This window comes from Schistocerca piceifrons, chromosome 10, assembly GCF_021461385.2.
Source record: "Schistocerca piceifrons isolate TAMUIC-IGC-003096 chromosome 10, iqSchPice1.1, whole genome shotgun sequence".
NCBI classification, from domain to species: Eukaryota; Metazoa; Arthropoda; class Insecta; order Orthoptera; family Acrididae; genus Schistocerca; species Schistocerca piceifrons.
This window is the reverse complement of record NC_060147.1, coordinates 57195075-57267163: the sequence shown is the minus strand read 5'-3', so window position 1 is coordinate 57267163 and position 72089 is coordinate 57195075.

The following is a 72089-nucleotide window of genomic DNA, read 5'->3' as shown; positions in this document are numbered from 1 at the left end:
GGTGCTGTGTTGCACCCATAGACTTTGAGATCAATTCTCGAGAGAACATTTTTTCATCTCTGAAATTTCACATTTTTCCCTTCCTCTTTAGTGGAGAGATCAGTATTTTATTTTTTAGAGATGTGTGTTTGAGATTAAGTATACAGGATGGTCCATTGATCGTGACCGGGCCAAATATCTCACGAAATAAGCGTGAAACGAAAAAAGCTACAAAGAACGAAACTTGTCTATCTTGAAGGGGGAAACCACATGGCGCTATGGTTGGCCCGCTAGATGGCCATATCTATACTTTATCACAAAATACTACACAGCTAAATCAATCCATAGTCCAACGATCCTGTAACAAAGATCATATTGTCGAAGACGAAAATTGTACCATCGTACATATTTTGTCAGTTTGTATTTCTATTTTAGTGTGTCGTGTGTGTGCGAAAATCTACAGCGTGCTAAGCTGTTCCAAAGCCTTTACTTCATCAATTTTTGTTTGTTCAAAATACAAATTCTGTACGAGAATGAGAGTTTGATGTCGTTGACTTCACAACACTGATGAATACCCGCAGCCCAGGACCACGATACAATGCCACAGTCAACGAACACAAACGGCCAGCAAACATAAACTGCTTTCAAACCGGATGAAACACAAATTAACGTCGTCAATTAAATAACCAGTGTATACGAGCATCTGGTAATCTGTAGTTTGAACACGCGACTAATGCGAAATATTTCACGATTACAAATTATTACCTGCGCTAGCGACTCCGCCCGGCTTGACGCTGGCAGCATGAAGTATGTACAGCCAAACGTTTCGCGTGCCGTATTTTGTCTGCACGTCACTGCGTGAAGTTATGAACAGAATTCAGAGATTTACGTCATACAGCTGAATATCATCACTTTCACGTAAACAGCGCACGGCAGGAAAGATTTCGGGAGGCGCGAGTATTAAGTGTCCAGTAAGTTACCTTCCATTAGGAACGTGGAATGCACTCAGTGACTATGATATGACTTTCAAAATGACGGAGCACAGCGAACAGTCGACCCTTCCTTTCAGGCTTTATTAAAAGAAATCTAGATTTCGGCCACTGTCTAGCCATTATTAGCGCTAAAAGTACTACCTCATACTTTCAATACATATCCTAGTACGTCAGTTCCCTGATGTTCGGGCTTGTGTCACAGTTCATTCAAGACAAAATTTGCTGTAATAAAGCCTGAAAAGAAAGGACGACAGATTGCCGTGCTCCGTCATTTTGAAATATTGGATGTTCCATATTGAACTGGTGTTTCGAGTGACATCTCACAGTAGAGATGGGAGTACATCCTGTTGTAACTAATACGTTTACACCCACTGTAAATACTGCGTGTATCATTATATATATATATATATATATATATATATATATATATATATATATATATATGTGTGTGTGTGTGTGTGTGTGTGTGTGTGTGTGTGTGTGTGTGTGCGCGCGTGTGTGGGTGAGTCAATCAATATGTGTCTCAGGCTAGTTGAGGTAGCACAAATAACAGAAGGAATCGGACTAACTTGGATGGTATATACGTTTAGCTCGTGTTTGTTCTTGGTTTGGTTAGTACACACTGTGATGCATTGTTGAGACCTATTGTCGCATTTTGTTCTCATGGATTCGTCATGGCAGACTTCTTCGCCGCCCCACGCAAAGAATCATGTCCACATTCAGGTTTGATTGAAGGAAGGCGGAACCTGAAGGTTGACTGATCTGTGAGGCTTCTGAAAGAGCGAAGGGAAGTTGCTGAAGTAGTTTCTCGGGAGAAGTTTCACTTGGAGTATAAAAAATAAATCGCCACACATTCTGGATTGGCATAGTTTTTAGTTATGCAGCTGTTCTCAAACGCCTGCAGGGAAACTATTGTTTAAAAATATTTCATTATTTCAAATTGTCACGTCACTCTCTGGTAATGAGGTGGCTATCTTTTCGTTATTGGTTACCTGTATTATGATACTTCAAAGTAGAGTACCTAGCTGCCTTCAGTTCAAAGAATTCACAGCGAATGAAGAGTGCCAGTTGCGATCGCTAATCTGAGAGAAATTTGCAGACTGAAATTGTCGTCATATATCGAAATGTGCATCGCCCTATACACTCATGCTCATAAATTAAGAATAATGCTGATACATGGTGAAACAACAGTCTGGTGGGCAGTTTCAGGGTTTAAATCACCTCGTGCTATGACCACGCGGTGCATTTGACCTGCAGTCGTCGCACGGTGGCGCTGGCAGCAGAGGTGTGTTGGTGCATGTCAGAGTACGGTGCAGCGAGTAAGTGTGCAGACGTTTTCAGACGTGCTAATGGTGACTGTGTGTTGAAAATGGCTCAAAGAACACATATTGATGACATTGTGGGTAGAATACTAGGGCGACTGGTACACTGTGATAATTTTTGAATAAGTTTTTAGGAGAGGAAATGAATTTCCGAATAAAAAATACGGGGTACCATTCAAAAAAGTCATTCCACTGTTCATATCTTTGTAAAAAACAAAGCTACAACGAAGGCAATCATGCTGTTTGATGTCCCCCTGACGGATAAATAACATTTTCTTGAAATATTTTGTAATGTGCACCTGGACAAACAGTTATTCAGCGTGGTCGAGATAAAGGAGTCACCCTGAATACTACAAGTCCTTAAAAACAGATATATTCATTTTGAAAGACCCTCTATACTGATTAATACTGATTTGTGTGCTTCAATCATATAATAAACATTTACATGCTAGTGTGATGAATACAGTACGTTTATTTTATTGGTGGTTAATACCTGTAGCAGTTAGCCGGCGATATAGGACACACACACACACACACACACACACACACACACACACACACACACACACACACACAGCTTAGAGAAAGGTGCCTGTCCTATGGCGTTCTCTCCAACACTGGGGTCTCCGCCCGCAGAAATAATGAAAAGAGGAAGTATTTCGCGCTCGCCGGGGAATAGTTACGAAAATTCCTCGAGCGCGGCGTCGAAATGCGCGTCGCAGCGTCTCCGCGCAGCCATGCTGCTCCGACATGCTGCAACGGTTTTAATTCCGCCGGAATCCTCGTTCCGCGCTTTTCGCCCCCTTCCCTTTATTCCCTCGCGCTTAATCTTTTTCCCACTTTCTCTTCCGCCGCCGTGAACCAGGAATTCCCGCTAATTACACGCGAGCATCCGTAGGAACAGAGGTTACGGGGTAGCTACGGTACGGTGCTGCCTGCTGACGTAGAGGTGGAGACAGAAGGATGCTTTAGTGTTCGTCAACTGTTCTTCACCCGGAACTGAGATGAGAGTGCTTTCTGTGTGTGACGTAGCAAAAGAGGGAGACATTTTGGCGAGAGCAGACCAGTTACCATATTCGTACGATCTGTTGCACAAAAATGCTTGTACAACAAGGGTTTATGAACCTTGATGTTTAATCTCATAGCGCGCCGTCTTAAAATCCTAGTTTTTCAAGAATAGTTTGAGGATTCACGCTATTAGGACACACAGATTCCTGTATTTCGCCAATTGCCGCACACTTACGTTCGCTTCTCTTATTACAAACACATCCATGCCATCAGTAGCTGATATTTGAACTATTGCGCCGTCATGAGCTAGGTCTACAGGATTTAACGAAATGTTAGGCCAAACTTTCTAGAAACGTTCCTCGCAAATCGAATAAGAAGCAACTCAAATCACTTAATAAAAGCTAGTCTTCTGGTCCAGACGGCATGCCAGTTAGGTTCCTTTCGGAGTATGTTGACGCATTAGCTCCATCCTTAACAATCATATATAACCGTCGACTCGACGAAAGATCCGTAACCAAAGACTGGAAAGTTGCACAGGTAACACCAATATTCAAGAAAGGTAGTGGGAGTAATCCACTAAATTACAGGCCCATATCGTTAATTTTGATATGCAGCAGGATTTTAGAACATAAATTGTGTTCGAAAATTATGAATTACCTCGAAGAAAACGGTCTATTGACGCACAGTCTACATGGGTTTAGAAAACATCGCTCCTGTGAAACACAACTAGCTCTTTGTTCACATGAAGTGTTGAGTGCTATTGACAAGGGATTTCAGATCGATTCCGTATTTTTGGATTTCTGGAAGTCTTTAGACACTCTACCACACACTCGGCTCGTAGTGAAATTGCGTGCTTATGGAATATCATCTCAGTTATGTGACTGGAATTGTGATTTTCTTTCAGTGAGGTCATAGTTCGTAGTAATTGACAAAAAGTCATCGAGTAAAACAGAGGTGATTTCTGGCGCTCCCCAAAGTAGTGTCATAGGCCTTTTGCCGTTCCTCATCTATATAAACGATTTGGGAGACAATCTGAGCAGCCGTCTTCGGTTGTTTGCAGATGACGCTTTCGTTTATCCACTAATACAGTCATCAGAAGATCAAAACAAACTGCAAAACGATTTAGAAAAGATATATCTGAATGGTGCAAAAAGTGACAGTGGACCCTAAATAACGAAACGTGTGAGGTCATCCACATGAGTGCTAAATGGAACTCGTTCAACTTCGGTTACACAATAAATCAGTCTAATCTAAAAGCCGTAAATTCAACTAAATACCTAGGTATTACGTTTACGAACAACTTAAATTTGAAGGAACACACAGGAAATGTGGGGAAGGCTAACCAAAGACTGCGTTTTATTGGCAGGACACATAGAAAATGTAACAGACCTATTAAGGAGACTGCCTACACTACGCTTGTCCGTCCTCTTTTAGAATGCTGCTGCGCGGTGTGGGATCCTCACCAGGTAGGACTGATGGAGAACATCGAAAAAGAAGTGTGTGTGTGTGTGTGTGTGTGTGTGTGTGTGTGTGTGTGTGTGTGTGTGTGTGTGTGTGTGATATCTTATGGGACTTAACTGCTAAGGTCGTCAGTCCCTAAACTTACACACTACTTAACCTAAATTATCCTAAGGACGAACACACACACACACACACACACCCATGCCCGAGGGAGGACTCGAACCTCCGCCGGAACCAGCCGCAGAGTCCATGATTGCAGCGCCTTAGACCGCTCGGCTACGTCGAAAAAGTTCAAAGATAGGCAACACGTTTTGTATTATCGCGAAATATGGGAGAGAGAGTCACAGAAATGATACAGGATTTGGGCTGGACGTCATTAGAAGAAAAGCATTTTTCGTTGCGACGGAATCTTCTCTCGAAATTCCAATCACCAACTTTCTCCCCCGAATGCGAAAATATTTTTTTGACACCGACCTACATAGGGAGGAAAGATCACCACTATAAAATAAGGGAAATCAGAGCTCGCACGGAAAGATATAGGTGTTCATTCTTTCCGCGCGCTATACGAGATTGGAATAACAGGGAATTGTGAAGGTAGTTCGATGAACCCTCTGCCAGGCACTTACATGTGATTTGCAGAGTATCCATGTAGATGTAGATGTAGAAAATACACTGTCCAGTCATATTAATGAGACCACCTGTCAAAACCCTGCGTTGCCACTTTTTGCAGAGTGGATGTACTGGAAGAGAGTCGGTAACGTTCTGCAAGATACCGACAGGCATCTGGAACCGTGCCGCCTCCAGTACCGTGGGCAGTCGCGCTGGAGTGCTTTGTGGAGGATCCATGGTGGGAATAACCCGATCGATGTGCTCCTAGAGATCCTGGACTGCGTTTTAATACGAAGAGTTGGGTTGCCATTGAAGTACTGTAAACGCATCTACATTCACATCTACATCTAAATCCATATTACGCAAGCCACCTGACGGTGTGTGGCGGAGGGTACCCTGAGTACCTCTATCGGTTCTCCCTTCTATTCCAGTCTCGTATTGTTCGTGGAAAGAAGGATTGTCGGTAAGCTTCTGTGTGAGCTCTAATCTCTCTGATTTTATCCTCATGGTCGCGAGATATACGTAGGAGGGAGCAATATACCGCTTGACTCTTCGGTGCAGGTATGTTCTCGAAACTTTAACAAAAACCCGTACCGAGCTACTGAGCGTCTGTCCTGCAGAGTCTTCCACTGGAGTTTATCCATCATCTCAACACGCTTTCGCGATTACTAAATGATCCTGTAACGAAGCGCGCTGCTCTCCGTTGGATCTTCTCCATCTCTTCTATCAACCCTATCTGGTACGGATCCCACACTGCTTAGCAGTATTCAAGCAGTGGGCGAACAAGCGTACTGCAACCTACTTCCTTTGTTTTCGGATTGCATTTCCTTCGGATTCTTCCAATGAATCTCAGTCTGGCATCTGCTTTACCGACGATCATCTTTATATGATCATTCCATTTTAAATCACTCCTAATGCGTACTCCCAGATAATTTATGAATTAACTGTTTCCAGTTGCTGACCTGCTATTTTGTAGCTAAATGATAACGGAACTATCTTTCCATGCGTTCGCAGCACATTACACTTGTCTACATTGAGATTGAATTGCCACTCCCTGCACCATGCGTCAATTCGCTGCAGATCCTCCTGCATTTCAGTACAATTTTCCATTGTTAGAACCTCTCGATACACCACGGCATCATCCGCAAAAAGCCTCAGCAAACTTCCGATGTTATCCACAAGGTCATTTATGTATATTGTGAATAGCAACTTCGGAAGACTTTTCTCCATTGAGAATGATATGCTGCTTTCTGTTATCCAGGAACTCTTCGATCCAATCACACAATTGGTCTGATAGTCCATATGCTCTTACTTTGTTCATTAAACGACTGTGGGGAACTATATCTGGATGATTGACTGCCCTGGCCTTGTAAAATTAACTGTGCTTGTAATGCGAACGGCTGAAAGCAACGGAAATTACAGCCGTAATTTTTATCGAGGGCATGCAGCTATACTGCATGAGTAGCATGGAGAGCTGCATCAAACCAGTCTCTGGATTGACGACCACAACAACTACTACTCTCCCTCCTGGTTGCAGCGTGTTTCCTGTCAGGTCTTTCACGCCCTACACGCCAATGGTCATATGTGCGATGAAGCATTAAACGTGAATCATCTGAAAAGGGCACCTGTCGCCATTCAGGGTGGAAGGCCAGTTCAGCTAATGGCGTATTGCAGCCTTCGTCAAATACGAACAGCAAACAGCATCGCTGCATGAACCAGGGGCCTGCTGCAGAGGCCCATACACAAGAATGCTCGTTGTACGGTCGTTGATGATACACTCTTGTACCCCCTCGGTTCTTCTGCCGAATTAGCTGCCCGACAGTTGCACGTCTATTCGCCTGTACACATCTCCGCACATGTGGTTTATCCCTGTCATCTATTGCCCTTTGTGTAATACGGTTGCCTTTGCACCGGCCTCGATAGCACCATTTCGCAATGCACAGTATAGAGGGTGATTATAATTAAAGTTAAACTTTCAAAACCCTGTAGAAATAACACCATTGGTCAGAATAACGTCAATTTGCAACGGATATTATGGGAGAAGGGGGAATGAAAACTGATCGATAGATGGCGCTGTATGTGTCAGAATACGTAAATGGAAACGCCTGTCACGTGTACAATCCACTAAAGTTGATATAAACACACCGGGTACACGGCTTATACTCCTCTCGCGTCTGCGACGTTCGCGATGACTGTCTCAATGCAAGATCGCGCTCTGCTTGTAAAGCTGTATTACAAGGATGATGACTGTGCACACGTCGTTCTCCAAAAGTTCCGGACACTGAATGATTTGAAAAAAAGCGTTGGTCCAGTTAGTGCCGTGGGTCTGGAGAAAATGATTCGAAATTTCGGTGTGCAACCTGATGGAGGGAGGAAACGAATTTATATAAAAAATATAAAATGTGTGTGAAATATAATGGGATTTAACTGCTAAGGTCATCAGTCCCTAAGCTTACACACTACTTAAATTATCCTAAGGACAAACACACGCCCATGCCCGAGGGAGGATTCGAACCTCCGCCGAGACTGGCCGCACAGCCCATAACTGCAGCGCCTAAGACCGCTCGGCTAATCCCGCGTGGCAGGAAACGAATTGATTCGACGTCAGTGGAATCAGTAGCGACAGCAATGCAGAAGGAGACGGGTGGTGGTGTGCAAACCTATAGAGCACGAAGGATTGCCCGGACGTCGAACATACCCGTGAGCACGGTGCGTAATATCATACGAAACATCCTTCTTTGCTGTCCATTCAAAATTACCGATGTGCACGAGTTGCTTCCTGTTGACCTACCAGCAAGAGAGACCTTTGCTTTAGAATTTCTTATTCGCATGGAAGTGGACAATGATTGGATGTGGAAGATTTTATGGACAGGCGAAGGCCACTTCCATCTGACAGGATATGGCAATACACAGAATTGTCGAATATGGGCAACGGGAAATCCACACGGAAGTCAACCAGTACCACTTCATCCTGAAAAGATCACTGTGTGGTGCGGGTTTACGGCATCATTTATCATACCACCGTATCTTTTCGAAGCGACAGGTGCTTCCGGTCCTGTTACCTGTACCGTCACTGGTAAGCGCAATGAGAGTCCGTTGTTTCAGCAGGCTAACTTATCCCACAAAATTCCGTCAGCCTTGTTGAATTATATTACAGAGACGACATCCCGCGCTCGCCTGCTGTCAACACACCGCTCAGATTCACATTGTGATGAGAATACATGGTCAATGCGCTACACCACAACCGAGTCCATTTCCACTATACTATACCTGAAACCAAGTCTGTGATGAACACCAAAATATTGTTACAATGTTCTCGTACAGGCCATGTTTCTGATGCTAGTGGACCAATGAAGTTAGTCGCATGTCAAGAGAAAGCAATGAAGTTAGTGGCATATCAACATTACCTTAGTTCCATTGGAACAACGAACACTGGCGGTGAACCTAAGAACTACAACCTACTAGAAGTCCTAACCAAATGTAACGGAGACAGTATCATGGACATTTCATGTTAGAATGGGTCTGATGTAAATCTGCTACATTCTATTTCTATGCGTTTCCCGTGATTAATGTGATTATGAAGAGATGTGGAAAATGAGCTCTAACATGGAAATAAAGCATTTTCAGATCCGTCCGTTTAGCATACTTCATTACTTATCGTATAAGGACAGTTTCTTAAAAGTTTGGCCCCACCTTCTTCTTACATGCTATATACTGCCCATTCCACAGTGTAATGCTAGATGAAGGACACATCTCACTAGCGTAATTAGCCTTCCTTCCTTTTTCATATACGTGTTGAGAGAAAACTATCAGTATGCATCTATATACGCCTAAGTCTGCCTCACCTTAATGTTACAATCACTAAATGATATACAGGGTGTAAATTTTAAGTTAACAAACCAGAATAACGCGAAAAATAAGCTTCACACGAAAAAATGTGTAGAATCGAAAGTCGATTATTTTCGAGGGGGACATCTGCTGGTGCTAAAATTAGCCCGCCAGCCCAGCCCCTGGGGGTGGGTCGGGAGGCAACATTAAAATTTCAAATGGGAACACCCATTTTTTAATTGCAGAATCAGGTTCTACATAAGAAACTACGTATAATTTTTCTTAAACTTTTGGTTTGAGAGAGAGGAATTAGAGTTTTACCAATGTTGACCCATTTAACCAATGTTGTTTGGGTCAACATTTGTAAAACTCCAATTCCTGTCTCTCCAACGCCACCCTATGGGGAGAGAGGGAGAGTTTTAGTTTTAGCGAATCAAAATTTACGAAGTAAATAAGTACTTTTCATTTATCCGTAACCATTTTCCACGCAAAAATGAGAACATGGATTTTCTTGAATTACAGCGCCAACTACCAAGAATCAGCTTAAAATTCTTCTCAGCTTAAAATTTACACCCTGTATATGATGAAAATAGCTTAATGATGACTCAAAATTTTTGCCTAAATTCACCTAACTGAGCTTCGACGGAGCAACGACCTCTATCCTCCAAGGATTCACATGTAAGTCATCCAAGCATTTCGGTTCCACTTTCATGCCGAACTGTTAGCATCCATCATAGGAGAATGTGTCTCTGAATTCTTTCGATGTCTGTCACACTTACTTGGCTAGGACTCTAGAACTGGTCGCACTGCACGCGATTTTCTTTACAGATCAGCTGGACAGTCTCAGAACCACTACATCAGATCTAAGTCTTGCACCCGCCTTTCGTGATACTAATTGTATTTGATTGCCCCAATTCATATCAGTTCTTTGTATGACCCCTAAATACAATGGGAATTCCTCGGTATTTTTACCACCAATCTTGTAATAAGGCACTGTAGCCGTTGCTTAGTGTGTGCACAGTGTTAGTGTAAATAGGTGATGGGTTTTGCTATTTGGGCAGCAAAATAACTGATGACGGCCAAAGTAGGGATGATATAAAGCGCCGAACGGATACAGCAAGAGAAGCATTTCTGAAAAGCAGAATTCTGTTAACCTCGGTTATAAATTTAAGATCTATGAACATAGCAAATTATGTCATTATTAACCATGTCACCTACCGTATGGGATGAAGACAGAATGTTACCTCCCTTGCTTAGTAAAACACAGAAGACACAAAAATTAACTTTTAGCAACATTTTTTCGTTTTACTCATATTCCAGCATCAGAATAATTTTTCGAGTACGCTCTCCTACAAATTTTTGCAGTTATACTATAGGTAACTAACCTTTCACCCGCGAGTTCCCCACGAATGCAAACAGCACTTATACTGAACATGTCTCCGCCTGCTCTTGCTGTCCATCTCCTCCTTGCCTGTCTCTGTCCATCACCACCTCCCCCATGCCTCTCCATCTTTTTTTTTCTCCACCCCTCTCTGTTCTCCTGCTCGTCTTTTAAGCATTTCGTCCTCCCACCTCTCTGTTTATCTCCATTCTCATCTTACTTTTCTCTTTCTGTCGATCAGCTTCCTTTCCTCCCTCTCTCTATCCACCTCTTTCTCCCATCTCCCAGTTCCTTCTTCCCTCCTCTGTCTCCGTCCAGCTCCTACTCCCAAAAATATCTGCTCATCTCCTCCTCTCCCCTTTCTATATTCATCTCTTCCACCTTCCCACGATCCATCTCCTCCACCCCTCTCTCACCCCTAAGCTACTAAGCTATTCCCATCCTCACATATATTCCTGGAAAGCGTTCTGATACCACCGTATCTGCATAACATTCCTGTTGTCAGGGTAGCATTGTTGCCATCAATTACAATCCGCTTCAACCTCACTCATATGGGGGCCTGGAGTTTCTTCCCCCCGTACTACTTTTCCCCACATCATAGATAGTGTGTGTACCAAACATGGTTGAAATTGATGCACTTGTAAGATGATGTGCCGCAAACACACACACACACACAAACAAACACACACACACGTGTGTGTGTGTGTGTGTGTGTGTGTGTGTGTGTGTGTGTGTGTGTGTGTGTGTGTGTTTGTGATTATGTGGTAGATCTCAGATAAACGCAGAGCTCATTACCAAAAGTGTTTCTCTGTTACTAATGATGAAATAGAAAATTTCTCTGGTGTTATCTCCATCTTTGAAAATAGAGAGACATAAAAATACATCGATAATTGTGTAAATATTTGCTCTACTTTATTCTCGGTAGTAAAATATACTTAATATAATGTATCGATAAGAATTTTGCAACGTCGGGGCAGAAGATAAAAGTAGAGGTATTGCAAACATTTTTCTGGCGGTATTTGTCTGAAGTCTAGCACTGTACACACATGGAACCTGAAAGATTGTCAGTCAAGGAAAGAAGAGAATAGAAGCGTTTGAAATGTGGTGTACAGAAGAATGCTGAAGATCAGATGGATCGATCAAATAAATAGTCATGGGGGATTGACTCGAATTGGTGGAAAGAAAGAAGGGATCGGTAGGTATTACACATCTTGAGGCATCACAGAGCAGGCAAGTAGGCAATGGAACGTAGTCAGACGGATAAAAATTGTCGACAAATCGATGTAGGTTGCAGTAGTTTTGCATAGATGAAGAAGCTTACACAAGATATACTTACGTGGAGGGCTGCATCAAACCAGTGTTCGGATAGAAGACCACAACAATCTCTTTTAACTTAGTTTTGTTTATAATATAAGACTTTTCAGGAAAGCCCGCAGTTGTGTCATTCATGATTTAAATAATAAAAACTGCATCCTTTACTTATATTTTGATGCTTATCACAATGAGTTTCGGGAATTTATTCGCATTTCCAAGTGAATATGTGATTTTGTTCGCATGACCTTATTCTGCTATGTTTGAATGTGTGATTTTCTACCTCTCCTGTGTCTTTTTGAAATTAGTAGGTATTGTTCCTCCTCTACTGCAGGGAATATCACACACACGCAGAATACCATTGATGACAGTCTCTTTGTTACTTCTGCAAGGGAAGTGATCTTGCTGATCACTTGTTTACTGTAGCTGTCCTTCACGACACCCTCAAGTTTATTACCAGCAATTACAAAAGGCAATACATTTTTCCTCTACACTGTATGTCACGGGTGTTTCCGGGATTACATTTGTGTTTGAAAGACATGTAATCGGGTAATTTCTGTAACTGTGTCAGTAACATGTAGTCCGAGTGCCACACACTTCTGTAAAGCGTTGTTGAACATTCGGGGATAAATGTAGCTCTGGGGGATTAGCCCTGAGCAATTCCTGTATGATGTTTCGCACGTCGCATTGGAGGGCTGCACGTCGGAGCGACAGCCGATAGCGGGCTCCGCTGGGCACGATTTATGGGCCCCAGAATCCGCAGGGGATGGAAGCGAATTGCGTTCAACTGTCCACTCCACACCGTGTCCTCAGTAACTGTGAACTGTGAAGACCATGAGACAGCTGTAAATATATTCCAGGTCATTAAACCTGCAACGTCAGGATTGTTAGCTAACAATAAAAATTACTTACTATGGAAACACAGTAACGTAGGAAGAATTGTTATATTTGTAGCTGGAACGCAGTGCACACAGCCACTACCTGTGGCAGACACTACGACTCCATGGGAGTCCACAAAAATATGGCACACTACAAACACAACACCTTGACATGCCGAATACTGTGTAGGGAAACCGTTGTAACACAAACCAGTTTACAACCGTCTCGAAATGGATAAACATAAGCCTTTTACGGTTTTCAAGAAAATCTGCTACCACTAACCCTGCAAAGCACTGACATGTTCATCCAACGATGATGAAAGTGGATAGGGGTCACGTATCCTTCTTTGCTAATCAGACGTTAAAGACACAGTAATATTACGAGAATTCGTCCTCATCTTCAATGAACCAGTCCTGGACGACGCGAACAGTGAGAACACGGGAACAAACATTATGCCATATGATGAACCTGATCAGCCGAAATCGTCACACAGCTAGGTTCCCATGGAATACCACGACATGGCTGGCCAGACCATCACCGAACCAACACCATGTTTCAATCTTGGGACGAGAATTCGTCCAGAAGCTGAAAACAGTCTGAAACAAGACTCACCTGGCCAAATGATGTTCTTCCATTAGTACATAATCCAGGTTTTTTGGCTTCAGCACCATGTTTTCGAGCTATGGCCATTTGAATCACTGATGAGTGATTGTGGAATTCCACTTCATCGTTCAATTCCCAGTTTTTGGAGACGCCTTTGTGTCGTTTGGATGCTGAAAGGGTTCGCGACTGTAATATTCAGTTCTGCAGTGAACTTTGCAGCTGTCCTCCTCCTCGTCACAATTCTCTTCAGTGACCGTGCGTCACGATCACTCAACCCACAATCTTCCGCATTGTGACGTAACGAATGATGATTTTTCGCTTTCGCTGTATGCGGCATAAATCTTAGATGCAGTGCCTCTTGAAACATCAAACACTTCGGCTCCCTTGCTTAAAGAAGCGACCACCATAGGAGCACCAACAATTTGACCGCGTTCGACGGTACTCAGCTCCGACGTTAATTCACTCACAAGTACACAGTACTCCGTTCTAAACAACGTCCGCAGCTCGTGGTCTAGTGGCTAGCGTTGCTGCCTCTGGGTCCCGGGGTCCCGAATTCGATTCTCCGCCGGGTTGGGAATTTTTCCTGCATGTGTGCTGGGTGTTGGTTTTGGCTCAAATGGCACTGAAGACTATTGGACTTAACTTCTGAGGTCATCAGTCCCCTGTTGGTTTTGTCCTCATCATTTCATCATCATCATTCGTGAAAGTGGCTAGATTGGACTGTGTAAAAATTGAACCATGTAAAATGTTTGGGCGCTGATGACCACGCAGTTGAGCGCCTCGAAAACTAGACACCATCGTTCGGACCAAGACCGATACTTGCAACGTATTGAGAACATTTCACAGCCGCCGTTCGTGGTCAAATTCAACAGTGTAACCTGCAGGTTTTGTTAGAATCTGCATTTATATTCAATCAAGTGTTCACTTGATGTTACCTAGGTATTTTTGTCCGACAGCAGTATGCCTGTTTTTACTGTATGTGTGCGTTTATTCGTTCGAGGGCACAATACGAGTATTCAGTAGCTGTGTACAGAAGTGAAACTGCAGGGCTATATTGAGTACGATTCCTCTTCAGCCAAATTTGTTTGATAGATTCATGCTGTGCTTCATAAATCTTGTAGGTTCCACCAGGATATTTAGGAAAGTGGTTATGGGAAATTTCGACCGTATAAAATAGCTTACGTTACATGATGTGTGCGTCCTTAATTAGAGATGAAATGTCGTTCCTTCCTTTTCACTTGCGTTTGGCTAGGGTCTGTATTTTCAAAAGTACTCATTCAGTACGTTTATATCACACAAGACTGTACTTTGATTGTTCATAATATCTGTATTCTGACATATAACTGCCAAGATATCGACCTACTGCATTTTATTGGAGGTCGTACCTGGAAATTCATGAACAAAGTAATCGAACAGAATGGGAGCTAGTATGGAACCGTGAGGAACACCACTGTTTATAGTTTCGGAACTGAAAGCTTTCTTCTTGAGAAAAACTGACCAGGTGTGACTAGGACTCTCACACCAAGGGTGCCGTTACCTTAATTTTTTATATAGACGTTTTGCCCATGCTGTGAATCGATAATGTTAACTGTTTTTCCCTGTTATCTACATTTATGCTGGCAAGATGTCGGTCCCAGGGATTCCAAGACTTTCGAGAACGTTTTTAATTTTAAGCCAGAAGTCGGGACAGAGCAGAAAATAAATACCTTTTCTTGTGCGGTAATTGCAAATTTATAGTTTCGGATTTTTCCCTTTAGTTATACTGTGGAACCTTGCTTCTTGACACATATCATGATTCCAGATCAATGGGAAGTACTCTACAGGTTTTGATAAGTGAAATTTTGATTATCAAAATATGTGACATAAAAGGCGGTATATTTTGAATGAATAAACGTAAAAGCTCAAAATTCTTATACAGCCAACGTACGATAGACCTTAATAAGTGACCTAAATTGTAACTTGATATGTGTATTCGTTCCTGAGAAAGAGGGCTCGGTCTTAACAGTCAGACGGACGGACAGACAGGCAGACGAACAGATAGATGACAAAGCGTTGCTATAAGGGCTTCGTGTTTATAGATTGAGACACGCAACACTAAAAACTGAAACCAGTCAATGAGGGAGCGTACTACTGAATAAACAGCCCACTTTCTGACATGGAATTGCATCAACATATCTGAACATCAACCTACTCTCCGTAAGCTGCCGTCAGACACGCGAAAGCTGCTGTTGTCTCGAGACGTCTCTGAAAATTTCGGACTGAATCAGTATTTTAAGCCATACAGTTATGAGCCAAAGTATTACCTTGAGCATCTGCTCGCTCCACGTGTGCATAGAAATACAGCAGCGGTCCCGCGAATCGTGATTTCCACAAGCTTTTGGAAGGTTTTACGAACGTATGTGGTACCAGACGGCAATGCACAGGACACACAATTGCAGTAAACAACGGATGTGGTTTGTGAGCATGGAGCCCATAGCTCAAATGGTTCAAATGGCTCTAAGCACTATGGAACTTAACATCTGAGGTCATTAGTTCCCTAGACTTAGAACTACTTAAACCTAACTAACCTAAGAACATCGCACACATCCATTCCCAAGGCAGGATTCGAGCCTGCGACCATAGCAGCAGCTCGGTTCCGGACTGAAGCGCCTAGAACCGCTCGGCCACAGCGGCCGGCGCCATTAGCTCCCACACGAATTCCAGCTGGATCAGACCTGGTAAATCTGGTCCCCAAGACATCAGACTGAGCTCCCTACTAATACCTCAAACCTTGGGGTCATGTCACATGAGCACTTATCCTGCTGAAAGATGCCATATGTGTGATGGAAGACATGGCCCATGAGGCGTCGTCCTTCATGTAGTCCACAGCTGTTCTGATGCTTTAGATTATTACGACGAGTCCCACGGAAGTCAAAGCGCATCTCCCCTACGTTATTGGCGTCCGTCGGGCATTGCATGTTTCGAGCAGACGTTTTGCGTTGATAAGGGCGTATCCGCACACGACTATCGATCTGGTGTAAAATAAAACGTAAGTCATCCGAACACGCGGCACGTTTTTACCGATTGCAGTTCAATGCCGATGATGCTCAGTGCGAGTGTACGGCAGGCGTTCAATAGGTAATGTAATGCATAATATTATTTCTCAGTCAGTTTCAGTTGAAAAAGTGCGGAATTTGTTGTAGGATATAGTGGAATATTCCCGCTTGAGCCCCTATAGTTTCATGAAAGTCCGGTAGGTTGCCACGATATACGTACCCTTCAAAATTGCTCTAAGCAGAGAATTGTCGTTGACTTCCTTTTGGTGAAAAGTCAGGGTAACACAAGGTAATCGTAGGTGCTTGCAGAATGTCTGCAGAAACCCGGTGGTGAACAAAATCACTGTGAGTAGTTGGTTGAGGCGTCTGTCATCGTCGCAACAAGGTGGCACATACCTGTCAGATCTCCCGTGTGTCAGCCAGTCACAAACAGCTGTGAGTGCTGCAGGGTTGGAGCGTGCGGACACTCTCACTCGACTTGAACAACGTGTCATAATCAGACACCTTGCTGCTCCACTAGACGCCTCTGTTAGTAGCGTTGACACATCCGTCCACCACTTGGGGTACTTAAAGGTTTGTGTCCGTTGGTTTCCTCGCCTGCTAACAGACGACCATAAAGAGCAACAAAGGACCAACTCTAGGCAATTCCTTGCGTGTTACGAGACTGATCGTGAGAAATTTTGTCGAACATCTTCAGAGGCGGTGAAACATTGGTTCATCACTTCGAACCGGCTATAGTATTGTGTGCTGGAATCATAATAAAAAAGCAGCACTCCGTCTTCAGGCCACAGATGGCCCATTGGGACCATCCGACCGCCGTGTCATCCTCATTGTGGATACGGATAGGAGGGGCGTGTCATCCTCAGTTGTGGAAGCGGATAGGACGGGCGTGTCATCAGCACTCCTCTCTCCCGGTCGCTATGATGGTTTCCTTTGACCGGAGCCGCAACTATTCAGTCGAGTAGCTCCTAAATTGGCATCACGAAGCCGAGTGCACCCCGAAAAATAGCAACAGCGCATAGTGGCCCAGATGGTCACCCATCCAAGTGCCGGCCATGCCCGACAGCGCTTAACTTCGGTGATCTGACGGTGTATCCACTGCGACAAGGCCGTTGCCAATCATAAATAAAACCATGGTGAAAAACAGGGTAGTTTGTATCCAAGAGAGTTGGCTGTAGTATTGTGTGCTGGAATCCTAAATAAAACAAACCTGCTGTTAGAAAAAAAGTATTCTATTACTTATTGAACGACCCTTGTAACTGCTGATGGGGAACAGTTAGGGATTATGTGCGGCATAACTTTAGGTTGAACTACGTGTGCTCGGTAAAGGTTGTGCATGTCGTGTGAAGTTCCACAAATGGCCATGCATCCCGCCTTACAAAGCTGCCAATCGTCTGACTTCCACATTCCGTGATGAGGCGTCGACGTACAATACCTTGCCTCCTAATTGTAGCCTCACCTACCTTCAACCACTTTCCATTGGTGCTCAGGACAGTACCTACAGAACAGACGACCAGCTTCGCCGTTTCGAGACGCTGGTTCGCAGGCGTCGGGCCATAGCAACTTGCCTTCGTTATAGTCGTTTGTGTTAGAAGAAGTCCCCATTTCCGGTCCGTACCATCGCTATAAATATTCTCTATCCGTCTCTGCACCGCTTATATGCTCTCCTTACCACGTCGCGTGTCCACATCACCAGAAAGGGCTACTCAGTTTTGCGGTGGAAGTGGTCATAATATTTTTGTCACATCAGTATAAGCTTCTGTCAGCAGAGTCAGTTAACCCAGATGGTTTCTGGGTGTGATGCCGCGTCTCACTGTTAAATACACTGTGCAGCAGAATTAAAGGATTACTTTTTCGAAACCCCATAACTACCTCCCTTTGCGTAGCCTAAGTTTTTAAATTTGTCTCAAGGTGCCTACAGCTTTGCTGTATGATGCAAAAGTGTACCGCCCTGCGACGTCACCTTCGGGTTCGACAATGCATCAAGCAGCAAGGTGTCGACGCATGAGGAAAAAAAGGTCACAAGTCAGATCTTCAGTGCTTTAATGATGCCACATTGGCACCAAATTTCACAACAATCCTTCCCAATGCCACAGTCGACGTGTCACACGGTGAGAAAGTCTCCACAGTCCCTCACACCCACATTTCACCCCTTCTTTTGATGTATCTGCCATGAAGGTCAGATCCGCGACATCCATCTACATCTACATACATACTCCGCAAGCCACTTGACGGTGTGTGGCGGAGAGTACCCTGAGAACCTCTATCGTTCTCCCTTCTATTCCAGTCTCGTATTGTTTGTGGAAAGAAGGATTGTCGGTATGCTTCTGTGTGGGCTCTAATCTCTCTGATTTTATCCTCATGGTCTCTTCGCGAGATATACGTAGGAGGGAGCAATATACTGCTTGACTCTTCGGTGAAGGTATGTTCTCGAAACTTTAACAAAAGCCCGTACCGAGCTACTGAGCGTCTCTCCTGCAGAGTCTTCCACTGGAATTTATCTATCATCTCTGTAACGCTTTCGCGATTACTAAATGATCCTGTAACGAAGCGCGCTGCTCTCCGTTGGATCTTCTCTCTCTCTTCTATCAACCCTATCTGGTGCGGATCCCACACTGCTTAGCAGTATTCAAGCAATGGGCGAACAAGCGTACTGTAACCTACTTCCTTTGTTTTCGGATTGCATTTCCTTAGGATTCTTCCAATGAATCTCAGTCTGGCATCTGCTTTACCGACGATCATTCCATTTTAAATCACTCCTAATGCGTACTTCCAGATAATTTATGGAATTAACTGCTTCCCGTTGCTGACCTGCTATTTTGTAGCTAAATGATAAGGGATCTAGCTTTCTAGGTATTCGCAGCACATTACACTTGTCTACATTGAGATTGAATTGCCATTCCCTGCACCATGCGTCAATTCGCTGCAGATCCTCCTGCATTTCAGTACAATTTTCCATTGTTACAACCTCTCGATACACCACGGCATCTTCCGCAAAAAGCCTCAGTGAACTTCCGATGTTATCCACAAGGTCATTTATGTATATTGTGAATAGCAACGGTCCTATGACACTCCCCTGCGGCACACCTGAAATCACTCTAACTTCGGAAGACTTTTCTCCATTGAGAATGACATGCTGCTTTCTGTTATCCAGGAACTCTTCGATCCAATCACACAATTGGTCTGATAGTCCATATGCTCTTACTTTGTTCATTAACCGACTGTGGAGAACTGTATCGAACGCCTTGCGGAAGTCAAGAAACACGGCATCTACCTGTGAACCCGTGTCTATGGCCCTCTGAGTCTCGTGGACGAGAGTGTTGGAATCACGTGTTTTCTTATGGGTGACTCAGAATTATGTTTCAAACACACCGACACATATAACTGACACGAAAAGGCCGCAGGGGGTGGCATAAAGCGCGTCAGTCAAACAATTCATTTCCCTGGAGCCTTGATTCCCACTCTCTTCGCAGTCAATAACGACACTTGGGAGGGCTATGAGCAACAGCAAGATGTTCCTCAGAGCCTTTGACGCTACGGACAACCTGAGACGTTACAACCCTTCTCTAAGAATATCGTGAGGTTGCATTCACACTAAACTCTGTCGCTTCCCCTTGGAGTGCACGGCGACCACCATTTTTGCTTTCGTGTGTAGTTTGGAACTGCTGGGGACCGCACACAACCATTGGACGAAATTTGAACGACTTCCGAAGCAGCACTTATACTTTTTTTAACCATACTGTTTCCCACCCTCCTGTGACGTGATCACACGGAAGTGCAACATTAACATATGGATTAATAAAACGGTACAGATTCCCTCTGAATATCCCAATTCGGCCACACCCTGGATGCCACCCACGCAACTTTGTTGAGCACGTTATGAATGTACCTTTCAGAAACTTCGTCACCATTACACCCCAGTAGCTACTCTAGCGCCTGAAGGTATTCAAACCAGCGGCAAATGTCGATTCTCTAAGCTTTCTCAATAAAGTTTCGCAAAAACAGCTGTTACTCCAGGGATTCCTATTTGAGTATACAGATAATTTCCATATACTCGCTTTTTGATCAAGCCTACAGGTAATAAATTTGGCAGAAAGATTTTGAACTGTTTCGATGTATTCCCTTTAATCCGACCCGATGGGGTCCAAAACTCTCGAGCAGTATTCAAGAATGGGTTGCATTATTTTCTATATGCGGTCTGCTTTACATATGAGATAAACTTACCTAATATTCTCAGAATACCGTGAAGTGACCTTTCGCTCTTATCCTCAACTGACCACACGTGCTCATGCCGTTTTGCAAAGTTACGACTAGATATTTAACAAATGTGGTCTGTCAAGCGGCACACCACGAATACTGTATTCGAACATTATAGGATTGTTTTTGCTATTCATTTTCATTACGCTACATTTTCCTTTATTTAGAGCAAGCCTCCATTCTCCACACAGGAGTAGTTCTGTCCAAGTCATTCTTTAACTTCCTACTGTCACTCAGCGACAATTCTTTACCGTGCAGTTCAGTGCCACCAATAAGGAGTCACACATTGGATTCATCAATATCACTGTTGAGTCTCTGTACATAAAAAGGACTTGTTTTGTATTTGATATTATGCATTATTGAACCAAATTTTAACTTATTCTGAGTACTCTCATTTTTATGTGATTAGTAATTAAAAATTAAATATTTGATTTTAATTTAAAAATTACCTTTCAATATCTGTTGATTAACATTTCAATTTGATAGTAAAAACAGGATCTAGAAAGTAAAATAACATGAAAAGTGATACTAGCGAGATTCGAACCAAGGAGTTTCTGGGGATAAAAGCGACTTCTTAAATATTCTGCAGTTTTTCTTTACTTAAAAGCTGTCCAATTTTTTTTCTTAAAGGGCTATTTTACCGAGTTTTTCGAGAATTTCGTCGTACTTGTTTTTTAAATTGAAGTCCAGGTACTGATTTTATAATTCTGCAAATATCCTGAAACTCAAAGGAGGTCACCCCATCACACCACCTTGATGAAAAGTTTCAGGTAATTTATAGTTCGTAATAATTTACTTAAGAATTTTAGGAGCCTGACAAAGTGAGGTGAAGAGTTTAGTCAGTAGCAAACTCTTCAGTGCCGACGTGGATGGTGCTTAGCATGCCACAGTTATCCGTACGCAGTACTAGGAAAGTACCGATATATTTTGACAACTTCTGCACAAGGGTAGTATTGCATTCGTGGCTATTTTCGAAGATAGACGTCTATTGTGGCGGAGCTAAACAAGCCCCCAAGCTTCCGGTGATTGTGAGAGCTCGCCGCCCGGGCCGCCAGCTGTCGGGCGTGATCGATCTTGTTCGGTCGCCACACCCATCCAGGGCTGGCGTCGTGGCGCCTAGGGACGCCAACATGGCGGACCGCCTGCACGGCGCGTGAGTGCATCCGTCGCGAGTAGTCTGCCGCGAGCAACAAGTGGAGCAACAGGCGCACGGTCACGGCAACTCTGCAACGCACCACGGCTTGGTGGGCTGCATACACGTCAGGGGCACACTCCGGGCGTACTAGTGGAATATTGTTCTTCTAAAGCTAGGAACATACGTAGTATTCAAATCACCTTTCTTGCACGTATTAGAGTTCCTTCTTCTTCTACTTCTTCTATTTCAAGGAGAGTGTTTTGGCCCGTTCCCAAATCTAGGGAACTTAATAAAACTCTTGTCTCCAACTGTTCATTGGGCGCCCTATACCCCTTTTTCCAATTTGGTTCAACTGTAATCTTGCCATGGCAGACACTCAGGTGGTATCCTTTTGACGTGTCATACCAATTGTTTATGGTAATGTCTAATATCCTCTGTTATTGTTGTTTTTCGCCTAGTTGTTGTTTTATATATCTTCGCACTATGTCTCCTACCGTTAGTCCACGAAGTGACATCAGAAACGTCATCTCAGCTGCATCAGTTCTCCGTTCATCTGCGTTCGGTAGGATCCAGTTTTCACTACGATAAATGAGAGAAGGCTTAACCATAACGCTGTGCTCTCTTAGTGTTATTTCCTTCCTAATAGTGCTACTAAGATTTCTATATGTAAAACCATTTATAGCATTATATTTCTTCTCATTAGAAGTACAGCTGAATTAGCTTTGTAAATTAATATGTCTGACCCAAGACATCTAAACGAGTTTACCTGTGCAATTATTTTATCGTTAGTCACTATTTTTGATTACGTATCTCTCTTCCTTTGTCGTTACTTTTATTTACACATGTAACCATTTGATAAATTTGAAGACAAGGGATGACCACTCAGTGCACACTTTCGTCCGCGTTGTGACATAGCGGACGATATCTTCCGCTTTCCCCGTGTGCGGTATAAATCTTCGATAAGGTGCGTCTTGAAACTTCAAACAGTTCGGCTCCCGTGATTTCGGAAGCACCCTTTATACGAGCAGCAACAATTTAGGGACGTTCTAAGTCATTTAGCTCCGACATAATGCACTCAAAACTGCACATGTTGGTGTTCCGACCACGAGTGACACTTGCGACCTACTGAGGACACTAAGTGAGTACCGTTCGTGGTCAAATACAACAGGGCTATCCGTATTTTTATACAACCGCGGTATATACCTAATCTTCGCAATTGTGTGAGAATGAAGCTGGTGCGTCGCAAATTTATTTTCTTTTGCAAGCAAAATTTTGAAAACTGAGATAAGCATTTCTAGAGAGGTGAAGGTCATTCGGCCATCCTACACTACGGACATGGCAATTCCATATTAAAGGCCGATACCGCGTCGATAAGGGACAAAGGCCAAAGAAGAAGGCACTAAATATCTCAGCATTTGGTCTGCTGCCTTGAAGTTCAGTTCCGTGTCATCCACTAGTGTCTGGACAACCATTTCAATCCGAGTGACTAACAATGTGTGGACAGAAAGTTGGAAAGTATGGGTCTGAAGGGGAGCGTGCCAGAGAAAAGTCCCTGCAGTCACACTATCGTCTGTGTCCTCGGTGTCTCAGTCGGATAGAGAGTCTACCATTTAAGGAGGAGGTCCTGGGTTCGAGTCCCGGTCGGGGAACACATTTTTCAACTGTCCCCGTTGATATATATCAACGCCTGTATGCAGCGAAAAGTCTAGATTTCATTATAGCTTCACTTTCAAATAGGTTACGAGAACGAAATACAAGTGCATCAGCACTGATGAGGCAAAAAGTTAAGACTATTGTCCACTGCGAGACCGAATGCCGCCTGGTGGAGTTGCGGTTCCATGATGCTGTAAGGAAAGTTTTTTTCTAAGCACAGCAGAGGCTAATGTGGAATCATTCTAGCGACGATACATGTCGCAAATGGGGTGACCACCGACTTAAGCGATTCTGACAAAGGACAGAATGTTATGGTCCGATGTCTGGGAATTATCATTTTGGAAACAGTTAAGGTGATGAAACTTCCTGTCTGATTAAAACTGTCTGCCGGACAGAGATTCGAACTCGGGTCCTTTGTCTTTCGCTGTCAAGTGCTCTATCAACCGAGCTATCCAAGCACGACTCATGACCCATCCGCACAGCTTCAGTTCTGTACGTCGTCTCCTACCTTCCAAACTTCACAGAAGCTCTTCTGCGAAACTTGCAGAACGAACACTCCCGGAAGAAAGGATATTGTGAAGGCATGGCTTATCCACAGTCTGGGGGATGTTTCCAGAATAAGATTCTCGCTGTACAGGAAAGGCAAAAGTCCGAAGTCCGAGTCTCGGTCCGGCACACAGTTTTAATCTGGAAGGAAGTTTCATATCAGCGAACACTCCGCTGCAGAGTGAAAATTTCATTCTGTAGTTAAGGTGATGTTTGATTTGTGGGGCGCTGAACCGCGCGGTCATCAGCGCCCGTACAATGTCCCAATTCTTCCACAGTCCAATTTTTTACACAATCCAATCTTAGCAGCCATTACGTAGTTACTGTTGTGTTGTGCTGTCTATTCGTTCGTTTATTTTTACGCAGAATAAAGAAGCTGTTCATGTTGTATTGTGGGAACTGAATACAACTCGGACCTATACGTCTCAATTTTACTGTCGTAGATGCAAGGCACGAAGTATGTATTTACTGTGTGGGATGTGTGGGGAAAATGATGTTCATACTTTCGTTTCACAAGCTGTTATATACCACATTGTGTCTAATTAATGCTAGTATTTGAAAAAAGAAATACAAGTATTGTCAACTTATGTAATAAGTGTTGCAGTCTAACGAAATGGTGATAATATTGATTTTAAAATAATTTAGTGTCATGACCAAAACACAATTCAACAGTATTGTTTTAACGACATAGTCCACAAAGAGTAGCAATCTGATTCTATATTTAAAAATGAACAGTCGAGATCACAAAAATATTTCTTTATTAACTGATTTCGGCTTATCACAAAAAATCTCAGAAGCCGCCAGCACCAGCCATAAGGGGCCAAAAAATTCCGAAGATGGCTTGTAGATAAGCCGAAACCGGTTGACAAAGAAACATTATTGCGATATCGGCAACGGTCTTGTCGCAGTGGATACACCGCCTCACATCAGATCACTGAAGTTAAGCGCTGTCGGGCGTGGCCGGCACTTGGATGGGTGACCATCCAGGCCGCCATTCACCGTTGCTATTTTACGGGGTGCACTCAGCTTCGTGATGCCAATTGAAGAGCTACTCGACCGAATAGTAGCGGCTCTGGTCAAAGAAAACCATCATGACGACCGGGAGAACGGCGTGCTGAACACACATCATCTTCAGAAGAGAATGACACGGCGGTCGGATGGTCCCGATGGGCCACTTGTGGCCTGAAGAAGAAAATAAAGACTGTGAATACGTTTAGTATATATTTATATATCATGACGCTTGCCAAGAGGGCTGTGTCAGTCTCAGATATGCAATTTTGTAATAAGTTGGTCTGTGACAGAACTTCTCTTAAATTAAATACGTTGGCCATAATGCTGTGGTGGTGTAATAGTCAGCACATCCGCCTAAGAAGCGAGAAGACCCAGGTACGAGGCCCGGCAGCAGCACAAAGTTTAATTCACTTCTTCAGCTTCCAACATTTTCATAGATAAATTAGAGACTTAAATGTCTCATGGAAAATTTAATTTAAGATCCATACGATAGCATGTAGTACAGCACTTCCCCATTGAATCCAATGCTGGGGTGCCATTCCAATGCCGGAGAGCCCTGGTAATAGTGACAATATAAGGGGAGATGAGAATTTCATTTTGTGTTGAGGAGGGTATATGACTTGGGTAGTTCGTGGACCTATGTTGACCACAATGCTGTGGTGGTGTAATGGTCAGCATGTCTCCCTAGTAAGCAAGAAGACCCGGGTTTGAGTCCTCGTCTAAAGACGTAAGGGGACGCAACAGTCACCTGATGTCGTCCAAATAAAGTTACCCTCAATGCCACTAAAACTACGGCGATCTACGTCATCAAACGGTTACCTATCCTCCTCCACAACATCACTATTGCAGACGTCCGTGTACCATGGTTCCCGGATATCAAATATCAGGGAGTCCGAATTGGTAATAAACTCCTCTTCCACCGTCATTCGGAATACGTCACCCAAAATGGGAAGAAGCTGATCAAAGCATTATACCCGCTCTTCAGTTGCAGGGAACTGGACACCGAGCTCCGACTGTACTGTACGGTTGTCCACCTTTTCCTCACATATGGTGTAGTATCGATAGCAACAAATCCACGGCGTAGGTGCAAGTTCATAAGTTGGCACTACTAGACTCCGACGACAACGCCCTCTAGCCGGCGCAGTGTAGCTCTCAGAGCGTCGCTCCGGATTCAGCCCACTTGATCAAGTGCAGACGGCTGGGACACTTCGCTTCAGCTTCGCTTCATATAGACTCTTTGCACTACCTACGATGGATCTAAGGCTTCGCACCTCAGTGTAAAGTTATGTTTTCATCTTCTTGCTAAAGTAAAGATGATTTTAATTGACACTGCAGTACCGAGAGATTTTCACCTTTTCCTGATCCTACTCACTTTCACCATTCTGCCAACCTTTCACTTGTCAGGAGCAGACCCACGTGGCGCCTTCCGGGCGGTATACAAAATATGGCTACGCTGCGTCGGCTACGATTAGTGCCTTCCGGATGCAGACCCTCCAGCGCCTGCAGAATAAGGCAATCCGGTGGAATCTGCATGCCGTCCACTCAAGAGGATTGTTTTCTTACACTAGGAGAAAAACAAAGTCCCTCTAAATGCGTCCCATCGAGAGAAAGCCGAGTCTACAGTGAATTGGGCGCCCTGCACGACGTGGACAATGGCTTACACCAAACTAGCACCATGACTCCCCGGCAGTGGCACCACCACACTGCTCCTCTTACCATCCTTGAGGACTCATATTCGAACCACAGCCAACAGCCATCCTGGTACGGCCACTAATAATGTGTCAGTTTTGAGACGGCCACTCATTGCGCGAAATCCTTGGTACGGAAGCCGACCGTGGTGGCCGAGTGGTTCTAGGCGCTACAGTCTGGAGCCGCGCGACCGCTACAGTGGCAGGTTCGAATCCTGCCTCGGGCATGGATGTGTGTGCTGTCCTTAGGTTAGTTAGGTTTAAGTAGTTCTAAGTTCTAGGGGACTGATGACCTCAGAAGATAAGTCCCATAGTGCTCAGAGCCATTTGAACCATTTTGAACCGTGATACGGACACCACTGTAACAACCCACACAAATCAGCCAGAGCATCATGATCACCGACTTACTATCGATATAAAACTGCCTGGCGAGGTTTGACTGCTCAGATTACGCGCACAGTGCGTGTAGTTTCTGTCAGCGTTCTGTCTGTGTGTAGAATGAGGAAGGTTAGCGATCTGTTTGCGTTCGAATGAGGGCAGACTGTGATGACCCAGAGGGAGGGCATGAGCATTTCGGAAACTGCACGACTTGCCGCGTGATCGAGCAATGCTGTGGTCGGTGTCCTCAGCAGGTGGCGAAACCAAACTGAAACCACGTCCAGACGTCGTGGGGTTGAGCGGGACTCCTTCATTACAGATGTCGGACGTTGTAGGCTGGACAGACTGGTAAAGCAGGATAGGCGGTGAACTGTGGCGGGACTAACATTAGACTTTAATGAGGGCAAAGTAAAAGTGTGTTTGAACACAGTGCACCGAACGCTCCTAACGATGGGCCTCCACCGCCGACTACCAATGCATGTAGTGTTAACACCACAAGATGTGGCATTGCGTTGCATGGTCTCGTGAATCCCGATACCTTCGTTATGCCGATGGGAGAGCGCGAATCTGTCGCTTTCAGGGGAATAGTTCCTTGACATCTGTACTGCAGGACGGAGTCAAACTGGCGGTGGCTGTATTATTTTCTGAGGAACATTCAAGTTGGCATCCACTGGTCCAGTGGAGCTCATTCAACGTACCATAACGGCTAACGAGTATCGTACACTGGTATCAGACCGCGTACAACCATTGATGATGGGCCGGCCGCTGCGGCCGAGCGTTTCTAGGCGCTTCAGTCCGGATCCATGCGGCTGCTACAGTCGCAGGTTCGAATCCGGCCTCGGCCATGGATGTGTGTGATGCCTTTAGGTTAGTTAGGTTTACGTAGTTCTAAGACTAGGGGACTGATGACCTCTGATGTTAAGTCCCATAGTGCTTAGGGCCATTTGAGCCATTTTTTTGAACCTTCATGATGTTTGCGGTTTCCGATGGCAGTGGCACATTTCAGCAAGATAATGCGCCATGTCATAAGGGCAGAAGTGCGATGGAGTGATTCGAGGAACACTTTATTTGCTTTCCAGTCTGCATTTTAAAACTTTTCAACTTTGTCCATCGTCAATTATTTGCTGCCCATATGGCAAAACACATACGACATTTACTGTCTCATTTCTTAATCAAATTTACTCGGCATCACGTGATTTAATTCGACTACACTTCATTAACATTGTTTTCCTTTTGTTAATATTGAACTTACCATTTCTTTTCAAGACACTCTCCATTGTGTTCAACTGCCCTTGCGAGTCTATTGCCATCTGTCAGGAAATTACAATTTCATCAGCAAAATGCCAAGTTTTTACTGCTTCTCCATGAACTTTAACTTACTTTCCAAATTTTTCCTTGTTTTCCTCCACGTCTAATCAGGGCCGTTTGTTGCATTGTAAAATGTTAATTACGTCCGCAGGTATTATAACCTAAAGTTGACGCTTAATAATTAATAACATTGGGGACTGGCTACACTTGCGTCTCACTCCTTGTTCAACAGTGGCTTATTTTTCACGTTTTTTGAATCTTAGAAATTATCTTGCAGATAATTTTTCGCTCTCCATATTTTGCTCCCCGCTGACTTCAAAACATGAAGGAGTGCATTCCACTCAACACTGTCAAAAGCTTTTTCTATACCGTCAGCTCCAAAAAACATAGGTTTCCGTTTCGTTAGTCTATGTTCTAAGGTGAGTTGTAGAATTAGTATTGCCTTGTGTGTTGCTACGTTTCTACAGAACCGAAACTAATTCTCTCTGAGGTTGACTTCTACAAGTTTTCGATGCTTCCGTAAATAATTTGAGTCGCTTTATTCCAACCATGACTTATTAAACTAATGGTTCTGTAGTATTTACACCTGTTACTCCTGCCTTCTTCGGAAATGAGATTATTACATTCTTCTTTAAGTGTGGACTATTTCGACAGTCTCGTGTACCTTGCACACTAAGTGGAATAGTTCTGTCGTGGCTTGCCGAAGGACTCAATGATTTTGACATAATATCGTCTCCTGCACAGGACTTAATAGAAGTTAGGTATATCAAACATCTCTTTAAGCCTTATCGCAGTACGTTATCTCTATCCCATCTGCATGTGATTTCTCTTACCTTTCTGTAAAATACTGATGGCATGTTTCCAATCACTTCAGCATACAACTGCTTACGTTGGAACATAATCCTCCCATCATGTGGCTGCCTTTGTTAATCCCACCTAAAAGCCAAAAAATAAATACGATATTGTAGAGCCTGTATTGTTAAGAAGAACAAAGCAGTAGAATATTTATTCAGCGACACCAGGCAGGAACTTTTCTATTAAAATGGACAGGAGTTATGTAATGTGTACACGAGCACAGATTGTGGCGCATGAACGACGACACATGGAAGTTTGTTTCTGGCCGTGAGTCGTGCATGGATAGCCAAAGTGGTTAAGCCGATCGACAGTGTAAGGCGGGAGATCTGGGTTCGAGCTCCAGCCGGGAAAAAATTTTCACTATTGCGATTCACTTATAGAGCTAATAGTTGTCCGTATTCGCAACTGCGAATACATTTCATGTATTCTAGAAAATTAAAAAAAGTAAACTTTTTGGGGAAGACTTTAGCTTACTTTACCTATTTACAGAACTAGCTGGTGCACAGGAAGGCAGCTGATGCGACTTGTAGCTAACGTAGCTGGTGTTTAGCGAAGTAGGAAAGGAACGCTTTGGTCGATGGGTGGTAAGATGGCTAAGCAGGGCAGAGAATCTGGTGTTGTGGTTTTTAAAACAGACAAGGACTTCATGTCCAGATAAGTTTACATGCTTTATTTCTTGACTTTGCGTGACCTAATGTGTGTGTGTTTGTGTGTGTACGTGTTGCGTGACTTTAGGTGTGTGTGTGTGTTTTTTTTTTTTTTTTTTTGATGTTACTCATTTCATTTCATTTATTTCATTTTATTTATTTCATTAACAGTACAGAGTAACCCACCGCCTTGTAATGTAAGGTGGGTCGGATGTTTCTGAATCTAATTGCAAAGACTTCTAATTGTTACAGTGTTACAGTCTTATTGGTATACAGTTGGGGGGATAGGGTTGTTTGGGGAAGGAGACCAGACAGCAAGGTCATAGGTCTCATCGGATTAGGGAAGGATGGCGAAGGAAGTCAGCCGTGCCCTTTCAAAGGAACCATCCCGGCATTTGCCTGGACCGATTTAGGGAAATCACGGAAAACCTAAATCAGGATGGCCGGACGCGGGATTGAACCGTCGTCCTCCCGAATGTGCGAGTCCAGTGTCTAACCACTGCGCCACATCGCTCGGTGGTATACAGTTGTTAATGCTTATATATATATAAAATTTTAAGATTTCTCTGAGGTTACAGCGAATTGAATGCTTAACAATTGTTAAAATGGTTCTATATAATTTGTTACTACCTAGTTGATGGGAATATAATTTATACAATGTAAATGTCAAAGAAAAATATAAAAATAGAAAATGTAACACAATGAGTGTGGTTAAGAATAATTTGTAATATAGAGACATGTTGGTTAGTAATGGCCTATTTCTATTTCAGATGAGAAGGTCTCGGTACAACCTCGAGGTATTCTCATCTGAAATGATTTGCGCTAATGTATGTTTATACAGATTAAATGCAGTTTGAGCACTTCATACATGGAATACATGAATTTTAGGTTCATGTGAGAAATACATTTGTGTTTGTCGCTTGTTAGTTGAAACAGAATATAGTTCATTGCTACTTGAATGCATTATTCCGTAAATAACGTAATACATTTCTGATATACGAAATTCATTGCTTATAGCTTTGCACAGAGAAGAGAATATACTTCTGTCTGCACACAGTAAGACGACCAATACATTACTGGTTGTGTGCAGTATACTGTAAACACTATGCAGGATGCTACTGGAGAGTAGGAGCCACAGAATAAAAGTTCTTCGAGCCTTCTCCTCCCAAGCGACATCACCTTATTACTACAGTCTCAGTATGTGGTGGCGGTGTTTATTAGATTTATGATAGTTGTGTTGTTTGTGACTGTGTTGTGGCATGCAGTGTCATACATTGTTGGTTTTGGTCCCTTACATGTTGATCCCTCCTGAGTCATGTTCAATTAGTGTTCCTTCCGCGGTTTCGGAATCTGTGACCGTGCTCGTGTCCTCCCATGTGGTTTGTTGTGTTGTTTGTGCTTGTATACGCCTCCTTCCATATGGGTTTTGGAGCTTGTATTCTTCGTGCAGAGTGTTCGATACAATATCGGCTACGCTATTTAATGTGTTACAGTCATCGGGATTACGTATTATTCTGGCGATGTCATTGTCATTCTGTGTAGGTCTCACTTGTGCTAGCGTGTTGCACAGCAGTGTGACATATTCTGGTGTCCCAGTTTCTCCGCATACGAATACTCGTTATTTAGTCCCATACGGTGTGTGTGTGTGTGTGTGTGTGTGTGTGTGTGTGTGTGTGTGTGCGTGCGTGCGTGCGTGTAGGGTTAAGACAGACAGATGAAGGGTGCTTGACTCCCAAAACGCATTGCTGAGGATTATATTATTAATATTAGTGACTGTATGCTAACCTAATAATAATGATTATTTTCACGACTGCTACCTCCAGTGCTCAAGATGGAAATGGTAGAATCAGTGCAACGCTTTGTATCAGTCTTTTACAGCTCACAGTAGTGTACTTACGACAACTGTGTAACAAGGTGTCATTGTTGTCGAGTTTTGTTTTCATCACTGGAGAGTACCTCCTGTACCTTTTCCAAACGTGTACATTGTTTAAAACAGAGTGAAATTCGGCCCTAAATTGGCTAAAATTCATCCTGCCCTTGGCCGAGCCCCAATTTTAATTTTTCCTCTCGCCCGCGCGCCACGGCTGATGGATGGTGTTTGTAATGCGGGGCTGCAGAGCTGTTAGGCGTCACGATCGTCAGCGCTAATTGACAAGTACGAATGGCGGGCGGCCGTGATGGAAAGCATCACCGGCGAGCCGCTGTCTGCAGGCGGAGTGCTCTGAGAACTGAGCGCTGATTTCAGGTGCCAAAACGTGGGGTTAGCGGCCGCTCGCTCATACAGAACACCCGGGCTTCAGTGTAATCGCTCCGCTTCTGCGTTTATTCGAGTTTCTCCTATGGAGGCGGGTGATATGATGCAGATTCAGCAACAGCTCAGTCGGTAGGGGGCGCATACTTTAATATAGTTATTCGATAAAGATACACATACAACTCACAAGGGAACCTCCCCATCGCACCCCCCTCAGATTTAGTCATAAGTTGGCACAGTGCATAGGCCTTGAGAAGCTGAACACAGATCAATCGAGAAAACAAGAAGAAGTTGTGTGGAACTATGAAAAAAATAAGCAAAATGTACAAACTGAGAAGTCAATGCGCAAGATAGGCAACAGCAAGGATACTATGAGCCCAGGAGCGCCGTGGTCGCGTGGTTAGCGTGAACAACTGCGGAACGAGAGGTCCTTGGTTCAAATCTTCCCTCGAGTCAAAAGTTTAATTTTTTATTTTCGCAAAGTTATGATCTGTCCGTTCGTTCATTGACGTCTCTGTTCACCGTAATAAGTTTAGCGTCTGTGTTTTACGACTGCACCGCAAAACCGTGCGATTAGTAAACGAAAGGACGTGCCTGTCCAATGGGAACCGAAAACATTTGATCGCAAGGTCATAGGTCCACCGATTCCTCCACAGGAAAACACGTCTGATACATTCTATACGACATTGGTGACGCCACGTACGTCACATAACAGGAATATGTTGTCGACCCACCTAACTTGTACACTTGGCGAATGGGTAAAGAGATTCTTCTACCTTGCCCGATTTATATTTTCTTGTGGATGTGATAATCACTCCCAAAAGAGTGATGAAAACATAAGAGTTTGTCACATAAACTACAACAAATGAATGCAACAGTTTCACAGTAACACAGTTTTCCCTGTGCTTTGTCAAAACATATGTTTTCAACGTTTTCAAATTTTTCCGTTTACGTGTAGCGTCACAATACTACAGCGCAGTTATCTTTCATCGGACGGACGGACGGACAGATAATAATTGTCTGAAAATAAAAAATAAAACTTTTCACTCTAGGAAAGACTTGAACCAAGGACCTCTCGTTCCGCAGCTGCTCACGTTAACCACGCGACCACGGCGCTCCTGGGCGCACTGTTCCCTTGATATTTTATATCTTGCGGATGGACTACTCAGTTTGTATATTTTGCTTACTTTTTTCATAGTTCCACACAACTTCTTCCTGCTTTCTCGATTGATGTGTGTTCAGTTTCTCAAGGCCTATCTACTGTGCCAACTTATAATTAAATCTGAGGGGGGTGCGATGGGGAGGATCCCTTTTCAGTTGCAAAGGAAAGGAAGGAAGGAAGGATGATTGGGCAGAACGCCCCGTCGACATTGAGGTCATTAGAGACGGAACACAAGCTCGGATTGTGTCAAGGATGGGGATGAAAGCCTCCCTGCCCTTTCAGAGGAACCTCCTCGGAATTTGCCTGGAGTGATTTAGGGGGATCACGGGAAACCTAAATCTGGGTGACCGGATGCGGGTCTGAACCAAAGTCTTCCAGTATGTGAGTACAGTGATCTAACCAGCGCGCCGCCTCGTTCCGTAAACCGCATGATAACTTTTTATTCAGAAAGTAAGATAATAATTAATACATCATAAGAACCCCATAACTATTTACTTTGTTTACGATAACGTTGGAAGCTGAAGAAGGCCGTTAGCTATTCAGATTTTACATATCTGTCATCAGGTTTGTAGGTTTTGCACTTAGATACAACTAGAGGTCATCAGCATACATGTGGTATTTGCAGTAGGACAAAACTGATGACACATTATTGATATACGATGGAAAGAGTACAGGACCTAATACCGAACCCTGAGGGACACCTGATGCTATCTGCCCACACTTCGGCTTTATGGCGCCAGAAACGACGCATTTCTGGCGAGAATTCAGTAAGATTGCACTGCACTTGGCGAGGAATTTAGGCCGCTAAGTTCGACAAGTAAAATGCCATAGTGGCCAATGTCAAACGCTTTGCTGAAGTCTACGAAGCACGTGATAGCTGCTTATTGTGCACCCATGGCAAGCTTCAGGTCATCCGTTACATTTATTAAGGCAGATGTTGTCCTGCAACGTTTACGGAAGCCTGACTGGTATTCGCCTAGTAGGTTCTTTGTAGTTAGGTACTTTGATAGCTGGTCTTCAAATATACACTCCAAAGCCTTGGAGAGTGCAGGCATCCTTTTCGATGTTGAGTAAGAGTTCAAAAAACTATTAAGACGTAAACTAACGCACAGCCAGCAGAAATTGTAAATCGCCAATAAGGAACATAATTTTAGTCTGGCTGAGAACTTCACGACCTGCGCTCCTCATTTCTTTCACCGGTCACGTTTCCTGGAGAACAACAGGCTGGAAATCCTCCGTTCATAACAGGCTACTGGATAGCCGTATTCTGCTCGTTAACGGTGCCAGTTTACGAGACCATAAAGGAAATTATAGATTTCCGCTTCGCGGGAGAATACGGCGCGGACATATATATATTTTTTTACTGCTAGTCTTCGTGGAGCCGATATTGGATGAATTACGGCCTAGTCGATTATTTTCCGCCATTTTACGCCCTTTCGCCCCATCTTAAGCGGACAGACGTAAATGGTGTAATCATTATGTAATGCCGTAACTTTGATAGGCGTGCTTGGTGTCGCTAAATAGTTTGTCCAAATGGTAATGGCAGGAGAGGCTCGTTTTCAATCGTAGAAAAGGCGAAAAAAGATCCGCAGAAGATATTCCGGCGAAGACAGAGGCAAAAGCATCGTCAGGAGCGCTCCACGCAAATGTGATAGCACCACTCTTACTCTCCGTACACATATACAGGGCTATTACAAATGACTGAAGCGATTTCATAAATTCACTGTAGCTCCATTCATTGACATTTGGTCACGACACACTAGAGATACGTATAAAAACTAATAAAGTTTTGTTCGGCTGAAGCCGCACTTCAGGTTTCTGCCGCCAGAGCGCTCGAGAGCGCAGTGAGATAAAATGGCGACAGGAGCCGAGAAAGCGTATGTCGTGCTTGAAATGCACTCGCATCAGTCAGTCATAACAGTGCAACGACACTTCAGGACGAAGTTCAACAAAGATCCACCAACTGCTAACTCCATTCGGCGATGGTATGCGCAGTTTAAAGCTTCTGGATGCCTCTGTAAGGGGAAATCAACGGGTCGGCCTGCAGTGAGCGAAGAAACGGTTGAACGCGTGCGGGCAAGTTTCACGCGTAGCCCGCGGAAGTCGACGAATAAAGCAAGCAGGGAGCTAAACGTACCACAGCCGACGGTTTGGAAAATCTTACGGAAACGGCTAAAGCAGAAGCCTTACCGTTTACAATTGCTACAAGCCCTGACACCCGATGACAAAGTCAAACGCTTTGAATTTTCGGCGCGGTTGCAACAGCTCATGGAAGAGGATGCGTTCAGTGCGAAACTTGTTTTCAGTGATGAAGCAACATTTTTTCTTAATGGTGAAGTGAACAGACACAATGTGCGAATCTGGGCGGTAGAGAACCCTCACGCATTCGTGCAGCAAATTCGCAATTCACCAAAAGTTAACGTGTTTTGTGCAATCTCACGGTTTAAAGTTTACGGCCCCTTTTTCTTCTGCGAAAAGAACGTTACAGGACACGTGTATCTGGACATGCTGGAAAATTGGCTCATGCCACAACTGGAGACCGACAGCGTCGACTTCATCTTTCAACAGGATGGTGCTCCACCGCACTTCCATCATGATGTTCGGCATTTCTTAAACAGGAGATTGGAAAACCGATGGATCGGTCGTGGTGGACATCATGATCAGCAATTCATGTCATGGCCTCCACGCTCTCCCGACTTAACCCCATGCGATTTCTTTCTGTGGGGTTATGTGAAAGATTCAGTGTTTTAAACCTCCTCTACCAAGAAACGTGCCAGAACTGCGAGCTCGCACAACGATGCTTTCGAACTCATTGATGGGGACATGCTGCGCCGAGTGTGGGAGGAACTCGATTATCGGCTTGATGTCTGCCGAATCACTAAAGGGGCACATATCGAACATTTGTGAACGCCTAAAAAAACTTTTTGAGTTTTTGTATGTGTGTCCAAAGCATTGTGAAAATATCTCAAATAATAAAGTTATTGTAGAGCTGTGAAATCGCTTCAGTCATTTGTAATAACCCTGTACAATATAACGGACAGGATGAGCGTCAGTATACGGCTGTTTCCTGACGGCGGTGTGGTGTGTGAGAAAGTGTCTTCTCCAGAACGGTACAGGATGACTTAAAACTTGTATTCGATGTGAATATTAGCTTTCTCTAAATGTGGAAAAAATACAAATTAATGCAGACGAGTAAGAACAACGATCCCGTAATGTTCGAATCCAGCATTCGTCGTGTGCTGCTTAACATTCACGTCGAATTCGCATCTAGTCGTGCCGTTGCAAAACCATTTTGAAATGGTACGAGCTTGTAGGGGATACGAAATGGATAACTTCGTTTTAGGGGAAAATTCTTGGAAAGTTTAACTCATCTACAGTATAGCGCCAAAGAAACTGGTATAGTCATGCGTATTCAAACATAGAAATATGTAAACAGGCAGAATACGGCGCTGCTGTCGGCAACGCCTGTGTAGGACAATAAGTGTCCGTGGAAGTTGTTGGATCGGTTTCTGCTGCTACAGTGGCAGGTTATCAAGATGTAAGTGAGTTTGAACACGGTGTTACAGTCGACGCACATGCGATGGGACACAGTGCTAAAAAAATGGCTCTAAGCACTACTGGACTTAACATCTGAGGTCATCAGTCCACTGGTCTCAGAACTACTTAAACCTCACTAACCTAAGGGCACCACACAGATCCATGGCCGAGGCAGGATTCGAACCTGCGACCGTAGCCGTCGCGCCGTTCCAGACTGAAGCGCCTAGAACCGCTCGGCCACCACGGCCGGCGCCTGAAGAAGTATTATTGGAAGTTTCGTATCAGCGCACACTCCGCTGCAGAGTGAAAATCCCATTCTGGAAACATCCCCTAGGCTGTGGCTAAGCCATGTCTCCGCAGTATCCTTTCTTTCAGGAGTGCTAGTTCTGCAAGCTTCGCAGGAGAGCTTCTGTAAAGTTTGGAAGGTAGGAGACGAGATACTGGCAGAAGTAAAGCTGTGAGGACCGGGCGTGAGTCATGCTTCGGTAGCTCAGATGGTAGAACACTTGCCCGCGAAAGGCAAAGGTCCCGAGTTCGAGTCTCGGTCGGGCACACAGTTTTAATCAGCCAGGAAGTTTCAGTGCCCCTGCACATTACAGTCGGGAGAGAAGACAGTATCTAAGTTTGCATATCCCTATAAGTAGACAGGTGGTGCAACACCACTTGCTTGGCCTGCCAGATCTCCGGATCGTAGCCCCGGACCGTCTACATTTGGGGCTGTCTCAAGGAGCTCCTCTATGGTGTCAAAACTGAGAACGTAGCACCATCACAGTATGAACTGAAAACAGCTGTGCGGCTCACCAGAACGAGATGAACGGACCCTGCAACATTCCGAGAGCGGTAAGACGTCAGCATCTCTGTCTACTTCGACATCATTTCAAACATGTTCAGAGTTAAATGTCTAGAACGTAGTTGAGTTGAATTTCTAGTCACTTCGTGTCATTGGTTTCTAAGACGAGATGATTTTGTCTTAAACTTCTGATAGCTGCTCTATTGCATAACCCTAAAACAAACTAATTTCAGACAAAACTTTACTTACGCTTTAATTTTATTTTGATACGCACATTGCACCTACGCAATGTGTACAGTTACTTTTGAATCAGCCTGTATATTCGATGTCAAGAATTTTTTCTTCTTCGGAAACGCTTTTCTTACCATTGCCTGGCTACAATGCATATTCTCTCTACTTCGGCCACCACCAGCTATTTTACTGCCCGAATAGCAAAATTCGTCTACTGCCTGCAGTGCCTCGTTTCCTATTCTGACTCAGCATAACCTGATTTAGTTCGACTACATTCCATTGTATTTGTTTTGCTTTGGTTGATGGTCATCATATAGCCTCCATTACGTCCTTCTGCTCCTCACAGTCTTTTGCTGCCTATGACGTAATTATAATTTCATCGACAAACTGCAATATTTTTCTTTCTTCTTTCTGTATTTTAATTCCTTCGCCAAATTCTTCTTTGGTTTCCTCTACTGCTTGCTCAACGTACAGATGGCGGATAGGCTACAATCCTGTTTCACTACTTCCTCAAGCTCTGTCTCCCATTCATAGCCCTCGACTCTTATAACTGCCACCGCCGAAGTGGCTCGTGCGGTTCTAGGCGCTACAGTCTGGAACCGCGCGACCGCTACGGTCGCAGGTTCGAATCCTGCCTCGGGCATGGATGTGTGTGATGTCCTTAGGTTAGTTAGGTCTAAGTTCTAGGGGACTGATGACCTCAGAAGTTAAGTCGCATAGTGCTCAGAGCCATTTATAATTGCCATCTGGTTTACGTACAATTTGTAAATAACCTTTCACTTTTTGTATTTTGCCCCTACTACCTTCAGAATTTCAGAGATCATTCCTGTCAACACTGGAACACGAAAGTTGTGGACGAAAGTAATTTTCTAGTGTGGTGTTAATGCCAAGTACGACAACTCCATGAAACGTAGACCATACATAGCAACAAGAGCTGCATTATTGTACAGAAAATAAAGAAATGACACTTTCATTCAAAGATAGTAATTACTCTGAAGTCCCCTGCTCGTTACAGAAGGCGGAACCTGGTTCTTAATACAGTGTGCGACCACCACGGCCGGCAGAACGTTCTCCACAACGTGCTGCCATCCTGGCCACAACGTTGGTAAGGAGTTCTTGTGGTAGGGCGTCCCATTCTTCCACCAGCACGGGTAACAATAGCTGGATGGTCATTCGTTCATGTGGGCCACGCATCCCACCAGTGCTCGATAATACACACATCAAAAAATGTTTTGCATCACCACGGTTCCAAGAACTCTTGAAGATAGACATTGACTGTGGATATTGTATCACAGGCAAAGTCCCTTTGACTGTTCAGAGATGTCACTAAACCCGCCCAGAGATGTAAACAACCATGCATGAGCAGCACCTACTAGATGGAGAGGGTCCGACAGCCGATCAGTTCCAGTCATTCCACCAGGATGAAAAGATACACTACTCGTGTTGTCTGTAGTTCAGCTATGCCAAGACGGTTAATACCGAAGTTCAATCGCGTCCGCATTGTTACTTTGTGCCAGGAAGGGCTCGCAACAAGGGAAGTGTCCAGGCGTCTCGGAGTGAAGCAAAGCGATCGATGTTATTCGGACATGGAGGAGATACTGAGAGACAAGAACTAACGATGACATGCCTCGCTCAGGCCGCCCAAGGGATACTGCTGCAGTGGATGACCGGTACCTACGGATTATGCCTCAGAAGAACCCTGACAGCAAAGCCACCTTGTTGAAAAATGCTTCTCGTGCAGCCACAGGACGTCGTGTTACGACTCAAACTGTGCACAGTAGGCTGCATGATGCGCAACCTCACTCCCGACGTCCATGGCGAGGTCCATCTTTGCAACCACGACACCATTCAGCGCGGTAGAGATGGGCCCAACAAGATGCCGAATAGACCGCTCAGGACTAGCATCACGTTCTCTTCACCGATAAGTGTCGGATATGCCTTCAACCAGACAATCGTCGGAGACATGTTTGGAGGCAACCCAGTCAGGCTGAACGCCTTAGACACACTGTCAAGCGAGTTGAGCGAGATGGAGGTTCCTTGCTGTTTTGGGGTGGTGATACGTGGGGCCGCCGCTGGTGGCCATGGAAGGCGCCGTAACTGCTGTACGATACGTGAATGCCACCCTCCGACCGATAGTGCAACCATATCCGCAGCATATTGGCGATGCGTTCGTCTTCATAGATAACAATTTGCGCGCCCATCGTGCACATCTTGTGAATGACTTCCTTCAGGATATCGACATCGCTCGACTAGAGTGGCCAGCTTGTTCTCCAGACATGAACCCTATCGAACATGCCTGCGATAGATTGAAAAGGGCTGTTTATGGACGGCGTGACCCACCAACCACTCTGAGGGATCTACGCCGAATCGCCGATGAGGACTGGTACAATTTGCACCAACTGTGCCTTGATGAACTTGTGGATAGTATGCCACGACGAATACAGGCATGCATCAATGCAAGAGGACGTTCTACTGGGTATTAGAGGTACCCGTGTGTACAGCAATCTGGACCACCACCTCTGAAAGGCTCGCTGTATGGTGGTGCAAAATGCAATGTGTGATTTTTGTGAGAAATAATAAGGGCGGAAATGATGTTTTGTGGATCTCTATTCCAATATTCTGTACAGGTTCCGGAACTCGCGGAACTGAGGTGATGCAAAACTTTTTTTGATGTGTGTATTTAAGACTGAGGTACGGGCAGGCCAGTGCATTCACCGAATATCTTCTCACTCGGTAGTGAAGCCACTTTATAAAAAGGGAGACAGGGATAATGTTGATAATTATAGACCTATTTCTATGCCATCGGTGTTTGCTAAAGTTATCGAGAGGGTTGTATATACAAGGTTACTGCAACATTTAAATTCTCATAATTTGCTGTCAAATGTACAGTTTGGTTTTAGAAATCTCTTAACAACTGAAAATGCTATAGTCTCTTTTCTCTGTGAGGTTTTGGACAGATTAAATAAAAGGTTGTGAACGTTAGGTGTTTTCTTTGATTTAACGAAGGCTTTTGACTGTGTTGACCACAAAATATTACTGCAGAAGTTGGAACATTATGGAGTAAGGAGAGTAGCTTACAATTGGTTCGCCTCTTACTTTAAGAACAGAAAGCAGAAGGTAATTCTCCGCAATATTGAGAGTGGTAATGATGTTCAGTCCCAATGGGGCACTGTTAAATAGAGCGTTCCCCAAGGATCGGTGCTGGGGCCACTGCTGTTTCTTATTTATATAAATGATATGCCTTCTAGTATTACAGGTGATTCAAAAATATTTCTGTTTGCTGATGACACCAGCTTGGTAGTGAAGGATCTTGTGTGTAATATTGAAACATTATCAAATAATGTAGTTCATGAAATAAGTTCGTGGCTTGTGGAAAATAATTGGATGCTAAATCACAGGAAGACAGTTTTTACAGTTTCTAACTCACAATTCAACAAGAACTGATATTTTGATCAGACAGAATGGGCATGTTATAAGCGAGACGGAACAGTTCAAGTTCCTAGGCGTACGGATAGATAGTAAGCTGTTGTGGAAAGCCCATGTTCAGGATCTTGTTCAGAAACTAAATGCCGCTTTATTTACCATTAGAACAGTATCTGAAATAAGTGAAATTTCAACACGAAAAGTAGTCTACTTCGCATATTTTCATACGCTTATGTCATATGGTATTATTTTTTGGGGTAATTCTTCTGATTCAAAAAGGGTAATTTTGGCTCAAAGACGGGCAGTTCGAGCTATGTGTGGTGTAAGTTCGAAAACCTCTTGTTGACCCCTATTCAACAGTCTGGGAATTTTGACATTGCCCTCACAGTATATATTTTCTTTAATGTCGTTTGTTGTTAGCAATATTAGCTTATTCCCAAGAGTTAGCAGCTTTCACTCAGTTAATACTAGGCAGAAATCAAATCTGCATGTGGAATGCACTTCCTTGACCTTGTGCAGAAAGGAGTGCAGTATTCTGCTGCATCCATTTTCAATAAGCTACCACAAGAACTCAAAAATCTTAGCAGTAGCCCAAACGCTTCTAAGTCTAAACTGAAGTGTTTCCTCATGGCTCACTCCATCTACTCTGTCGAGGAGCTCCTGGAAGAGCTAAAAAGTTAAACAAATTTCAGTGTTACATTGTTGATTTTCTTTATTTAAACTTACGACTTGTCGTCTGAATATGTTTTTATATTTCATTTTATCTGTTTCTACAATCGTGTTGTAATTTCATGTATTGACTCGTTCCATGACCATGGAGACTTCTCCTTAATGTGGTCCCACGGAACAATAAATAAAATAAATAAAACTCCAGCAGCTCCTCCATTGGCTCTGTTCGATGCATTCGCGCGTTGTCATCCATGAAGTTAGATCACGGCCAAATGCTCCCCTGACAAGACACACACGGGGAAGGCGTGCAGTGTCACAATATCATTGACCAGTGAGCGTCCAGTGCTCGAAGGTTTCGAGACCAGTACGCTCATGCGACATTACGGCTTCCCACACGATAATGTCTGGACCATTAAAACGATCACGTTCGACACTGCTGGATTGTACCCACATATGACAACAGTTGGGAACATGTAATGCCCCCAGGAATATACTAAGAAAGTCTTATCCGATACAAGGAAGGGTCTGAAGGTACAAATCTTACCAGATAAAAAAATCCACGGATTACCTTTGCTTGGTACCATAAATTGAATTGCGTGTAGCCCCGTTAAAAAATTTATTTTTGGCATAGGATTGGACTCAAATTATTCACCACCCAATGAAAGGCAACTTGATTTTTTGTGTTATTCGGGGTCACGATCGAGAGGGTATCACAGTATCTGTCGTTGGAGCATAAATGCAGGTTTTAATGTATTGTTTTATTGTGCTGCGATCCAAAACAAAAAAGTCATGAGGCCGCCTGATAAACACTACGGCGTTGTGATAAGACTTTAGTTGTTCATAGAATATACTGAGTTATAATTAATTTTATTTATGGTAAGGTCTTATGGGACCAAACTGCTGAGGTGATCGGTCCCTAAGCTTACGCACTACTTAATCTAACTTAAACTAACTTACGCCTAGGACAACACAACACCCATGCCCGAGGGAGGACTCGCACAGCCGACGGGGGGAAGCCACGTGGACCGTGACAAAGTGCCTGAGACTGTGTGCTACCCCTCGCGACTTATTTAGTTGCATTACGAACCGAGTTCATATATGCAGTACATCATCTAGCCCTGTAATTAATACTAACACAGACAGGTTATGAGAAAGTTTTCAGAAAATTCATGAAAATTTTCTGCTGATAGAAGGATTAAAGGCTGTATATAACTTCATATCTACTATGCGGTCATTACATACTGAAAGAGGATTAAGCGGGGAGCCTATTGTAAGCTAGCTAATTGCTTATACATAGTGCCAGACTCTCGTTAAAAACTTTCTTCTGACAGGCCTTCAAAGCCCAACAGTACCGACCGGCCGCCGTGTCATCCTCAGCCCGCAGGCGTCACTGGATGCGGATATGGAGGGGCATGTCGTCAGCACACCGCTCCCCCAACCATTTGTCTGTTTTCGAGACCGGATCCACTTCTTCTCAGCGAAGTTCAAATGGTTCAATTGGCTCTGAGCTCTATGGGACTTAATATCTGAGGTCATTAGTCCCCTAGAACTTAGAACTACTTAAACCTAACTAACCTAAGGACATCACAGACATCCGAACTTAGAACTACTTAAACCTAACTAACCTAAGGACATCACAGACATCCATACCCGACGCAGTATTCGAACCTGCGAACGTAGCAGCAGCGCGGTTCCGACTGAAGCGCCTAGAACCGCTTGGCCACCGCGACCGCCTGAGTCAAGTAGCTCCTCAAATTGCCTCACGAGGGCTGAGTGCACCCCGCTTGCCAACAGAGCTCTGCAGATCAGGCAGTCACCCATGCAACTGCTAGCCAAGCGCGAAAGAGCTTGACTTCGGTGATCTGATGGGAACCGGTGTTACCACTGCGACAAGACCATTAGCGTTAGAATCTGTTTAAACTGAAAATAATTTCATAACAAGCACTTCAGCAGTTATATGTTTTCTACTTATACTTATTTATTGCCGGCCGTGGTGGCCGTGCGGTTCTAGGCACCTCAGTCCGGAACCGCGTGACTGCTAAGGTCGTAGGTTCGAGGCCTGCTTCGTGCTTGGATGTGTGTGATGTCCTTAGGTTAGTTAGGTTTAAGTAGTTCTAAGTTCTAGGGGACTGATGACCTCAGATGTTGAGCCCCATAGTGCTCAGAGCCATTTGAACCATTTTGAACTTATTTATTCAAATCTTACATTAGACAGGAAAACGGAATGGAAATTGTCTGTAGTGTAAATAGTAGCTTAGTTTGTATACGCATTTTTAAAAGAACCGCAACCACAATCACTACGCGTTAAATGTTAGCAACACAATCTCGAACGTGTCTGTAGTGTAAATACTAACTTAGTTTATTTATGCTTTTTTAAAACAACCGCCGCCACAAGTACTGCGAGTTAAATGTTAGCAGCACTGTCTCGAATGACACCAGCGACCCTAAAGTCTATATTTATAGACTCGGCATTGATATCGTCTTCACATCCTCACCACTTCCCGAGATTTGCGAGAATTGTCGTAGCCCACAAGTATTCTTTTTTTCGAGGCAGATAAACGTTCTGCTGCATTTTCTCTGAGTGTGTCAGACTTATGGCTACATTTCACTATTTTACGTCCCTCCAATCCGCAAATAGACGTATAGATGTTATCTTACTCATAAGGAAATTCTCAAAGTATGGTTAAAATTTGTTCATGTGTTCCAGTGTTCCAAAGTTAAGCTGGAACACACACACACACACACACACACACACACACACACACACACACCAGTGCCGTTAAAAGAATGTTAAAATGAAAAGATATCGACACAGAACTGTGTGGGATAGGAACAGCGATCACTGTTAACAATATCCACTGAATCAAACTGTTCTAAATCTGAACTCTAACTTTGTTTAGGTTTTGATAGAAAAGTGTAGTTTCTTAGCAGTTTTGTAGTTGGGTGTAATGCAGACTATTCGCTTCGAATTTCGTCATGTTGCACTTCATTTTGGGAGCTCGTCGGTGCAAGCAGATGGGCCGCAGTAAGCGAATCACAAATTGGCAACTGGGGGTATTAATAATAAAATAATAATAATATTTTTCTTCCTGTGAAATTACGTACAATGAATAGATATACTGCTTCTAATGAGGTATGCAGTGTAGATAATATCTCATGGAAACAAATTTCTGCGGCTTAATTAGGTACAAAAACAATTAAAGCGTACATTCATTCTTTCACACATCCTATCAGTTCTAAACACACACACACACACACACACACACACACACACACACACACAAAATTCCGCAGGCGCTCTCCGATTCGACTACAATGGAATAATCAAAACACAGAAGGAACAGGAAAAATACGGTGTTATGAACGTAAACCTTTTTAATTTTTTTATTTTATTTTTTTAACGAAGTAGTCAGACGTTTGCCAGTGTGAATAATGTATGTACTGCCCAGTGCTGTAGGAAATATTGGATATTTCAATCTTTCACAAATCTCTATTAGATAAATTTTGTAGTTTAATATTCTCTTTTTCTGTAGGCAATGCCAAAGCTTTGCAGATTATTTTATTTAATCTACTGTTTTTTCTGATATAGAGCCTGGAGGGAGTTGTTTGCCGCTGCCAGTTGTGTGACCATTCTTCACTTGTCAATACGAGTAACACCAAGGAAAGAAAATTCCACAGCAACATACACTCCTGGAAATTGAAATAAGAACACCCTGAATTCATTGTCCCAGGAAGGGGAAACTTCATTGACACATTCCTGGGGTCAGATACATCACATGATCACACTGACAGAACCACAGGCACATAGATACAGGCAACAGAGCATGCACAATGTCGGCACTAGTACAGTGTATATCCACCTTTCGCAGCAATGCAGGCTGCTATTCTCCCATGGAGACGATCGTAGAGATGCTGGATGTAGTCCTGTGGAACGGCTTGCCATGCCATTTCCACCTGGCGCCTCAGTTGGACCAGCGTTCGTGCTGGGCGTGCAGACCGCGTGAGACGACGCTTCATCCAGTCCCAAACATGCTCAATGGGGGACAGATCCGGAGATCTTGCTGGCCAGGGTAGTTGACTTACACCTTCTAGAGCACGTTGGGTGGCACGGGATACATGCGGACGTGCATTGTCCTGTTGGAACAGCAAGTTCCCTTGCCGGTCTAGGAATGGTAGAACGATGGGTTCGATGACGGTTTGGATGTACCGTGCACTATTCAGTGTCCCCTCGACGATCACCAGTGGTGTACGGCCAGTGTAGGAGATCGCTCCCCACACCATGATGCCGGGTGTTGGCCCTGTGTGCCTCGGTCGTATGCAGTCCTGATTGTGGCGCTCACCTGCACGGCGCCAAACACGCATACGACCATCATTGGCACCAAGGCAGAAGCGACTCTCATCGCTGAAGACGACACGTCTCCATTCGTCCCTCCATTCACGCCTGTCGCGACACCACTGGAGGCGGGCTGCACGATGTTGGGGCGTGAGCGGAAGACGGCCTAACGGTGTGCGGGACCGTAGCCCAGCTTCATGGAGACGGTTGCGAATGGTCCTCGCCGATACCCCAGGAGCAACAGCGTCCCTAATTTGCTGGGAAGTGGCGGTGCGGTCCCCTACGGCACTGCGTAGAATCCTACGGTCTTGGCGTGCATCCGTGCGTCGCTGCGGTCCGGTCCCAGGTCGACGGGCACGTGCACCTTCCGCCGACCACTGGCGACAACATCGATGTACTGTGGAGACCTCACGCCCCACGTGTTGAGCAATTCGGCGGTACGTCCACCCGGCCTCCCGCATGCCCACTATACGCCCTCGCTCAAAGTCCGTCAACTGCACATACGGTTCACGTCCACGCTGTCGCGGCATGCTACCAGTGTTAAAGACTGCGATGGAGCTCCGTATGCCACGGCAAACTGGCTGACACTGACGGCGGCGGTGCACAAATGCTGCGCAGCTAGCGCCATTCGACGGCCAACACCGCGAATCCTGGTGTGTCCGCTGTGCCGTGCGTGTGATCACTGCTTGTACAGCCCTCTCGCAGTGTCCGGAGCAAGTATGGTGGGTCTGGCACACCGGTGTCAATGTGTTTTTTTTTCCATTTCCAGGAGTGTAGTTGTAAACCAAGTCGTCTTCAAATTCTTTACCCAAAAAATTGTAGGCCTGCCTGCTGTAGATTTTGCTGCTTCCTCAGGTGTACTGTGGTTCATGTTGGACAAGCACATAACGTGTTTCTCGAACATTAAAGTGTCTGCTGGCCTTCTTCCGACCCAGCTGCTTTTTCTGAACTGCATCGGTAGTTTCAGTGATTTAAATGGACTTCACTTGTTCAGATCGGCCTTCCTCATTATCCTCTTGGAAGAAACCGCAATACAATTCCGAGAAAATGAGGGCGTGCACTGATTCAGGCACATTTTGAACATGAAAAATAAGGAGTCCGGTTTTGGCAACTGAATGGGGCCCAGTTTACACAACTATAGCCTACATTTTGTTAGCCAAACAATTTTTAACCAAACGTCGAAACGAAACGGTTTTGTCACAAATTTAACCGTAAACCTTACTGTCCAAGAACACACACAATCCGAAATACTTACCTGCCAATATACGGGAGAAGCAACGAAAATGTAGCGCAATATTTAAACTTCTTCCATTGTGAAAACGCTTAATGACAAACTGATAAGCTACACATAAAACGGGCAATTAGTACCCTAAGTAACCTCAGACTTCAAGAAGAATATAATAATTCCCATCCCAAAGAAAGCAGGTGTTGACAGGTGTGAAAATTACCGAACTATCAGTTTAATAAGCCTTGGCTGCAAAATACTTACACGAATTCTTTACAGACGAATGAAAAAACTGATAGAAGCCTACCATGGAGAAGAACAGTTCGAATTCCGTAGAAATGTTGGAACCCATTAGGCAGTACTTGACCCTACGACTTACCTTAGAGGATAGGTTAAGGAAAGGCAAACCTACGTTTCTAGCATTTGTAGACTTAGAGAAAGCTTTTGGCAGTGTTGACTGGAATACCTCTTTCAAATTCTGAAGGTGGCAGGGGTCAAATACAGGGAGCGAAAGACTATTTGCAATTTGTACAGAAACCAGATGGCCGTTATAAGAGATAAGGGACATGAAAGGGAAGCAGTGGTTGGGAAGGGAGTGAGACAGGGTTGTAGCCTATCCCCGATGTTATTCAATCCGTATATTGAGCAAGCAGTAAAGGAAACAAAAGAAAAATTTGGAGTCGAAATTAAAATCAATGGAGAAGAAATAAAAACTTTAAGGTTTGCCGATGACATTGGAATTCCGTCAGAGACAGCAAAGGACTTGGAAGAGCAGGTGAACGGAATGGACAGTGTCTTGAAAGGAGGATATAAGACGAACATCAACAAAAGCAAAACGAGGATAATTGAATGTAGTCGAATTAAGTCGGGTGATGCTGCGGGAATTAGATTAGGAAATGAGACGCTTAAAATAGTAAATGAGTTTTGCTATTTGGGGAGCAAAATAACTGATGATGGTCGAAGTAGAGAGGATATAAAATGTAGACCAGCAATGACAAAATAACTGATGAAGGTCGAAGTAGAGAGGATATAAAATGTAGACCAGCAATGGCAAGGAAAGCGTTTCTGAAAAAGAGAAATTTGATAACATCGAGTATAGATTTAAGTGTCAGGAAGTAATTTCTGAAAGTATTTGTATGGAGTGTAGCCATGTATGGATGTGAAACGTGGACGATTAGCAGTTTAGACAAGAACAGAATAGAAGCCTTCGAAATGTGGTACTACACTAGAATGCTGAACATTAGATGGGTAGATCACGTAACTAATGAGGAGATACTGAACAGAACCGGGGAGAAGAAGAATTTGTGGCACAGCCTGACAAGAAGAAGGGATCGGTTAGTAGGACACGTTCTGCAGCATCAAGGGATCATTAGTTTATTGATGGACGCAAGCGTGGAGGGTAAAAATCGTAGAGGGAGACCAAGAGATGCATACACTAAGCAGATTCAGAAGGATGAAGGTTGCAGTAGTTACTCGAAGGTGAAGAGGCTTGCACAGGATAGAGTAGCATGAACAGCTGCATCAAACTGGACTGAAGACCACAACAAAAACACAAGACCACAACAACAACACTATCGCAGCTGACAGGCGAATGAATATTGGTACTATCGTCTGCCACAATACGTACTGAGGAACGGACAGTGATGATACGTGTGACCCCATCCCCCCCCCCTCTACTCATGGGTGAATTGTAGCCAATTCGCTTACCTCACGTGTTGTACGAGGTGCGACTAGAAAAAAACCGGACTGGTGCTGGGAAAAACATTTATTTACAATTATTTACAATTTCATGTTATCTCCTTCAATGTACTCTCCTCCTCGGTCTCTACACCGCTCCATACGAATTTTCCACTGTTCATAGCAATGCTGCAGATCATTTTCGGTAAGTCCATACATTACTTCCGTCGCTTTTTCTTTTACTGCTTCAACAGTCTCAAATCTAGTTTCTTTCAAAGCTGACTTGACTTTAGGGAAAAGAAAAAAGTCACAGGGGGCCAAATCAGGTGAGTAGGGTGGATGATCTAAGATGGGAATGTTGTGTTTTGCCAAAAACGTCTTCACTGACAACGCACTGTGAGCTGGGGCATTGTCTTGGTGAAGGATCCATGACTTTTTTCTCCACAAATCGTTCCGTTTTCTCCGTACTCGCTCACGTAGGGTAGCCAGGACGCTAATGTAGTAATGCTGATTCACTGTTTGTCCCTCTGGTACCCAATCAATGTGCACAATCCGTTTGATGTCAAAAAAAAACAATCATCATTGCCTTGAATTTCGATTTTGACATTCGTGCTTTTTTATGTCGTGGAGAACCAGGAGTTTTCCAGTGCATCGATTGGCGTTTAGTTTCGGGATCGTAAGTAAAAAACCACGATTCATCGCAAGTAATAACATTTTGTAAGAAGGTGGGATCACTTTCTATGTTTTCCAGGATGTCAGAACAAATCATTCTTCGGCGTTCCTTCTGTTCAATTGTGAGACACTTTGGAACCATTTTTGAACACACTTTGTTCATGTTGAAACTTTCATGAAGAATCTGCCTAACACTTTCCTTGTCAACTCCTGTTAACTCAGACACTGCTCTGATTGTTAAACGGCGATCTTGTCGAACAAGTTTACCGATTTTTTCAATGTTTGCATCAGTTTTTGCTGACAATGGTCTGCCAGTGCGAGTGTCATCACTGGTGTCTTCGCGGCCATCTTTAAATCGTTTAAACCACTCAAACACTTGTGTTCGCGATAAACAATCATCGCCGTACACTTGTTGTAACATTACAAACGTTTCACTTGCAGATTTTCCTAGTTTGAAACAAAATTTGATGTTAACACGCTGTTCTTTCTGTACACTCAACATTTTCCGACGCACAGACAAAACGTCAACTACTTAAAACAGACGCCACGGGCAGACTGAGTGCAGGAGGCAGATGAAACTCGAGCAGTAGGCAGAGCGAGAGTCACGTGACAGGCCACGCGACTTTCAGCCTTATTGCATTCGTTTTATTGTTTCACCAGTACTAGTCCGGTTTTTTTCTAGCCACACCTCGTAGATGTGATCCCATTTCGTTTCATCTCAGTCGTTCGTGAGCTCTAACGCTTGTGCCATAAACAGTCGGTAATAATATAGCAAAGGGGTAGGTTTAAGAACTAATGATAATGAAAAAATCTAAAACATTAGGATGTCAGTTCATTTTGTTTTACTTGTCCAATCGCCAGTCTATCGTTAATATTCATCACAAGATTCCCGCTCATTAACCGTTAGTTCCCGAGTGCGAAAGAGTCACAAAATACTCCATACGGTCTTAGAATTCACATGACATGGCACAAACACATAGCAACTTTAACAATTAATTCCGTCTTTACGCAGAGTTGCACTCCACACACAAGTTCGCGTGTTGCCAGGTCTGTGTTGGCTGTCAGGAAAGGCGGCTATCACATTCCTTGTCGCGTTGATGGGAAAGCCAGTTTCGTTGCAGCTAACAAAGCACAAGTCAGGATTTGAATCCTTTTCCCAAGCAGCTGACCTGAAAGTGCCTTGATCTTTGACATCAAACACTAGATGAAGAATGTTCTCTTCGACCCATTCTGCAGGCATGCTCCCATTTTCATCATTTTGAGAGTACTTCTAAAGTTCGTGATGACTATTGAAATGGCCGGCCGGTGTGGCCGAGCGGTTCTAGGCGCTTCTGTCTGGAACCGCGCGACCGCTGCGGTCGCAGGTTCGAATCCTGCCTCGGGCATGGATGTGTGTGATGTCCTTAGGTTAGTTAGGTTTAAGTGGCTCTAAGTTCTAGGGGACTGATGACCAAAGAAGTTAAGTCCCATAGTGCTCAGAGCCATTTGAACCATTTGAAGTATTGAAGTCTCCTATGTAAATTGCAGGATGCTCTGCTGTGTGTAGGACAAAATCGGGCCATGTTGTTTTGGGTAGTTTGTAAACATTTGTAATAGTAATGCCGCGCAATTGTATGACAACTGTATGTGTATCTGCCTCCACACTTACAGGAAATAGTGAAGCTTCGTTTATGTTGTTACGGACACACGTAGCAATTCCATACACCTCGTGGTAAGTTACACCAAGTGCAGAATATCCAGGAATTCTACCTCGGCTTCGGAATATTTCTTCACTGGAAATACAAGTTTCCTGAATGGCGATGACATCGATATTGTTGTCCATCAAAAATTTTGACAGGTAGTCATACTTTGTCCTGCTAATGCTTTCGATATTAAGTTGAAGGAGTCTGATAGTTGGTCCAATGTTTCTTGTTAACGAGCTCTGAAAGAACTTTTTCTGCTATTTAGTTGATATGTCATTGCCAAGAGATCCTATGGATAGTCTGGCTGCCTGTAATCACTGTTGCTCAATTAGCACCACCCAGGAGGCACGTGTAGGGTATTTTAAGGTTAAACCTCCGGACGTGAGCAACGTTACCTCCCACATAAATCTCGATAATTCCCCTTTAGGAGAGCGTGTGAATTTCAGACAATCAGAGTTTCATCTCCTTTTCGACATTTCTTTTTTCCAAAACCCATTCACTCTCTCACTGTATTTTTCCATCCTTACGTCCGTCAATTTTTTTCTGTCGTTTCTATTGTTGAGACTTCTTCAGTTTTCCTGTATCTAATTTTACTTGTCAATTTGTTCTTTATCGTTCATTATGTTTCTCTCCCCACCATCGGCTCTTTCATTTGCTTGCATTAATGGTTTTAAAACGTTTCTTAGTGAGTATCTTTTCATCCATCCTACATAGGTAATAGTAAAACCGTAGGCATCTTTTCCTGAATTTTCCCGCGGTGTTTGTGTTTCTGCAGAGTTCTTTTGCTGGTCGCCTGAGAATGGTACTAACGGCTCTGAGCACTATGGAACTTAACATCTCAGGTCATCAATCCCCTAGAACTTAGAACTACTTAAACCCAACTAACCTAAGGACAGCACACACATCCATGCCCGAGGCAGGATTCGAACCTGCGACCGTAGCGGTCGCGCTGTTCCAGACTGAAGCGGCTGGAACCGCTCGGTCACAGCGGCCGGCTGGTCGCCTGACCCAGGTTCCGTCTCGCCGAAGCACAGTAGATTTTTCTGTGAATTTGTCTTCCCTTTTGCTCGATATTATTGATTTCTGTCATCTCTGTAATTACTGTGGTTTTTGCCGCGTAGTAGGGTTGTGGTAAAACAACGGTGTTGCAGTGTCGTAGTTCTATATTACGAGATACTGCTATTTTGTGGTGATTCCAAGCCACGTAGTACGCCTTTTGCTGTCTGAGTATTCTTCGTGCGTTGGAGATGGTATTGGGTCCTGTAGGTTGGATCGTAGCACCTAAGTACTTGAGATGAGTCGTCTCTGAGATTTTTCCATACTGTGTTTTGAGTGGGAGTTTTCCAGTTGACTTGGTATCCAGCACTGGCAAGGCGAACGCCTTATTTCGCCCCCCTCAGATTTAATGGCAAGAAGGCCCGTTGGATAGCCTGTCAAAAAGTGGACACAAATGAAGTATGAAAACAGGAAGAAGGTGTACTGAGCTGTGAAAAAAGAAGCAAAATAGACATAGTGAATGGTCTGAGATCAACATATGCAACCTCGAGCGAATTGGAGGAACCACGCGTATGATTATGTGGTCTCGGTGTCGGACTGCAAACTAGGAGGTCAGTGTTGAAATCTCCCTCTTGCCATTTTTTTTTTTTTCGATTATGAAGTGTCGGTCCGATTAGTGAAGAATCGAAGAGTCTGTTCTCGTTCTGTAGTCTTCGCAATTGTCACACTGTAAATTGGTCATAGGGTATGAGTCGTGTGGTAAGAACATATTACCGTCGCTAATAAATGTGATGAATTGTGAGAGCAGGCGAAATGGCGCGCAGACCTCTCATACAGGTGAAAACAACAAATAAAAGGGTGTGAACTACGTTACAACAAAGAAACTGAAGAGTCAAATCTTCCAAAACGGAATGCAAGAGTCGTAACATGTGTTACTTGTATTCAACAAATGAGAGGTACGTACGTCTGTAACGACGTTACTCCACGACACGGACACAAATTTAAGTACAGAGAACAGACGCGACAATGACCGGACGGACAATTCATAATTTTCTGGCAACAAAATGGGGTACGGAGGAGATTTCAACAGGGATCTCCACCGTCGCAGTCCAAAACTGCGACTCTTTAAGATTCGCTCGATGTTGCAAATCTTAAGCTTGGACGGTTCACTGTTTCTGTCTTGCTTTTTTTTTTCTTCACAGTTCAGAACAACTTCTTCCTGATTTCATGCGTGATCTTTGTTCAGTTTTTGATGGAATATCCACTGGGCTCTCCTACCACTAAATCTGAGGGGCGTGCAATTGGGAGTTTCCCCTGGGAGTTTTTCATTGGAAGTTTGGAGTTGGCTGTCACAGCACATTTCATGTACTTCATCTGGTGCTACTATGGTTTCATTTCTGTTGTTCGTTAATGTAACTATGTCACCGGCAAAGACCACGCATTTCCACTGAGTCCTGTTCCTTGTTATGTACATCTACAAGCTGTTACAAAAAGGTACTGCCAAACTTTCAGGAAACGTTCCTCACACACAAAGAATGAAAATATGTTATGTGGACATATGCCCGGAAACGCTTACTTTCCATGTTAGTGCTCAATTTATTACTTCTCTTCAGATCACATTAATCATGGAATGGAAACACACAGCAACAGAACGTACCAGCGTGACTTCAAACACTTTGTTACAGGAAATGTTCAAAATGCCCTCCGTTAGCGAGGATACGTGCATCGACCCTCCGTCGCATGGAATCCCTGATGCGCCGATGCAGCCCTGGAGAATGGCGTATTGTATCACAGCCGTCCACAATACGGGCACGAAGAGTCTCTACATTTGGTACCGGGGTTGCGTAGACAAGAGCTTTCAAGTGCCCCCATAAATGAAAGTCAAGAGGGTTGAGGTCAGGAGAGCGTGGAGGCCATGCAATTTGTCCGCCTCTACCAATTCATCGGTCACCGAATCTGTTGTTGAGAAGCGTACGAACACTTAGACTGAAGTGTGCAGGAGCTCCATCGTGCATGAACCACATGTTGTGTCGTACTTCTAAAGGCACATGTTCTAGCAGCACAGGTATAGTGTCACGTATGAAACCATGGCGGTGTATCGAGGAAGTGCAGTACATACTGACGAAACTAAAATGAGCTCTAACATGGAAATTAAGCGTTTCCGGACACATGTCCACATAACATGTTTTCTTTATTTGTGTGTGGGGAATGTTTCCTGATAGTTTGGCCGTACCTTTTTGTAACACCCTGTATATTCTAACATGGTGTCGCCAGAAGGAAAGGGTCAATGTTCAGGGATATGATAAAAACTATTATTCGAAGCAAAAATTGAAATAAATAGGGGCTGTAAAATTCCTATTTTGAGAGGTATAAATACTACTTCATCTTCGATACTGTGAAACAAACCTCTTCTGCAGGAAACTGTTTACTTCACATATTTTGCGAGGAGGCAGTACAGACCAAGACAAGAAATAATTGTCTGGTAACCATGGGCTGAAAAATGCGGACTATAAGAACTGTGAGCACTTGTCCAGTACAAGAGATGTTTCTCAGAAGCGAAGATTAGTCGTTCAACGCTCTTGAGATGTGCACTGTACAACCCATGTTTACTGGGCGTATTTACTTCTTTTGGTCCGTACTGCCACCTTCCAAAATACAGAAAGCAAAGAGTTTCCAGCAGAAGAGATTTCTTTCGCAGTGTTGAAGATGCAGAAGTGCTCATAGCTCTTAAGGTATGGATTTTAAAGTCTATGTACAGACCATACCTTCTGGGACATACTGCGCATATGGGAAGTTTTCAGAGCAGATAATACCGTACCGTGACAGGCTATGCACGTATTCATAGTAGATAAACAGTATTGTTTGAATGTATGAATGCAGACTTTCCTGGCACATGCTTCTGATGCCTGGCCATCTTGCACGGTCATCTAGTCACACACACAGATACTCATCCACAGGTAACGTTCAGATCATTGAATGTGTGGAGGGTTATACAGCTACTTTGTTTCGCTATCCGTCTCTTCCCTTCTCAACCCCTTCCCCCCCCCCCCCCCTCCGCCTCTCACTCCCCACCAGGGTTTTATTGACATCTGGAGCCCTCGGCCGGACTTTGTTTGCAGGCAACAGATTTCCGATCACATTTAGAGCTCTCTTCACCCTCCTCCCCCCCCTCCTTCCACTACCACCCCCATTCAGCTCCTCCCTCGCCTGCCATTACTCGCAAGGTGCCGTCATTGAGGCCTCGCCACGCCCATATGTCAGAGATTTCCCTCCCCCTCCCCCTTTCCCTGTGATACACCTGTTTGTTGTCTGCTCCCCCCTCCCACTTGTAGCTGCTGCCGCGGATGATGGCGGCGCGGTGTCCATGGCAACGCCTGGAGCCCCCCACCCCCGCCCCCTCCCCCGCCCCCTCCCCCGCCCCCTCCCCCCTCACCTGTCCGCGACCCCCACGGCCGCGCTACCTTGCCCACCCGCGTTTGCAAGCGCGGGTTGCCACGGCAACGGGCGGCGTTCAGCCCAGCTCCATCCGGGCCAGAGACTGTCCTGGGCCGCCAATCCATAACAGCAATCACGGCCGCCAACTCTGCCGCCAGCCGGCCCCGCAAACACTTGTTGCTGGCGCTGCCAACATTACCAAATTGCTTCCGGTTTCGGCCACTTGCTACGCTGCTTGCTGTGTAACTATTCGAAACCTCGCGTTTCTATTTTTAATGGAAGCAAGAGAGCACAAGCGAGGAGCACAGAGATTATATTTGAGGATAGGAGTCGGTAGTATTCTTCATACTGTATCAGATCATAGCAAAATCGGAGTACGTATAATAATGAATAATGAAATTAAGCACCATTAGCTCTATCGCCGTCGACACTTTTGTTTTTCTTTATTTTATTTAGCCTCTTTATAGAAAAACAAGGATTTGTTTTGACTCTGAGCACTATGGGACTTAACATCTATGGTCATCAGTCCCCTAGAACTTAGAACTACTTAAACCTAACTAACCTAAGGACAGCACACAACACCCAGCCATCACGAGGCAGAGAAAATCCCTGACCCCGCCGGGAATCGAACCCGGGAACCCGGGCGTGGGAAGCGAGAACGCTACCGCACGACCACGAGATGCGGGCATTTGTTTTGAATTGTGGACATATTTTACGCCTCTTGCCATAAAAGCCAAAAATTACAGTGTAAATAACGTGTTTAGTATCAGATATAATATACTGTTTCTACAAATAAAAGTATTCTTCTACTCTGAAAGGGATTCCTTAGTACTCTAAACAACATTTAACGGTAACCAATTCCTTGAAGGCCATAATGAAAAATGAGCGTATGTCATTGGTGGCCGGGAGACCCCTCGCGGGGCGGTTCGACCGCCGCTCCACAAGTTCTTTAATGCCACTACGGCGACTTGCGAGTAAATGAGGATGAAATGATGATAAAAGACACACAACACCCAGTCATCTAAAGGCAGAGAAAATCCCTGACCTCACCGGGAATCGAACCCGGGACCCCGTACAAGAACGCTACCGCAAGATCACGAGCCGCGGACGTTTAAGGCCACTTCAAAGCGGCTTCCACACTTGGGCTTCTTCAATTTTGTGGCAGTTTCTTATAAAATATGGTACCCAAGTAGTAGTAGGGGCTCTTGTCTGCACTTTGTCTAATATGTTTCCAGATGATAAATATATTCCGTCATGGTATTGTAAATCTGCGCATCTCTATTTAGACTACTGTACTGCTTGAATTTTAAAATTACTTGACTAGTTTCATAAACACACTACCGAGCCTGACAATGTTTCACAAGTGCTTAATATGTCTGACAATCGGATATATGTCCTAACCTCCTACCCCCCCCCCCGCCCCCGTTTATCTTTGTCTTTGTCCTCTTACACCCTCTCTTTGTCCTTCTCCTCCTCCTCTTCCTCTTTCTTTTGCTGTCCATCACTTCCTCCCATCTTCTCTATCACGTCTTTCTCATCGTTCACTCCACCTCCTCCCGCCTCTCTCTGTCCATGTCCTCCTACCCCCTCTTTGGTCCTCCTCCTCCTCTTCCTCTTCCTCTTCCTCTTGCTGTCCGTCACCTCTTCCCCTCTTCTCTCTCTCACATCTCCTTCTCATCGTTCACTCTGTCTCCACCCTCCTCTCTCTGTCCATGTCCTCCTACCCCCTCTCTTTGTCCTCCTCCTTCTCTTCCTCTTCCTCTTGCTGTCCATCACCTCCTCCCCTCTTCTCTCTCTCACATCTCCTCCCCATCGTTCACTCCATCTCCACCCTCCTCTCTCTGTCCATGTCCTCCTACCCCCTCTCTTTGTCCTCCTCCTCCTCCTCCTCCTCCTCCTCCTCCTCCTCCTCTTCCTTTTGCTGTCTATCACCTCCTCCCCTCCTCTCTCTCACATCTCCTTCCCATCGTTCACTCCATCTCCACCCTCCTCTCTCTGTCCATGTCCTCCTACCCCCTCTCTTTGTCCTCCTCCTCCTCCTCCACCTCTTCCTCTTCCTGTCCGTCACCTCCTCCTCTCTTCTCTCTCACATCTCCTTCCCATCATTCACTCCATCTCCTCCCTTCTCTCTCTGTGCATTTCCTCCTGCCCTCTCTCTGTCCACCTCCTATTCCCTCTCAACCCCCGTCTCTGACCTTGTGCCTTGTTTACTGTTATTGCAAACTAAACCTTGATCGGAAACTGAAGTTACTTAAAATGTGCCTTGTTTACTGTTATTGCAAACTAAACCTTGATCGGAAACTGAAGTTACTTAAAATGAATGGGTAAATCTGTTGGGATAATTGGTTACATGGTATGAAAGAGACCTCTACAGGTGCTAGATCAGTGACCACGGTAACTTCAATAACAGTGTTTCACATTGTTTTAATCAGTGAACGCGTAGTATTACAATGTTTTGTTGATTCAGATTCCATTGCAATATTCTAATCAAAAGCTGATAAGTCATAAATAAAACTTCCCTGTCTTCCGTTAAAATCGACTGAGAGGAAGAAAACAAACCACCATATTGTTGTGTGCACAGTTTTTGGTCATGCTTTTACATAAACAAATAGAATTTTCGTGTGAGACACAATAAATTTGTTTTGTTATTTAAATGCCTGCTATGGTTGTTAAAACTGACTGCGACAAACAAAACGAAACAGCAAGTTTTCGCAACACAACAGAGCATTTTCTTTCTCGCAGTGAGTTTTAACAGAAGACCTGTAAATTGTTGGTTAAGAAAATACATAAATATGTTCGACTGAGTATCGCGCAGAAATTTGAAGTAAATTGATGAAGCACATTTCGAGATATTTTTGTTAACAACGTTTCTTCTTTAGCAATATTGAGGATATTCAGCCCAGTTGTCAATCATTTGATGATTGCCACAACATGTTTCGGGACACCATTATCCCATTTTCAAGTGCTAAAAGCAAGGAAACCAGATAAAACTATCCTCCTTATACCGACAGACATCCAAGTATTACAGACGGTCGCAGGTTCGAATCCTGCCTCGGGCATGGGTGTGTGTGATGTCCTTAGGTTAGTTAGGTTTAAGTAGTTCTAAGTTCTTGGGGACTTATGACCTAAGATGTTGAGTCCGATAGTGCTCAGAGCCATTTGAACCGTTTTTATTACAGACGGCCGGCCGGGGTGGCCGAGCCGTTCTAGGCGCTACAGTCTACAACCGCGCGACCGCTACGGTCGCAGATTCGAATCCTCCCTCGGGCTGGATGTGTGTGATGTCCTTCGGTTATTTAAGTTTAAGTAGTTCTAAGTTCTAGGGGACTGATGACCTCAGAAGTTAAGTCCCATAGTGCTCAGAGCCATTTGAACCATTTTTTTTATTACAGACGTCCTGAGTTATGACCTACTTTTTTAAAAAAAAAAGTTATGCCGTTAGGCGTCGTCACAGGTTATAAACTCAAACCATAAAACACAAAACCTCACAAGCGGCCCCGCACACACCGTTCCCGCGGTACATTTGCAAACTGAAAACCGCCGCCATCATCTGCCAGCGATCATATTTAACTGAAGCCTAACGCTCAGCACCAGTGATACTACTGTCAGTCATTAAATCTTTGAGAAATGCCTGTCTGGTCCTAGCCCATTCTAACCTAAAGCGACCTCCATGCTGTCGAAAATTGCCGACGTGAATCCTGTGTCACTAGGTTGGCGACTGCTTCTTACGGAGGATATCGCTGAAGTGTGCCCAGAAATGCCCTTTAGACGCATCCGTACTCTCACTTATAAGGTCCACGCACTCCTCATTCAAGGCACAATAAATCTCTACCTCTTCAACATGCGACACTCTCATGCTCTGCATTATATCCCCCAACGGATGCTGCTTATTCGTAAGATGCTTTCCTACAGCTGATGAGACGGGGCGGAATTTTAAAGTTAGATTTGGTTGGCTGGTTGGTTCCGGGGAGGGGACCAAACAGCGAGATCATTGGTCCCATCGAATTAGGGAAGGAGGGCGAAGGAAGTCGGCTGTGTGCTTTCAGAGTAACCATCTCGGCGTTTACCTGAAGCGATCTAGGGAAATCACGGACAACCTAAATCGGGATGGCCGGACGCGGGTTTGAACAGTCGTCCTCCCGAATGTGAGTCCAGTGTGGTAACCACTGCCACCTCGCTCGGTAAAGTTAGACTTAAAGAGCATAGTAATAGAGAGAACGGCTCGTCAGCTGTGGCAAAGCACCTCAACAATGAGCAGCTTTCGTTGGGGGATATAACAGGAAGCATGGGGGTGTTGCACGTTGAAGAAATAGGGTTGTTACAATCAGATTTAGAGGAGGTAGGGATTTACTGTACCTTGAAACAGCGGTGCAATGGCGGTTTAAGTTTGAGGACGGAAATGTCTAAAGGGCATTTCTGGGCATGCTTTAACGTATCCTCTCTCAGAAGAAGCCACCAACACATTTTACCTAGTGTTATAGGATTATCGCATTCAATTTCCGTTCAGATTGCGGTGTAGAGGTAGTTTTAAGTTAGAATGGGCTAGGACCAGACAGGCATTGCTCAAAGATGTAGTGACAGGCTGTACTATCGTTGCTGCTGAGGAGATGGCGGCAGCTTTCAGTTTGCAAAGGTGGATGCACCGGATTCTGAGGTTTTATGGCTTGAGTCGACAACGCACGTGCGCAGCTTGTTTTTAAGTTGTGACGAGGCCTGGTGGCATAAAATTTTTTTAAGATAGCTCATAATTTAGGACGTCTGTAATCGTTATGTATCTGTCGGTATAAGAAGGATTGATTATCTGGTTTCCTTGTCTTTAGCACTTGAAAGTGGGATAATGTTATCCCGAAACATCTTGGGGCAATAATCACAAGCCCAACTGGGCTGAATATCCTCAATATTGCTTCAATAACAGTTGTATGATGGCTTCACATCAGTTTCTCCTTTATCGTATTAGGCATATGATTATACCCCATAATAAAAATTCGCGCACTCGGACCTCGCAGCACGATTCCTCACATACTGCCAATACAAAAATGTCTGCCACAAAATTTCGTCGTACGCATATTTCGGGCAGTAAATGGACGTTAAAGACTGGCAGTCTGGCAACGCTGTAATCACGTGTATGGTAACTACCTCTGTCAACAGATAGATGTCCGCCCCCGGTAGTTGAGTGGTCAGTGCGACAGAATGTCAATCCTAAGGGCCCGGGTTCGATTCCCGGCTGGGTCGGAGATTTTCTCCGCCCAGGAAATGGGTGTTGTGTTCTCCTAATCATCATCATTTCATCCCCATCGACGCCCAAGTCGCCGAAGTGGCGTCAAATCGAAAGCCTTGCACCCGGCGAACGGTCTACCCGAAGGGAGGCCTTAGTCGCACGACATTTATAACAGATAGATCAGTGCTTTCCGGTTGGTGCAGTGGATAGCGTTTAGCGTTAGCATGCAGGAGGTTGAGGGTTCGATTTTGGATCTAAGCTTATTTGTCTTTATTTGCTAAAAGTAGTCTGCGTGGTACTGTATCTGGCGTCTTAATCGTCTTACTGTGTGTGATTACAATGGGTCTTCTACAAAACCTTTTCAGTTTCATACTGCAAACACAGAAATGGATGTACAATCATGTTCAAATGTGTGTGAATTCCTAAGGGACCAAACTGCTGAGGTCATCGGTCCCGAGACTTTCTCACTACTTAAACTAACCTATGCTAAGAACAACACACACACACCCACGCCCAAGGGAGGACTCGAACCTCCGGCAAGAGGGGCCGAGCAATTAGTGACATGACGCCTCTAACCGCCACTCCACGCGGCATAATCACGTTCATTGGTCAGCTTTTAAAGTAGCTTGTTGCACACTGTGGACGCGAATTATTTTGTGCCACTGCATTTACTAGATTCCAAACCTATTCACTCTCTACCCTTCTCCACTGGTCTACTGAAATTACTTGCAAAGCCCGTTGTTAATTCTACTGGTCGCGTTAGGCCCTAACGAAAAGTAGTGGACCTGAATGTGGGAGAAAAATGATTGATATTACTCGAAGGGACCACTGGGAAAGTGTCCACACAAAACAAGTTAGGAATCTAGTAGACGCAGTGGTGCGAAATAATTTGCATCCACAGCATGCAAAAGATTTGTGTAACACGTTTGTATTTCCGTTTCTGTGTTCGTTGTGCGTAACTGCAAACGTTTTGTAGAAGCCCTAGTGTACTCACTGAATGAGGATTAAGACGCAAGATACCGTACCACGCAGACTATATTTAACAAACAAAAATTAGTAAGCCTCGAACAAAAATCGAACTCTTGACCTCCTGCATGCTAACCCAGAATGCTATTCACTGCACCAACAGCAGAGCACTACATCTGTGTCCCGACAGACGTAGATACCGTAGAAATGATTACAGTGTTGCCAGATTGCCAATCTTTAGCGTCTGTTGGTTACCGGAAACATGCGCAGGACGATTTTTTGTGAGAGACGTTTTTGTACTGTTAGTATGCGAGAAATTGCGCTGCGAAGTTCGAGTGTACGCAATATCCTGATAAACGTTCGGACGGACATAGACTGATTGCATAAAAATCCTAAGTGAACGTTCAAGTACTTTTAAAGATTTTTGGAAACAAATTTAAATAATGAATCCTCTTATAGCTGTGATCGTACGTTCTAACTTTTTAAAATGCCTTTGCAAGACTCATTATAATTAAGCCTACTCATAATCCTTAGTGCCTTTTTTTTGAGGGATGAATACTCTGTTGACGCACTTGGCAGCTACACACCCACATACTTCAGCTCCATATGTGAGGTATGGAGACACTAAAGTATAGTGGATAATATTAATTTGGTTATAATTTAGAACTTGTGGCGTTGTCCCTAATGGGTGAACCGATTTTCTTAAATTTTGGCAGAAAAGATCAATGTACTGCTCCTATGAGACATGCCGTTGTACTCTTACGCCAAGGAAAGTAGTTTCATTATCCAGTTCTATTTCTGTGCTGTCATCAGCCACAAGACTCCATCGCACTCCAATCGGTTGGTATTGCATTTGCAAGTCCATTAGACGTATTTTAGCAGTGTTTAAGCTTATGCGACTGTTTTGAAAGTAATTCTTCAATCCAGTTAAGACACCAGAACAACTTTCGGCTTAATAATTCTCATCGTGTCCCCAAATAACTACTGTTGTAGTATCTGGATAGTTAAGAACCTTGACACCACCTTCTACACAGCACAATAACAGAAATTACTCTTCGCAATGCGAGGAGTTGTCAAGGATAAACTTTTATAGTTTTTTTCAAATATTACTTTGGCGTCGGTTGGACATTTCATGTCACTGGATGTGTAACCAAAAATTTTTGTTGCAGTAGTCTGCACCTCTTTTTGTGCTAAAGACAACCTTAATGTGGAATAATAAATGCCATTTTTCCTTGTCGTATAGTTTCCTTTGAACTACGGTAGTTTATTTACAACAAATTCCATGAGGCAATAAATATACTATGAAGCAGTAGTTAAATGCTAATCACCTTAAACAGATGTCTACCAGATGACTGTGGGTAAGCGCCACATATTATTCTCACAATACGAGGAATGAACGCTTTCTTTCGTAAAGATGAGTTACCACAGAACATATACCACATGACATTCCTGAATGAAAACATGCAAAATATGTCAACTTACTGTTTTGTCTCCCCCCAAGATTTGCAATGTTTTTAAAAGCAAATATGGGTGAACTACGTTGTTTCAGGAGCTCTAAAATGTTTTTTTACTAGTTTAAGTTCTCATCACTGTGGACAGCTAAGAATTTTGAAAATTCCGCCCCATCACCATGTGTTACCCGAAATGGCAATAGCACAATTAAGCAGTTACAGTTACTAACTGATCATAGAAAATGGGAAAGATTTCCACATGCCAAACCTCACATTCGTCAGGAAAATCTAAAAAAGATGCCTCCCTTTGCATATAATTTTTTTTGTATACAAAATAATTGAGAAGGTATTCTCATACCACAGAATTTTGCTGCTCACTTGATCGCTGATGAAAGTAACGAAACAAACTGGAAAATAAATAATTTATTAAGAATGTTCTAAGTGTCATACCAGGAAACTGACTAGTTCTAAGCGAAAATTACAATATTTTCTTTTCAATCACCGTTACTATTGAGATTCTATATCGCATTTGAGTTAATACAAGCACATAAATGGGGCAGTAATATTTTAAGTAGTAGAACAATAGTCAACAAAATCATTTCACATTTATTTTACGTTTATTACGAAATAACAGTACATCCCAGTCACATCAATTCGTCCAAGGCAACAGTCAATTTGTCAACAAGTGGCCACGACAGCCTTAACAATTTGATGGTGTATTTGCCTGTTCTATTTGATGGGATCATGTACGTAATTTTATCGTAGGCAAAAACTGAATAATAATACTGAATTAATAATAATTTGCTTGTTCTATTTGATGATTTGCGTAATTTTATCGTAAACAAAAACTGAATAATAATACTGAATTTAAGAATAATAATAATAATACTGAATTCAATTCCTGAAAATTTTAGCGAAGTGCATGTTCGACTTCGTGCCACATGCCAAGTGACCGTATAACGCCTGTATTAATAAATCTTCCAAATAGAGGTTAAATGCGTCATACACTATAGTATTCGTATCTTGCTAATTGTCTCTCTACATAATACAGATTATTACTGAGATATTTCAGAACAGTATCCAAACAGTATTAATGACCATAGGTTCGATCTGAATTACTAGCACACTCATATGTATCTCAATTACATCTACATTTATATCTACATGGATACTCTGCAAATAACATTTAAGTGTCTGGCAAAGTCTTCGTCGGACCGCCTTCACGAACACCTATATCTCTCGGTGCGAGTTCTGATTTCCATTATTTTGTTATGGTGGTCGTTACTCCCTATGTAGATCGGCGTCAACAAAATATTTTGCCATTCAGAGGAGAAAGATGGTGATTGAAATTTCGTGAGAAGATTCCTCCCCAATGAAAAACGCCTTTGTTTTAATGATGTCCACCCCAAATCCTGTATCATGGCAGTGACACCCTCTGCCCTATTTCGCGATAATACGTAAAGTGCTGTCCTCCTTTGAACTTCCTCCATGTACTCCGCCAATCCTATCTGGTAAGGATCCCACACAGCGCAGCAGTATTCTGAAAGAGGACGGACAAGCGTTATGTAGGCGGTAGTGGGTAGTAGATGATGTTATATTTTCTAATTGTCCTGCCAATAAAACACACTCTTACTATAGCGTTTCCCCACAACATTTCCTATGTGTCTCTTCCAATGGAAGTTGTTCGTAATTGTAATTCCTACCTATTTAGTTGAATTTACGGCCCTTAGATTTGACTGATTTACCGTGTAACCAAAGTTTAACGGATTCCTCTTAGCACTCATGTGGATGATCTCAAACCTCTCGTTATCAAGGGTCAGTTGCCAATGTTCGCACCATAGCATAATTCACAGGTTAAAAACGATGTAGCGTTTGGAAATTAGGTGCGAATGAAAAGATAAACACAAAGGGGGGCGGGCGGTGGAAGATAGAAGGAGATATGAAAGAAGAGGAAAGGCTGCTTAGGTTATAAAACGGGCAGAAAGTTAGAAATTAATTGCAGAATTGGATAGGAAGTCGCTACGAGTTCTTGAGAAGAATGTCAGTTTGCCTTCAGGGGAAAATTATAGGCCCGAACAAGGAAACGGAAAACTTTCAGTGCATATTGCAAGACCAGTAGCCTCATACGGACCAATGGCCGCTTCATGCTGGGAATAGTGCTGCGAAAAGAATGTCGAGCACCACAGCTACCGAAAAATAAAAAGCCTCTTCTGACAATTCATGCTATTCTATAAGAAAAAAAAGAGAGAACATAAAAGACAAAATGAGGAAATATGAATTCTTTTAGGAGCTAAAACTCTGTATTGAACTGGTATAACAGCACAGAAACAGGTTCTATAACCTATCAAATCGACGCCACTCTGTATGTTAGTGGCCATAGAAAAGGTGATCATTGTGTTTCAGGCACTTAATATAAATGTGCCACAGCCTGAATGGAGCACCGAAATATCGGAACACTATAAAGAGCTACGGATTTGTGGTAACTATGCTCAAACCGAGTACCCAGTGTTGCTCAGTTATTCCTTCAATTAGTCCATCTCCTCTTGCTCTCTCTCTCTCTGTCAATATCCTCCTTCCCTCTCTCTCTCTCTCTCTCTCTCTCTCTCTCTCTCTCTCTCTCTCTCTCTCTCTCTCTGTCCATTTCCTTCCCCTTTGTACCTCCTTCCTTCTTTTTCTCCCTCCATGTTCATCTCCTTCTACGTGCTCTCTGTCCAACTCCCCTTCCCCTATCTATTTCCATCACACCCTCCCTCCTCTCTTTGGCCAAATCTTCCTCCCCTCCCTCTTCCTGAACATCTCCTGCTACCCTCACCCTCTCTATCCACGTGCTCCTGCTCCTTCTCTCTATCGGCTCTTCCTCCAATTTCTGTACAACTCCTCCTATTCTCCTCTCTGTCTATCCATCTCATCATCCTCCATCTCTCTGTCCACATCATTATCCCTCTTCTATCGGTCCATCTTCTCCCTCCTCTCTCTGTCTTTTCATTTCCCTCTCCTCCTTTCTGTCTGTCCATCTCCCACCTGTACCTCTCTGTTTATTTCTTAATGCCTCTCTTTTCTGCCCATCCCCTCCTCCCCCTCTAACTAGTCATCTGTTCTTCCTGTCTCTCCCTGACTCTGTTCAGTTGTACCCATCTGCACATATACTCCTTGGAATGCATTTCGATACTATCTGCATAACACCCCAGTTGTGCAGGCAGCTTAAATGTCAGGCATTGCCAATCCCTTTCTCCGCCACCCCACTCCTACGTCAGTGAAGTAGTTCTTACCACCAGTACCTCTTTCCAGACAATATATCACACGTGTGGCAGTTCTGATTTAAATCAGTCCAGTAGTATAGCACATGTGGAATGTACACACAGATGTACATCCAATTTCATGTAGACATATATCACAAACTTCTATGGGTTGTAGGAAGGTCTCAGAAGATAGAATTTTGAATAGGCACCTGTGTTCAGAATAGACCAGTTGTACATAAACTATATTTGAAGATCATATCACTTTCAAATCTCCCACTTCATGGTACTCCACGTACTGGTAGAGCTGCACGACAGATGTTCCACTGTGGGCGTACTGTGAAAATGGAGATTTGAAAGTGATTAGATCTCCAAACCTATTTTGCGTTCAAATAGTACGTTTCTGGACGTAGGTTCCTTATGAAAACTTTATCTAAAAAGTTCGCTCTAGAACGTCTAGCAGCCTGGAACAGGAATTGTGGAACAGCTTGTCTGCACGCAGACCGTGTTAGGTACATTTAGAGGACCCATATTCGAAGAAGACTGCACAGCCATCATGCAGTCACCAACGTTTATTTCGCGTAGGGATCATGAACATTTCTGTAGATGTACATGTAGATGCATGATGATGAGCAGAGAAATAAACCAGTAATACTGTGTCGTGCCATCATTGGCGGTGCACCACAGAGCGATATTCCCACAGCAGAATACCTGGCGGCAGCCTGTATTCTGTGACTGTGCACTCAGTCAGAGGCAACAAAAATACTACTGGCTAAATCGGAAATATCATTCCCTATTCTGTATTCTACGAGCGCAGTCTCCTAGCCGTCACAACGGCAATGGAGGCCGCGGAAAAAGGGATAGGAAAAAGCACAAAAATGCGGATCACTTTCAAATTTCGTCGAACGGTTTTGAAGGCTCCCTAGTGGTTCCACCCTGTGTGGCACAGCAAAAATTGCTGTAAGCTACACTTTCACCCCAAAGGGGTGAGGCCACGTTCAGTGAGGTTGCAGTCCCACGATGTCCTTAGAGTAGTGTTGAAACGCCCATAGGGTGGCAGCAATATCCATATCGGCGAAGTACGTTGTCCTGTTGCACACTGCACAGAGATCTGTTGTTTTCGACAGCGAAATCTGTGGGATCAACGCCCCAAGCGAAGAGGTGTTTTTATTGACGTCCTTTTTGGAGCCCGTGGGGCCTTTCAATGTCTATTCTGAGTGGCAGTATGTCTGGAATGTTTCCCTCAGCCACTCATAAGGTACCGGCGTGATTTCAACGCTTGGAGTAGCAGTTCTGATCTCCAACGCTGAGGCGTTGAAGAAAGGGATGGAACATGGGTAAGAGAGGATGTGACGACCTTCCCATCACGTGATAGGTCCACAGTGGCGTTGAGCAGAATTTTGGTGAATTTTTGTGCCAGTGTGACGTTATTAACCAACCTCACAGATCATATGAACTTACGAGCTGTGGCCTCTCTTTCGCATGTGCCGACACCATGCTGTCTGCAGCGTCGCCGAACCGGAGGGTGAAGTCACAGTGAGGCACGCTTCTGCGCAGATAGAGAGAACGGTTGTAAACGCCTTTGAGCCAAATTTCAAACTTGTTTCTTGTTGTTGTGGTCTTCAGTCCAGAGACTAGTTTGATGCAGCGCTCCATGCTACTCTATCCTGTGCAAGCTTCTTCATCTCCCAGTACCTACTGCTAACTACATCCTTCTGAATCTGTTTAGTGTATTCATTTCTTGGTCTCCCTCTACGAATTTTACCCTCCAGGCTGCCCTACAATACTAAATTGGTGATCCCTTCATGCCTCAGAATATGCCCTACCAACCGACCTCTTCGTCTAATCAAGTTGTGCCACCAATTTCCTTTCTCCAAAATTCTGTTCAATACCTCCTCATTAGTTATGTGATCTACCCATCTAATCTTCAGCATTCTTCTGTAGCATGACATGTTGAAAGATTCTATTCTCTTCTTGTCCAAACTATTTATTGTCCATGTTTCACTTCCATACATGGCTACACTCCATACAAATACTTTCAGAAACGACTTCCTGACACTTAAATCTATACTCGATGTTGACATAATATCTCTTCTTCAGAAAAAATTTCCTTGCCATTGCCAGTCTACATGTTATACCCTCTCTACCTCGACCATCATCAGTTATTTTGCTCCCCAAATAGCAAAACTCATTTACGACTTCAAGCGTCTCACCTCCTAATCTAATTCCCTCAACATCACCCAATTTAATTTGACTACATTCCGTTATCCTTGTTTTGCTTTTGTTGATGATCATCTTATATCCCCCTTTCAAGACAATATCCATTCCGTTCAACTACTCTTCCAAGTCCTTTGCTGCCTCTGACAGAAATTCAATGTCATCGGCGAACCTCAAAGTTTTTTATTTCTTCTCCATGGATTTTAGTTCCTACTCCAAATTTTTCTGTTGTTTCCTTTACTGCTTGCTCAATATACAGATTGAATAACATGGGGGAGAGGCTACAACCCTGTCTACCTCCCTTCGCAACCACTGCTTCCCTTTCATGCCCCTCGACTCTTGAAACTGTCATCTGGTATCTGTACAAATTGTAAATAGCCTTTCTCTCCGTGAATTTTACCCCTGCCACCTTCAGAATTTGAAAGAGTGTATTCCAGTCAATACTGTCAAAATTTCAAACGTACGCTTTTGAATTTGAGACAATTACAGGGGGGTTTCGAAGAAAGTTTTTCTGCGTAGTGCAGATACGGCAGATCTCTCCGGATAGGTGGATCACGCACGAAAGTAAGACACTTAGCAGAATCGCGTGCCATCACATTAGGAGTTAAGCCTCACCACTGCAAGAGGTCTGGAGCAATTCCTCCCCCTAATGCGGGGACACAATTGGCGAGGAAGCGGCGCCAACTTTAACGGGAGCTCCATTACCAGGCGTGCCAACTTTGGCGGTGGCCACCTGAAGCCCGCGGCATTATGGATTTAATTCGGCAAAGTAGGCCCGCCTGTCGGGAGCGGGTCCTAAATCACCCGCCTGTCCCGCCAGCCGTAATACTCCAGGGGCCTAGGTAGGACCGATCCCTGGAGCTGGAACAGGATGGGGGGAGGGGGAGGGGGGAGGTAATTCTGCAAATTGTGCTTACACCGCCGCCGATACTGCGACCTGACACGGCCAATTTGCTGCCAAATAATACACAAAGCTCTTTATCACGGCACGAGCGGCGGGCAAGGAGGAGGTAGCGAGTGGAGGACAAACATTTGGTAACAAGCGCGGGCACAACACACACACACACACACACACTCACGCACGCACGAAGACACTGATGTACGGAGTGAGAAAGATGGTTGACCCTGTGATGCTGCTGCCATCATTTATTCTCGACTTCAGAACTCACATAGATTTTAGCTGTAGCTGAAACTTACTCCAGAATAACAATGTATTCGTAGTTATTGAAGAGCAGGGAGCGAAACATACACGCGCACGAAAATAGAATGTCAATGCCAAGAGATAACACAGGTCTACAAAAAATATTTTTTGAAAGTTGTTTGAAATTTGATAACTGACTTTTATGTACTTTACAGCGCAGATTTCAAAAACGCAATCCTTTTTTTCTGTCACGTCAGGTTTTCTCACAAAAAAGAGTGTAAGCGCGGGCGCACACACATACACACACATACACACACACACACACATACACACACACACACACACACACACACACACACACTCACGCACGCACGAAGACACTGATGTACGGAGTGAGAAAGATGGTTGACCCTGTGATGCTGCTGCCATCATTTATTCTCGACTTCAGAACTCACATAGATTTTAGCTGTAGCTGAAACTTAGTCCAGAATAACAATGCATTTGTAGTTATTGAAGAGCAGGGAGCGATACATACTCACTCACGAAAAAAGAATGACAACGCTAAGAAATAACACAGGTCTGCAAAAAATTATTGTTTGAAAGTTGTTTGAAACTTGATAACTGACTTTTATGTACCTTTCAGCGCTGATTTCAAAAATGCAATACCTTTTTTTCTATCACGTCAGGTTTTCTCACAAAAAAGAGAGTATTTTTTGGGTATATTACAAAATTTAAGCAATTTATCACATTTTTTCCAACTTTATAAAATTTTATTTTATTTCTAAATCATGTTCTAAACTACATTTGCAGTACACTTCCATTTCTCTTTAAGCTCATAAGTCCTTATAATAACGCTTTTGCTTTCTGTCGAATCTTCTTTTATTGCTTTTCCGGCTGTGGACTCGTTGAGGATCATCCAGCAGTAGTCCGCTAACATGCTGACGTTCCATCTTCCTTGATATCTTCTTTGTATTTCTTTGATGTCTTCGTGGAATCTTTCGCCGTGCTCTTCACTTACATCACTAAGGTTTTCAGGGAAGTGGAGAAAATGAACTTTAATGCTCATGTTACAGCCCAGCTTCTTAAAGTTGTCGAGCATGTCTGCGACGATTGTCTTGTAGTTTGGATCTCTTTTGTTTCCTAGGAGACGGGTAATAACTAATTTAAAGGATGTCCATGCTGCCTTTTCTTTTGTTTCCATTTTGTCCACAAAGTTGGGATCTGTCATTAGTTTTCTAATGTCTGGTCCGACAAAGATTCCTTCGTTACGCTTTGCCTCGGATAAACCAGGAAACTGTCCACATAGATATCTGAAACACTCCCCATCTTTTGGCATTGCCTTAACAAATTGTTTCAAAAGCCCCAACTTAGTGTGAAGTGGTGGAAGTAGCACCATTTTGGGATCCACAAGGTTTTTCCTCTCAACGTTTTTAACTCCTCCCTGTAACGTTTTTCTCAAAGGCCAAACATTTTTTATGTAGTGTAGCTTTCTGCCTCTACTGCCCATTCACAGAGAAAGCAAGGGAACTTTCTATAGCCACTTTGTTGGCCAAGCAGCGTTGAAATCACTTTTAAATCACCACATAGTGTCCATTTGTGGTTTCAATAGCACAGTTTGCCTAAAACCAGTTCAAGTTTTTCTTAACACTCTTTTAAGAGAACTGAGTGTCCAACTGATATAGAAGCATACTTATTTCCATTGTGTAGAAGTACTGCTTCTTTTTGAAGAATCAATAAAAAGTCTCCAATCATCAGGAGCATATTCTATTTTGGAACGTGCCAGGAACATCACTGCAAAACACCAGGTCACTCTCTTGAGACAAGAAAGATACAAACTTTGCGTGGGACCCAATGCTTATCTTGATCGCCTAACTTTGTACCAAAATAGGCG